The following is a 61,521-nucleotide window of genomic DNA, read 5'->3' as shown; positions in this document are numbered from 1 at the left end:
AGGTAGCAAAAGAAATGGCCCCATCTATACCATCTTTATAACAGATCTTGTGTTGATGGACATTTTGAGACGTACCATGTCTGGAATGGAATCGGATGTTGACTTCGCTTTTTAAAAACTTCGTAGATATTAAAATTTTCGAGCGTTTGTGGGGGAGATACCAGAAGAAGTGGACCGATATATTCCGTCTTACTGCCAGATCTTGGTTCATAAAAATATTAGGATGTGTGAAATTTGAAGACAATCGGACTCTTACATCACATTTTTAAAGAGTTATAGTTATTCAAAATGTTGACCCTTTTTGGGAGAGGCGCTTGGTGGAGTGGACTAATATTATCCATAATGGCACCTGACCTAGAACTGACGCAAACATTAGGATTTGCAAAGTTGGAACAAAATCGGGTAATGTTTTCACTTTCTGTGCTAAAAATATATATATTTTTTTTTAAATTTCGACATTTTGTGGGGGAGGTACCACAAGGAGTGGACCGATGTTGCCCATCTTAACACCAGACCTTGGGTTAGTATAAGTATTGGGATGTATGATGTGTGATGTCCGTCAATCTGGCTGGCTGGTGCGCACGATAACTCTCGAAAGGAGTATCCGATTTGGTCCAAACTTGGTACATCGTAATATTTTTGTTAAACTTAGATCGAGTTCGGAGATGGGCAATATCGGTCAACTGCTTCTGATTTGTCCCCCACAAAACGTCGAAATTTTCAAAGAAAAAATATTTTCTGCACTGAAAGAGAAGAGATAGTCCGATTTTTTTTCCAACTTTGCAAATCCTAATATTTGCGTCAGTGCTAGGTCAGGTGCGAAAATGGAGAATATCGGTAAACTCCATCAAGTACCTCCCCCATAAGGGGTCGAAATTTTGAATAATTACAACTCTTATAAAATGTGATATAAGAGTCCGATTGTCTTCAAATTTCACACATCCCAATATTTTTGGTAACCCAAGGTCTGGTGTTAAAATGGAATACATCGGTCCTCTCCTTCTGGTACCTTTCCCACAAAAGGTCGATATTTTGAATATCCATTAAGCTCATAAAGCGCGAAATTTACATCCGATTTCATTTATATTTGGCACATCTCAATATTACCATCAACGCAGGATCTATTATAAAAAAGGGTGAGATCGGACCATTCCTTCTGATACCTGCCCCACATAAATTAAAAAAAAAAACAAAACGTTCAAAAATGCGAAGATAGAATCCAATTCTCATCAAATTTCACACATACAAATATTTTTATTAATACAAGATCTGTTGTGAAGATGATATATATCTGCGAAGCTCCTCTGATACCTCACCCACAAAGTGTCACAATTTTTAGTACTTTTATCTGTCATAAATTGCGAAACAAGTCAGCGGATTTTTTACAACTGGCCATATCTAACCATTTTTCTCAACCAAAAACCTGAGATGAAAATGGAATTTATGATTTCGCATAAAATTGGATATAAATGTTTGATTTTTTGTAATTTTGCCCATACCAATATTCTTATATGTATTATATGAAGTATGAAAATGGAATACTTCGGTTGACTATACCTGGTACCTGTGTCATGTAAAGTAAAGGAAGTTACCAACCTGTTTCCAAGTTGTGGAATAGACAATATTGGCTCATTCCATAGAGGGTCAACAGTTTGGATAATCATAACAGAAGTCAAAATATATATAAATAATCGGACAATGGCGGAGGGTATAGTTCTGTCGGCAGAGCTGATTGATATTTTTTAACTTGTTTGATTTTTTTGGACGTAGGATTGATGAAGATTTTTAGAAATAAATTTGTAGCGGTTTTAATTTTTTTTTTAATTTTGTGGAATTTTAATGTCATTGCTCTTCAAAATGTTCTAAAAAAAATATATTTTTGCGCGGCATATGTGCTATGTACAAAAATGCGAAGTATTTGGCATTGCCAGCGTTTATCAGAGACAATACAAAATTTCACACGCCTATCTAAAGATAAGTCAATAGCTGTGAAGGTATGCATTTCCTTATCGCGTCAATATCAATATTTATATGCATTTTGTATTATCTCAGTCGTGCTTTGACTGCGCACGGTGAAAGACGCATTGTGAGTTAAACATCATTTGGTCGATCCATCATCTCTTTACAATAATAATTATATTTGAAAAAAAAAATTGTTGATGTCAAAAAAAAAAAAAAAAAAAAAAACAAAGAGATTTGCGCGGTCATCAAACGGATTAGCAAATTGTAAAACAATTAACACACGCATTGTGCGTACATTGTACGCACATTTTGAACCCACGGCAACGACATGGCAATGAATACGGAGATCCCCGATCTAAGCGACACTAGCAGTTATGAAAGCAGTGATCCTGAAGAAAACAACAAGAACTGGCAGGAGGTGCCAATGAAGAGGAAAAATACAGGGTCACATAAAATATTTGAACAAAAACGTCCACATTATGAAGAAACCGCTACAACCAGCAACAGATTCGTTGCTTTAGCCACTGATAAAAATAATGTTGATAACAATATTGGCAATACTCAACTATCATCACCCAAGCCCCCACCAATATTTTTCCCAGTTGTTGAAGACATTGGGAAAATGGTATCAAGCTTATGCAAATTTGTTAAAAGCTCCGAATTTCATTACAAATCTTTACGAGATGGACAGGTTCGCTTAAGCATGAAAACAGTTGAGTCATATCGTACCATCATCAAGTATCTAGACGAATGTAAAATTAAATATCATACGTTTCAAATGAAAAGCGAAAGAGCCTTTAGAGCAGTGATTAAAAATCTCCACCACACAACAAGTGTGTCAGATATTAAAGCGATGCTTTTAAGCTTAGGACACCAAGTTAGAAGTGTGAGAAACATTGTCAGTAGAACTACTAAAAAACCTCTACCTATGTTTCATGTTGATCTAGATCCTAGTGACAATAATAAAGAAATATTCAATATCAGATCATTCGGACCAGCTATAATTCAAGTGGAGCCACCCAAAAAAATTGACGAGATGCCTCAGTGTTTCAGATGCCAAGACTATGGACATACGAAAACGTATTGTAGGAGAGAATTTCGATGTGTCAAATGTAGCTTAAACCACCCTACAAAGGATTGTAGGAAAAGTGAAGAAACTCCCCCAACATGTGTACACTGCAAAAGTAATCACACAGCAAATTACAAAGGCTGTTCAATTTATAAAACTTTAATGAGCAAAAGGTACAATACGAACAGAAATGTGCATAAAAACGGTCAAGAATATTATAACACAACGTCTTATAATAATACACCCAATAACAATCCACCCATGCAAAATGGCTGCAGTTATTCTCAAGTTCTTCGAGGTAACCAATCATCAGATAATTCCAATTTTCAAAAAATCGAAGCAATGATCAATAAACAGATTGAACTAACCAACACTTTGATCAACATGATGTCTATGCTCATGTCTAAAATATGCAAGTAAATCTTATAATAGCTGAATGGAATGCAAACGGCATTCTAAATCGCCTTAAGGAACTAGAAATATTCTTAAAAGAATACTGCATCGACATAATGTTAATATCCGAGTCTCATCTAACCAATAAGTCGCACTGCAAAATACAAAAGTATGACGTTATAGCAGCAAATCACCCAGAAAACAAAGCTCGCGGTGGTGCTGCTATCTTGATCAAATCAACTATAAAATATGAAATTGCCGATCCCATTGCAGAACCGTATCTACAAGCGGCTGGAATAAAAATTGTATGTGACAACTGTCCTATATCTATATACTCGGTATATTTTCCACCTAGATATAATGTAAAGTGTGACAAATTTGAAAATTTCTTCAAAGCACTTGGCAATAAATTTATAGTAGGAGGCGATTTTAACGCGAAACATCCATGGTGGGGCTCCGGAACAACAAATCCAAAAGGAAATGCGTTATACAAATGTGTAAATAATAAACAATGTAATATTATGTCGACTGGAAGACCAACTTTTTGGCCTTCTAATCCTGCCCAACTACCCGATCTTCTGGATTTCTTTGTATACAAAGGTATTTCACAGACCTATTTAGATATAGTAGCCAATGACGACCTGAGTTCTGATCACAGCCCAATAATACTAAATTACCGGACCTCGACAAGAAAGCTCAGCCCGAACCGTAATATCTTCACAAAAAGCACAGATCGGAAAAAATTCCAAAGATATATTGACGAACACTTAGATTTAAATGTAAAATTAAAATCTGATAAAGAATTAGATTTTGCCGTAGGAGAATTTACTAAACTATTACACGAAGCCGCGTTTCAATCTACGCCTCAATATTTAACTAAAAATATATCCAGCTATAAAATATCATTTGAGATTCGGCAACTTATTGCTAGGAAAAGACGTCTGCGTAAAATTTGGCACAGAACAAGGAGTCCTTCAGATAAAAGTATACTAAATAGAGCTACAAATCAATTAAAATATATTCTTAAAGGCCAGAAAAACGAACGAATACATAACTTCCTAACTAATTTAAGTCCAACAAACAACAATGAATTTAAGCTATACAGAGCTACAAAATATCTGAGACATCCCCAAAAAAGAAACATATGTATCAAAGACCAGCATGGCGTATGGTGCAGATCTGACAAGAGCAAAACTACCGCATTTAAGACGTACTTAGAACAAATATTTTCGGCAGTACCATTATCTCAGACTCAGGATGATAAAGATATTATGAACTTTCTAGATGTGCCCTGCCCAATGGATTTTCCAATAAAACCTTTCAGAATACAGGAAGTTGTTAATGAAGTCAAGAAGCTGAAATCGAAAAAGTCTCCTGGATTTGATCTCATTGATTCCAGTGTTATCAAGGCGTTGCCAAAAAAAGGATACGTGTTCATGACGGTTTTGTTCAATTCGATTTTAAGATTGTCACATTTCCCCACGCCTTGGAAATGTGCAAAAATTATTATGACATTGAAACCCAACAAACCAGAAAATATTATAACCTCATATAGGCCCATCAGCCTATTACCAATTTTATCTAAGCTGTTTGAACGACTTTTCCAGAAAAGATTACTTCCTGTTTTGAAGTCAATAAACATATTACCTGATCATCAATTTGGCTTACGTCGCAGCCATGGAACACCTGAGCAATGTCACAGGGTTATAAATGTGATAAGAAACTGCCTAGAAGTTAAACAATACTGCTCTTCTGTTTTTCTTGATGTCAAACAAGCTTTTGACAAGGTATGGCACTGTGGTCTGCTATTTAAGCTGAAACTCAACTTACCAACACCGTTCTACCTTCTACTTAAATCGTACCTAAATGAAAGAACATTTTTTGTCAGCGTTAACGATGAAGAATCCGATATAGGCGAAATTAAATCCGGGGTTCCTCAAGGTAGCGTGCTCGGACCGACTTTATATACCCTATTTACATCAGATATGCCAACAAACAACGATGTCACTATTGAAACATACGCCGCCGATACGGCAATTTTGGCAACAGATACATCAGCAATTGATGCATCGGCTAAAGTACAATGTCAACTAAACGTTATTGAGAGCTGGTGTAAAAAGTGGAAGATAAATATAGACGCAGACAAATCTATTCAAGTTACCTATACTTTAAAAAAGGGAAATTGTCCATCTGTGACTTTTAATGGGGTCACAATTCCATCAGCAGATAGCGCCAAGTACCTTGGACTTCATATAGACAGGCGTCTCAATTGGAAACATCACATTAAGCAAACGAAAGAACAACTAAACATTAAGACCAACAATATGTTTTGGCTTCTTGGACCCAAGTCACAACTTAGTATGGAGAACAAAGTATTACTATATAAAACGATATTAAAGCCAGTGTGGACTTATGGAATCGAATTGTGGGGCACTACCAGTACTTCTAATGTGGAAATTCTTCAAAGATACCAGTCTAAGACACTTCGAACTATCACGAACGCCCCTAGGTTTGTCAACAACAACAACATTCACCGAGATTTAGGTATACCCAAAATTATAAATGAAATTCGAGGCGCAGAACTAACTACTTAAATAGACTAAAATACCATCCGAATATTTTAGCTATAACTCTTCTTGATGATAGCAATGAAGTTAGGACACTAAAAAGAAAGCATGTTCTTGATTTGCCTTTTCTACAAAAAAAAAAAAAATTCTAAATGTAAATATAAAGATTTAGCAAAATAAGATAATATATACTTTATAAGCTTGTTGGAGCTTATAAATACAGTCATGTTATTTTAGTTTTTACGAAATTTGCTTAATGTTTATATATAAATAGATTGCAAATAAAAAATTATATATTAAAAAATTGTATTATCTAATCAGTTATTAAGTTCATTAAAATGAAGGTTGTGTTTGGAACTACACTGATTTAAAAATTACATTTTAATGCTACTTCTAAGATAAGTGACTCCACAGTCACATAATTAAATATTATAAATACCCTAAAACACTATATGTTGGAGGTATTATAAGTTTGATTGAGCCAAAAATTATGTTACATCTCGAAAAATTGGTTTCCCACCCAGGAAAGTTTATATGGATCTTCCTGTCTCACCAAGCTGAGTCGATCTAGCTATGTATGTCCGTCTGTCTTTGATAATTTGTAATCACTCTACAGGTTGGGGTTATTATATACAGATTGTAATTATCGGCCGATTCTCACAAGGCTAGGGTTAGGCTCAGAAGGGCTAGGCCTATTGTTTTCAAAGATGTCCGCAATATATTTAAGGGTTCAAATGAACCGAAAACACACACAATCACACAATTGAAGCCAATCGACACGCCTTAGAAGAGAGTTAAGGACAGGGAGGAATTCTAGCATTTTGGATGATCATTGCATTATATTTAGCTGTAAAACGGACCACAACACCTAACAGCACGACAGAGTGCGTAAATATTGGGCAAATGTCCCTGGTCAGATAGATAAGCGTAATATCATTGCATTGCTCCGTGACATAATTTTAAAAGCGAAATTTTCCAAAATGGATTTGGACATCTGTCGGGGGGTAAAGTGCTCACAAAAAACCCCTTGTGTACAATTTCCCTTGAAAAATGTGGCTAAAATCATCAAAATACCGAATATCGAGGGTACCGTTATATGGGGGCTATATAGATAATTCTCTGCCGAGGTATAAAGTACCCACAAGGAACTCCTTGTATGGATTTTCAGACAATTCCGTTGAAAAATGTGGGTAAAATCATCAAAATACCGAATATCGGGGGTACCGTTATATGGGGGATATACGATATCGTGGAGCGATATAGATAATTCTCTTCCGAGGTATAAAGTACCCATAAGGAACTCCTTGTATGGATTTTCAGACAATTCCGTTTAAAAATGTGGCTAATATAATCAAAACGCCGAATATCGGGGGTACAGTTATATGGGGGATATATGATATCGTGGACCTATATTGACAATTCTTTTTCAGAGGGTAGAATACTCACAAGGGACCCCTTTTGCGGTATTTTAGACACTTCCCTTGAAAAATGTGGCTAAAATCATCAAAATACCGAATACCGGGGGGTACCGTTATATGGGGGCTATACAATATCGTGGACCTATATAGATAATTCTCTGCCGAGGTATAAAGTACCCACAAGGAACTCCTTGTGTGGATTTTTAGACAATTCCGTGGAAAAATGTGGGTAAAGTTATCAAAATACCGAATATCGTAGGGTACCGTTATATGGGGGCTATACGATATCGTGGACCTATATAGACAATTCTCTCTCAGTGGGTAAAGTATTCACACGGAACTATTTGTGTGAATTTTCAGACAATTCCATTGAAAAATGTGGCTAACATCTTCAAAATACCGAATATCGTAGGGTACCGTTATATGGGGGCTATACGATATCGTGGACCGATATAGCCCATCTTCGAACTTGACCTACCTGCAGACAAAAGAGAGATATGTGCAAAATTTTAGCTTCCTATCTTAATTCGTTTAGACTGTAGCGTGATTACAAAAGACGGACAGACAGGGCTAATTCGTCTTAGAATTTTACGCTGATCAAGAATATATATACTTTGTTGGGTCTAAAATGATTATTTCGATGAGTTACAAACGGAATGACGAACTTAATATACCCTCCATACTATGTATGGTGAAGGGTGTAAAAAATGCTATTCATGATGGAATTCAAGCGTGATAGTGTGATTTATTTATATTTGGCTGGAAAACCACAAGTGGCTATCGTTAGAGCACTCCAGCATTTAAACGGGAATAATTCGTTTGTGTCTGGTACCATCGTTTGTTACCGTACTGATACTGGTAGCGTAGCCAGACGTCAAGGAAGTGGACGGAAGAAAACAGCAACATCAGCAGAAATGATTCGAAATTTAAAGAAGCGACTTGATCGAAACCCGCGTCGCAGTGGCCGAAAAATGGCTCGGCAAATATTAAAAAGTGAGCTCGGTGTAAAGCCATTGAAATTCCAAAAAGTACAAGAACTTACACCGCAGCAGAAAGAAAATAGACTCAAAAGAGTTTAAAAGTTTCTTCGCTTGGCCGAAAGTGGCGAACTGCCGAATTAGTTTTCTCCGATGAGAAAACATTCGTTGTCCAGCTGTTTGTAAGCAAACAAGATTATCGTGTTCACTTGCCAAAGAGGTCAGCTGAAAGTGTGCACCTTCGGTTGGCCACCAGAACTCAAGCGCCGGCCATGGTTATGGTGTGGGCCGCCATAACAGCCGATAGTCGCTCTCCGCTCGTATTAATCGACCGTGGCATCAAAACAAATGCAAAATATTATCGCGAAAATATTCTGGAGGGTGTATTAAAGCCTTGGACACGCAAACATTTTAACCGCAGACCTTGAACATTTGAACAGGGCTCAGCAACATCGCACTCAACACGCGCCACCCAGGAATGGTTACAAAATAAGGTTCCTCCCTTCATTTCCAGTGAACAATGTCCACCAAAATTTCCGTTGGACTATTGTGTCTGAAGTATTTTGAAAGCAAGTTTGGCATTAAAAAATACCAAAGTGTCGATCACCTCAAGCAAACGTTTCGCCAGGAATGGGCCAAAATAACGCAGAGCAATATTCGGGCAGCGTGTGACGGCTTCATAGGCCGTTTTAAGGTCATAATTCGTGCCAAAGGTGACCAATCTAATTTATTCTAAAATTTGATGCTATTTTCGACATTTTTTGCTTTCATTCAAAAAAAAAAAAAAAAAAAAAAAATGCAGAAATTATGGCGTTTAACTTTGTTGCGGTTTTTTTATCTCGCTCTGTACTCTATTGGGTCTACGACGAGTATTTAGGAATATTGCAAAGTTTCCATGGTGGAGGCTGTAAAAATATATATTGATAATATGTAGAGTGAAAGATGTATTTTTACGTTATGGCAAATTTGTAACTTTTCTAAAACTGAAATTGTATCTAGACTGTTCACATTGAACAATGGAAGAAGCAATTAATTTTCAATAAAGAAGAACTTTCTACTTATGGTGGTGGAACTTATGGAGAATTTGCGGTATTTGAATTTGCAAAGTTTTGGAAAGTAAGAAGCAGATTTTCAAAATATTAAGTCTTTAGTTATTTGTTAAAATTAATTTTGTTTTTATACCCTCCACCAAAAAAAGTATGGAGAGTATATTAAGTTCGTCATTCCGTTTGTAACTCATCGAAATAGTCATTTTAGACCCAACAAAGTATATATATTCTTGATCAGCGTAAAATTCTAAAATTCCCGTCTGTTGTAATCACACTACAGTCTAAACGAATTAAGATAGAAAGCTAAAATTTTGCACAGATCTCTCTTTTGTCTGCAGGCAGGTCAAGTTCGAAGATGGGCTATATCGGTCCCCGATATCGTACAGCCCCCATATAACGGTACCCCCGATATTTGGTATTTTGATGATTTTAGCCACATTTTTCAATGGAATTGTCTGAAATTCCACAAAAGGAGTCCCTTGTGGGCAATTTACCCCCTCAAAAAGAATTGTCTATATATGTCCACGATATCGTATATCCCCCATATAACGGTACCCCCGATATACGGTATTTTGATAATTTTACCCACATTTTTCAACGGAATTGTCTGAAAATCCACACAAGGAGTTCCTTGTGGATACTTTATACCTCGGCAGAGAATTATCTATATAGGTCCACCATATCGTATAGCGCCCATATAACGGTACCCCCGATATTCGGTATTTTGATGATTTTATCCACACTTTTCAATGGAATTGTCTTAAAATCCACATAAGTAGTTCCTTGTGAGTACTTCACCCCTTGAGAGAGAATTGTCTATACAGGTCCACGATATCGTATAGCCCTCATATAACGGTACCCCCGATATTCGGTATTTTGATGTTTTTAGCCATAGTTTTCAACGGAATGGTCACAAGGGGTTCTTTGTACACAAGGGGTTCCTTGTCAGCACTTTACCCCCCGACAGAGAATTCTCTACATAGGTTAACGATAACGTATAGCTCCCATATAACGATACCCTGCGATATTCGGTATTTTGATGATTTTAGCCACATTTACCAATCGTATTGTCTGAAAATCCACACACAGAGTTCTTTGTGAGCACTTTACCCCTGAAACGGAATTGTCTATATAGGTCCACAATATCGTATATCCCCCATATAACGGTACTCCCCTATATTCCGTATTTTTATGATTTTAACCACTTTTTCCAATGGAATTATCTGAAAATCTACAAAAGGAGTTCGTTTTGAGTCCTTTACACGCAGACATAGATTTGTCTTTATAGGTCCACAATATCGTATATCCCCCCATATCGGCACCTTCCTATATTAGATATTTTAAAGATTTTAAAAGAATTTTTAATGGATTTTATTTATTTTTTTTTTTTTTTTTTTGAAAAATTTCTAATTCATTCCAAATGGTGGAGGGTATTCAAAGTTCGGCCCGGCCGAACTTACTGCTTTTTTACTTGTTTTTTTTTTTTTGAAAATTACCTAATTCGTTCCACATGGTGGAGGGTATTCAAAGTTCGGCCCGGCCGAACTTAGAGCTTTTTTATACCCTCCACCAAAAAAGTATGGAGGGTATATTAAGTTCGTCATTCCGTTTGTAACTCATCGAAATAATCATTTTAGACCCAACAAAGTATATATATTCTAGATCAGCGTAAAATTCTGAGACGATTTAGCCCTGTCCGTCCGTCTGTACGTCTGTTGTAATCACGCTACAGTCTAAACGAATTAAGATAGGAAGCTAAAATTTTGCACATATCTCTCTTTTGTCTGCAGGCAGGTCAAGTTCGAAGATGGGCTATATCGGTCCACGATATCATATAGCCCCCATATAATGGTACCCCCCGATATTCGGTATTTTGATGTTTTTAGCCATATTTTTCATCGGAATGGTCACAAGGGCAAAGACATAGAAGTGTAAAGATAGGACAAGAGAGAGTCAAAATATGGCAACCCTGTGAAAATACCTCTGTTGTTACGATATCATAACTACATAGTCACCAATGTTAACTGATTTAAACCGCTAAAGCAATATGCAAATTTTCGGAAAGGTCTATGGAATAAAGTTTCGAAACCAAAATTTTGGATTTTTCAAATTTTTATTGGTTATTCGTTTCTGTAACTGTGGTTTTTATATTAACATCTCTCTGCCATGAGCTGTTACTCTATGTATTGTAGACACAAACCATTTGCTCAAAGTGCATTTTGTCTAGTCTTTACCATTTTAGGTCTTTGACAAGGGTTTCTTTGTACACAAGGGGTTCTTTGTGAGCATTTTACCCCCCGACAGAGAATTTTCTATATAGGTTAACGATAACGTATAGCTCCCATATAACGGTACCCCGCGATATTCGGTATTTTGATGGTTTTAGCCACATTTACCAATCGTATTGTCTGAAAATCCACACACGGAGTTCTTTGTGAGCACTTTACCCCTGAAACGGAATTGTCTATATAGGTCCACAATATCGTATATCCCCCATATAACGGTACTCCCCTATATTCCGTATTTTTATGATTTTAACTACTTTTTCCAATGGAATTATCTGAAAATCTACACAAGGAGTTCGTTTTGAGTCCTTTACATGCAGACATAGATTTGTCTTTATAGGTCCACAATATCGTATATCCCCCTGTACAAAATACTTTGTACATACTTTATAGTGCGGTTGAGACGCTAGGAAAAACTAGCAATAAACAATCAATATTCAAAAATTACATATTTCCCAGCCGCCATAAAATACCACATGTGAACAATTCGGTGATCTTGTGCGCTGACGCATACGATAATGTGTCAGATAATAAAGGTTGTGACCCACAGGCACAGATATCGATGCGCTCAGTAGATGCACAAGACCACTTTAATGAGATGTCAAGCAGTCCTGCAATGTTCTTCATTCAATATTAGAATAGATAAGAACAATTGTGTGGCTGCGACTAGGTTAAGTTAGATTAGTTTCAGTAGTACGTAAGAAACATATTTTAGAAATAAAATCAGAATTGAAATAGCACCCCAACGAAGCGGTCTTGTTTCTTTTCTCACAGAAAAAGGGATAGAGTTGACAATCGAAAAGGGAGATTGGATTCTATTCTAATTTACACCCCCCATATCGGCACCTTCCTATATTAAATATTTTAAAGTTTTTAAAAGAATTTTTAATGGATTTATTTCCACCAAATGGTGGAGGGTATTCAAAGTTCGGCCCGGCCGAATTTACTGCTTTTTTACTTGTTTTTTTTTTGAAAATTACCTAATTCGTTCCACATGGTGGAGGGTATTCAAAGTTCGGCCCGGCCGAACTTAGAGCTTTTTTACTTGTTAAATTTAAGAACACACTTTGTATTGAAAAATCGACCCAATCTATTAAATTCCCTTTAAAATACTTATCATAGTGAAAAATGTTCTAAATCCGCAAAAATGACGGAATGTATACAAATATAATATTTATCAATTTAATGCTCTTTAACAACCTAAAACTATTTAGTCGTACTTCATCGATATCTTTAGTTTAGTTAGTTTTAGTTTTGACTTGAGTACTATTCACTTGGCGACAGTTCTGATAATACGCCAAACGCTTTTCAGTGAGACAGATTCGATTTTTGTTGCCACTGCGATTAAATCAAAGAAAGTTTTGCTAGACATTTATCAAAAATGATGGTGTATCGATTTGAAGTGTAAACAAATGTGAGTCAATAAAGTCATTTACAATTGCATAAATCTAAATTTTGACTGAGAGTTTGGCTTCGCCGTAAAAATAAAAGGTTCCTGGCAGTAAAAGTACTTTTTACAAATCGGGTTACATCTCACAAAATATTAGTGTTTATTTTCAGACTCCTAAAAGTAGATCACAAAAATCGTTATGTAAATAAGTGTAAAATTAGTCAAAACAAATGGTGTGACTCTTTTAGTCACTATATATCAAGGATGACAATTTAAGAAGAAAAAGTCATAAGAATAGTTTTTTGATTTTTTTTGGGGACGTAGGATTGATGAAGATTTTTAGAAATTAATTTGTAGTGGTCTCGACTAAAATGAAGTTTCTATTGGATTTTGTGGAATTTTAATGTCATTGCCATTTCAAAATTTCAAAACATTAATTATAGCGCGGTGTTTGGCATTATCAGAGACAATAAAAAATTTCACACGCTTATCTAATGATAAGTCAATAGCTGTAAAGGTATGCATTTCCTTATCGTGACAACATCAATATTTATATGAATTTTGTATTATCTAATCAGTAATTAAATTCATAAAATGAGAGGTTGTGTTTGGAACTGCACTGATTAAAAAAATGCATTTTAATACTACCTCCAAGGTAGATGACTTTAGAGTAACATAACTAATGTTATAGATATCCAAACTATAAAATTCCTTCGAGGATAAGGATAATAGAAGATAATAAGAAAAAGAATAAAGCAGCAAAGTTCGGCCTAGCCGAACTTTTAAATACTTTCCATCATTTGAAAGGAACTTGAAAATTAAAAAAACCGTCGAAAAATACCGCTATACGATATCGTGGACCGAATAGACCATCTTGGAAATTAACCTGCCTGCAGGCAAAAGACTGTCCTGTGCATCTAAATTTGTTCGGACTCTAGCGTGAGTACAATAAATCTAAGAATTTTATGCTAATCAAAAATATACGTATACGTTGCTGGGTCTAAAATTATTATTTTGATAAGTTACAAAAGGAATGACGAACTTAATATTACCTCCATACTATATATGGTGGAGGGTATAAAAATCATATTTGAAATACAAATAATACTACCATTTAATGAATATTATCTTTTTAAGCCATCTTGTTATACCCTTTTTACCAAGGAGATAGACTCATAGCTACTTTTGAGGATCTTTACAGAATCACTCACTGAGTCGATTTATGCAAATCAGCCCGTCTGTCCATCCGTCTATGTACGTATATTTGTCAACAAAACGAAGATCGCATTTATTATCCGATTAAAATGAAATTTCTAAACAATATAGGGTGAGATAAAAAAAAAACTGCAACAAAGTCAGACGCCATAATATTTACATAATTTTTTAATTTTATTGAATGAAAGCAAAAAATTTCGAAAAAAAACATCAAATATTAGAATAAGCTTAGATTTGTTCGAATTGGTCACCTTTGGCACGAATCGTGGTTTTCAAACGGCCAATCAAACCGTCACACGCTGCCCGAAAGTTGCTCTGCAGCATTTTGGCATATTCCCGGCGAAGCGCTTGCTTTTCCTGATCACACAATTGAAGCCAATCGACACGCCTGAGAAGAGAGTTAAGGACCGGGAAGAATTCTAGCATTTTGGATGACCATTGGATTATATTTAGCTGTAAAATGGACCACAAAAACTAGCAGCACGACGGAGTACGTAAATATTGGGCAAATGTCCCTGGTCAAAATGCTAAGGGTAATATCTGGGCAGTGCTCCATAACATAATTTAAAAAGCGAAATCTTCCAAAATGGATTTGGATATAAGGGGGCTTCTAACATATTGTAGTGTTGTAGTGAATCACATGGTCGGCCCCGCACGACTATAGTCTTTGCTTACTTGTTTTAAGTATGTTTTTACTTTTTCTCCATTTGAATATTCCCATTATGGACTCACCCATACGCCCCTATTGAGATCCGTAGTCATTGCTTATTTATTCTCAACCAGTAAGGAAAGCTCAAAAGTCGGGCGGGGCCGACTATATGATACCCTACACCACTATGCATATTTAGTAGAGCTCTCGTAAAAAGGTTTATACAGGGCATTTCAGAGCTCTATGAGATATTTGGTACAAAATCAAAATCTATCTAATTCTATCGTGCATTTTACGATATATATATTCTTGATCAGCGTAAAATTCTAAAATTCCCGTCTGTTGTAATCACACTACAGTCTAAACGAATTAAGATAGAAAGCTAAAATTTTGCACAGATCTCTCTTTTGTCTGCAGGCAGGTCAAGTTCGAAGATGGGCTATATCGGTCCCCGATATCGTACAGCCCCCATATAACGGTACCCCCGATATTTGGTATTTTGATGATTTTAGCCACATTTTTCAATGGAATTGTCTGAAATTCCACAAAAGGAGTCCCTTGTGGGCAATTTACCCCCTCAAAAAGAATTGTCTATATATGTCCACGATATCGTATATCCCCCATATAACGGTACCCCCGATATACGGTATTTTGATAATTTTACCCACATTTTTCAACGGAATTGTCTGAAAATCCACACAAGGAGTTCCTTGTGGATACTTTATACCTCGGCAGAGAATTATCTATATAGGTCCACCATATCGTATAGCGCCCATATAACGGTACCCCCGATATTCGGTATTTTGATGATTTTATCCACACTTTTCAATGGAATTGTCTTAAAATCCACATAAGTAGTTCCTTGTGAGTACTTCACCCCTTGAGAGAGAATTGTCTATACAGGTCCACGATATCGTATAGCCCTCATATAACGGTACCCCCGATATTCGGTATTTTGATGTTTTTAGCCATAGTTTTCAACGGAATGGTCACAAGGGGTTCTTTGTACACAAGGGGTTCCTTGTCAGCACTTTACCCCCCGACAGAGAATTCTCTACATAGGTTAACGATAACGTATAGCTCCCATATAACGATACCCTGCGATATTCGGTATTTTGATGATTTTAGCCACATTTACCAATCGTATTGTCTGAAAATCCACACACAGAGTTCTTTGTGAGCACTTTACCCCTGAAACGGAATTGTCTATATAGGTCCACAATATCGTATATCCCCCATATAACGGTACTCCCCTATATTCCGTATTTTTATGATTTTAACCACTTTTTCCAATGGAATTATCTGAAAATCTACAAAAGGAGTTCGTTTTGAGTCCTTTACACGCAGACATAGATTTGTCTTTATAGGTCCACAATATCGTATATCCCCCCATATCGGCACCTTCCTATATTAGATATTTTAAAGATTTTAAAAGAATTTTTAATGGATTTTATTTATTTTTTTTTTTTTTTTTTTGAAAAATTTCTAATTCATTCCAAATGGTGGAGGGTATTCAAAGTTCGGCCCGGCCGAACTTACTGCTTTTTTACTTGTTTTTTTTTTTTTTGAAAATTACCTAATTCGTTCCACATGGTGGAGGGTATTCAAAGTTCGGCCCGGCCGAACTTAGAGCTTTTTTATACCCTCCACCAAAAAAGTATGGAGGGTATATTAAGTTCGTCATTCCGTTTGTAACTCATCGAAATAATCATTTTAGACCCAACAAAGTATATATATTCTAGATCAGCGTAAAATTCTGAGACGATTTAGCCCTGTCCGTCCGTCTGTACGTCTGTTGTAATCACGCTACAGTCTAAACGAATTAAGATAGGAAGCTAAAATTTTGCACATATCTCTCTTTTGTCTGCAGGCAGGTCAAGTTCGAAGATGGGCTATATCGGTCCACGATATCATATAGCCCCCATATAATGGTACCCCCCGATATTCGGTATTTTGATGTTTTTAGCCATATTTTTCATCGGAATGGTCACAAGGGCAAAGACATAGAAGTGTAAAGATAGGACAAGAGAGAGTCAAAATATGGCAACCCTGTGAAAATACCTCTGTTGTTACGATATCATAACTACATAGTCACCAATGTTAACTGATTTAAACCGCTAAAGCAATATGCAAATTTTCGGAAAGGTCTATGGAATAAAGTTTCGAAACCAAAATTTTGGATTTTTCAAATTTTTATTGGTTATTCGTTTCTGTAACTGTGGTTTTTATATTAACATCTCTCTGCCATGAGCTGTTACTCTATGTATTGTAGACACAAACCATTTGCTCAAAGTGCATTTTGTCTAGTCTTTACCATTTTAGGTCTTTGACAAGGGTTTCTTTGTACACAAGGGGTTCTTTGTGAGCATTTTACCCCCCGACAGAGAATTTTCTATATAGGTTAACGATAACGTATAGCTCCCATATAACGGTACCCCGCGATATTCGGTATTTTGATGGTTTTAGCCACATTTACCAATCGTATTGTCTGAAAATCCACACACGGAGTTCTTTGTGAGCACTTTACCCCTGAAACGGAATTGTCTATATAGGTCCACAATATCGTATATCCCCCATATAACGGTACTCCCCTATATTCCGTATTTTTATGATTTTAACTACTTTTTCCAATGGAATTATCTGAAAATCTACACAAGGAGTTCGTTTTGAGTCCTTTACATGCAGACATAGATTTGTCTTTATAGGTCCACAATATCGTATATCCCCCTGTACAAAATACTTTGTACATACTTTATAGTGCGGTTGAGACGCTAGGAAAAACTAGCAATAAACAATCAATATTCAAAAATTACATATTTCCCAGCCGCCATAAAATACCACATGTGAACAATTCGGTGATCTTGTGCGCTGACGCATACGATAATGTGTCAGATAATAAAGGTTGTGACCCACAGGCACAGATATCGATGCGCTCAGTAGATGCACAAGACCACTTTAATGAGATGTCAAGCAGTCCTGCAATGTTCTTCATTCAATATTAGAATAGATAAGAACAATTGTGTGGCTGCGACTAGGTTAAGTTAGATTAGTTTCAGTAGTACGTAAGAAACATATTTTAGAAATAAAATCAGAATTGAAATAGCACCCCAACGAAGCGGTCTTGTTTCTTTTCTCACAGAAAAAGGGATAGAGTTGACAATCGAAAAGGGAGATTGGATTCTATTCTAATTTACACCCCCCATATCGGCACCTTCCTATATTAAATATTTTAAAGTTTTTAAAAGAATTTTTAATGGATTTATTTCCACCAAATGGTGGAGGGTATTCAAAGTTCGGCCCGGCCGAATTTACTGCTTTTTTACTTGTTTTTTTTTTGAAAATTACCTAATTCGTTCCACATGGTGGAGGGTATTCAAAGTTCGGCCCGGCCGAACTTAGAGCTTTTTTACTTGTTAAATTTAAGAACACACTTTGTATTGAAAAATCGACCCAATCTATTAAATTCCCTTTAAAATACTTATCATAGTGAAAAATGTTCTAAATCCGCAAAAATGACGGAATGTATACAAATATAATATTTATCAATTTAATGCTCTTTAACAACCTAAAACTATTTAGTCGTACTTCATCGATATCTTTAGTTTAGTTAGTTTTAGTTTTGACTTGAGTACTATTCACTTGGCGACAGTTCTGATAATACGCCAAACGCTTTTCAGTGAGACAGATTCGATTTTTGTTGCCACTGCGATTAAATCAAAGAAAGTTTTGCTAGACATTTATCAAAAATGATGGTGTATCGATTTGAAGTGTAAACAAATGTGAGTCAATAAAGTCATTTACAATTGCATAAATCTAAATTTTGACTGAGAGTTTGGCTTCGCCGTAAAAATAAAAGGTTCCTGGCAGTAAAAGTACTTTTTACAAATCGGGTTACATCTCACAAAATATTAGTGTTTATTTTCAGACTCCTAAAAGTAGATCACAAAAATCGTTATGTAAATAAGTGTAAAATTAGTCAAAACAAATGGTGTGACTCTTTTAGTCACTATATATCAAGGATGACAATTTAAGAAGAAAAAGTCATAAGAATAGTTTTTTGATTTTTTTTGGGGACGTAGGATTGATGAAGATTTTTAGAAATTAATTTGTAGTGGTCTCGACTAAAATGAAGTTTCTATTGGATTTTGTGGAATTTTAATGTCATTGCCATTTCAAAATTTCAAAACATTAATTATAGCGCGGTGTTTGGCATTATCAGAGACAATAAAAAATTTCACACGCTTATCTAATGATAAGTCAATAGCTGTAAAGGTATGCATTTCCTTATCGTGACAACATCAATATTTATATGAATTTTGTATTATCTAATCAGTAATTAAATTCATAAAATGAGAGGTTGTGTTTGGAACTGCACTGATTAAAAAAATGCATTTTAATACTACCTCCAAGGTAGATGACTTTAGAGTAACATAACTAATGTTATAGATATCCAAACTATAAAATTCCTTCGAGGATAAGGATAATAGAAGATAATAAGAAAAAGAATAAAGCAGCAAAGTTCGGCCTAGCCGAACTTTTAAATACTTTCCATCATTTGAAAGGAACTTGAAAATTAAAAAAACCGTCGAAAAATACCGCTATACGATATCGTGGACCGAATAGACCATCTTGGAAATTAACCTGCCTGCAGGCAAAAGACTGTCCTGTGCATCTAAATTTGTTCGGACTCTAGCGTGAGTACAATAAATCTAAGAATTTTATGCTAATCAAAAATATACGTATACGTTGCTGGGTCTAAAATTATTATTTTGATAAGTTACAAAAGGAATGACGAACTTAATATTACCTCCATACTATATATGGTGGAGGGTATAAAAATCATATTTGAAATACAAATAATACTACCATTTAATGAATATTATCTTTTTAAGCCATCTTGTTATACCCTTTTTACCAAGGAGATAGACTCATAGCTACTTTTGAGGATCTTTACAGAATCACTCACTGAGTCGATTTATGCAAATCAGCCCGTCTGTCCATCCGTCTATGTACGTATATTTGTCAACAAAACGAAGATCGCATTTATTATCCGATTAAAATGAAATTTCTAAACAATATAGGGTGAGATAAAAAAAAAACTGCAACAAAGTCAGACGCCATAATATTTACATAATTTTTTAATTTTATTGAATGAAAGCAAAAAATTTCGAAAAAAAACATCAAATATTAGAATAAGCTTAGATTTGTTCGAATTGGTCACCTTTGGCACGAATCGTGGTTTTCAAACGGCCAATCAAACCGTCACACGCTGCCCGAAAGTTGCTCTGCAGCATTTTGGCATATTCCCGGCGAAGCGCTTGCTTTTCCTGATCACACAATTGAAGCCAATCGACACGCCTGAGAAGAGAGTTAAGGACCGGGAAGAATTCTAGCATTTTGGATGACCATTGGATTATATTTAGCTGTAAAATGGACCACAAAAACTAGCAGCACGACGGAGTACGTAAATATTGGGCAAATGTCCCTGGTCAAAATGCTAAGGGTAATATCTGGGCAGTGCTCCATAACATAATTTAAAAAGCGAAATCTTCCAAAATGGATTTGGATATAAGGGGGCTTCTAACATATTGTAGTGTTGTAGTGAATCACATGGTCGGCCCCGCACGACTATAGTCTTTGCTTACTTGTTTTAAGTATGTTTTTACTTTTTCTCCATTTGAATATTCCCATTATGGACTCACCCATACGCCCCTATTGAGATCCGTAGTCATTGCTTATTTATTCTCAACCAGTAAGGAAAGCTCAAAAGTCGGGCGGGGCCGACTATATGATACCCTACACCACTATGCATATTTAGTAGAGCTCTCGTAAAAAGGTTTATACAGGGCATTTCAGAGCTCTATGAGATATTTGGTACAAAATCAAAATCTATCTAATTCTATCGTGCATTTTACGAACTATAGCTATCTCTGAACCGGGTTTCTCCAAATTTTAAGTATTAGCTTCCAGACTGGTGATTTGGGCTGATATTGACCATTTAGTGCACATTTAACCCGAAATCGGATGAAGATATATATGAGAGCTATATCCAAATCTGAACCGATTTCGATAAAATTTAAAACAGCTATTCCTGTGCTCCATCTAATACCTGGTACCAAATATCACGGTTGTAGAGTGAATATTACGAATGTATGGGACTAAAACTCTAAATCGGATGAAACATATATATGGTTGCTATATCTATATCTGAACCGATTTTCACTAAATTTGATATACTTGCTTCTAGGCTGAATTTGGTCCGATGTACTAAAATTCAGTCCATTTGGACTTATATTGGCCATTTGGTGCACAATTAACCCGAAATCGGATGAAGATATATATGGGAGCTATATCCAAATCTGAACCGATTTCGATAAAATTTAAAACAGCTGTTTCTGAGCTGTATCTTATATCTGGTACCAAATATCATTCTTGTGGAGTGCATATTACGAATGTGAGAGGCTTAAACACCAAATCGGATGAAAGATATATATGGGAGCTATAGCTATATCTGAACCGATTTTCTCCAAATTTTATATACTTGCTTCTAGGCCGAACTCGGTTGGGTGTACCAAAATTCAGGTAATTTGGACTGATAGTGGACATTTGGTGCACATTTAACCCGAAATCGGATGAAGATATATATGGGAGCTATAGCTGTTTCTGAACCGATTTTCTCCAAATTTGTTATATTTGCTTTAAGGCTAATCTCGATCACATGTGCCAAAATTCGGACCATTTGAGCTGATATTGGCCATTTGGTGGTCAATTAACCCGAAATCGGATGAAGATATATATGGGAGCTATATCCAAATCTGAACCGATTTCGATAAAATTTAAAACAGCTATTTCTGTGCTCCATCTAATACCTGGTACCAAATATCACGGCTGTGGAGTGCATAGTAGGAATGTGAGGGACTTAAAGATCAAATCGGATGAAAGATATATATGGGAGCTATAGCTATATCTGAACCGATTTTCTCCAAATTTTATATACTTGCTTCTAGGCCGAACTCGGTTGGGTGTGCCGAAATTCAGGTAATTTGGACTGATAGTGGATATTTGGTGCACATTTAACCCGAAATCGGATGAAGATATATATGGGAGCTATATCTAAATTTGATCCGATTCTCACCAATTTCAATAGGGTTCGTCCTTGGGCCAAAAAAATATTTTCTGGAAAATTTCATCTCAATCGGATAATAAATGCGACCTGCATTTTGTTCACAAGAATACATGGACAGACGGACGGACGGACGGACAGACGGACTGACATGCATAAATCGACTCAGAAAGTGATTCTATGAAGGTTCTCAAAAGTAACTATGGGTCTATCTCGTTTCCTTCTCCATGTTACAAACAAATGCACAAAGACATAATACCCTTACCACTATGTGGTGTAGGGTATAAAAAAAAAACTTTATCGTACGCAGTTACATGCACTTTATGACTAATAAATTCTAACGTAAGCGATACTGCCACACCGTAAATCCGTTATTGACAGTTGTTGTAAATTTTTGTTATCAGCACATTTTGTTATTACACTTAAGATGTATTTATTTTATTTTAATTAATTTATGAAGTGAAAAAAATCCATTGCATTTTAAAAATGTTTTCCTTGAAGCGAAAATTAGATGCTAAGTCTTTTGTAAAACGTTCGGTTTAACGCATCGGTGAAACGGTTATTTTTTAACAAAGATTTGTGGCGGATAAATTTAGAAAAATATGACAATTGTGGTGGCAAAGGGTAAATTATTAATTTTGAGAAAAAAAAAAAAACAATAAAATAGTTTGTGAAGTTATATATCTGGGTTATATATGTGCCTTTCTATAGCCTTGACCAATTCAGATATTTCATGAAGGGCGTTGAAAAAATATTAATGTTGTTGTTATTACATAAAATATAGACAAATTTGTTAAAAAGTTATATCCGTTTTATACCTTCCACCATAGTATGGAGGGTATATTAAATTTGTCATTCCGTTTGTAACACCTCGAAATATAAATTTTAGACCACGCAAAGTGTGTATATTCTCTTTCATCATAAAATTATGTGTTGATTTAGCGATATCCCTCCCTCTGTCTGTCTGTTTGTCCATCCGTCTGTGGAAATCGCTGTAGCTTCCGAAAGAAATGAAGTAGGTTGATAAAATTTTCCTAAGATGTGTGTTTGTTCTGCAGGACCTTTTCTATTGAAAATGGACAATATAGGTCCACGTTTTGGCATAGCCTGCGCTGACAGACAGATGACAGACTGCTTTAGTCACAACTTTCGAACAAATTCGGTGTAAATTGACAGTATACAGGGTGATATAAAAAAAACTGCAACAAAGTCAAACACCATATTTTTTTTTTAATTTTATTAAAAGAAAGCAAAAAAGATTGGAAATAGCATAAAATTTGGGAATAAGTTTAGATTTGTTCAAATTGGTCACCTTTGGCACGAAACATGGCAATATTTGATATTTTGGCTCATTCCCGGCGTAACGCTTGCTTGAGGTGATCAACACTTTGGTATTTTTTAGTGCTAACCATGCTTTCCAAAATACTTCAGACACAATAGTTCAACGGATCGGTATCCGGGAATTTTGGTGGCCATTGGTGGCCTCATTTTGTAACAATTCTTGGGTGGCGCATGCTGAGTGCGATGGTGCTGAGTCCTGTTAAAATGTACAAGGTCTGCGGCCAAAATGATTGTGTTCCCAAGGCTTTAATACACCCTTCAGAATATTTTCGTAATAATGTTCGGCATTTATTCCGATACCACGGTCGATTAATACGAGCGGAGAGCGACCATCGGCTGTTATGGCGGCCCACACCATCACCATGGCCGGCGCTTGAGTTCTGGTGGCCAACCGAAGGTGCAAATTTTCAGCTGACCTCTTTGACAAGTAAACACGATCATTTTGTTTGCTTACAAACTGCTGGACAACGAATGTTTTGTCATCGGAGAAAACCAAATTCGGCAGTTCACCACTTTCGGCCAAGCGAAGCTACTCTTTAGCTCTTTTGAGTTTATTTTCTTTCTGTTGCGGTGTAAGTTCTTGCATCTTTTGGAATTTCAATGGCTTTACCCCGAGCTCATTTTTCAATATTTGCCGAATGGAATACTGCAATATGTTCAGCTCACGAGCCATTTTTCGGTCACTACGAGGCGAGAGTTTAGATCAAGTCGTTTCTTTACTTTTCGAACCACATCCGCTGTTTTCTTCCATTCACTTCCTTGATGTCGGGCTACGCTACCAGTATTACGCTAACGAACGTTGGTATGAGACAGAAAAGATTTAGAAATGATAGCAGTCTGAAGTTGGTTGCAGTATTTTCATCTCACCCTGTATGTTCCCATTATGTAAGAACTGTCAATGTATGTCTAAATTCTGATATAAACCCCATATAACTGTACCTACAATTATTCGTTATTTTGATGATTTGTTTGTCACACTTTTCGAAGGAAATATTTCAAAATTGTAATTTGAAGTTCCTAAGGGGTACTACATTCTTTGACAGAAAATTTCTCAAACAGGTCTACGTCGTCCTATAGAGACATTATTAATCGCAATTTATCATTTATTTATTTATCCTAATGGGTACGACCGTCTGTGACAGAAAATTGCCTATGCAAGTCCACGTCTTTGCAGGCCCCAATATAACGTTAGATCCCCATATTCGGTATTCTAATAATGGTGGATGATTTAATGGTTGATGGTTATAAATGTTCGGCCCGGCCTAATTTATTACTTTTTTACTTGTTTTCCTTAATTTTGAAACAAGTATTTTTCTGGTCTCGGCTCAGAAGCATTCTAGAGAGCCCAAATTTTGGTTAAAATTGGAAATATTACAGTTGGAATCTCGAAATAAAGTTTTGAAAATAACTACTCATTTTTCTGTGCATTTTATACAGGTCCCTTAATAGGCCAACGCCATGTCCAGGCCGTTTTGTTGTTTGCCTGTATAGCTGTGAATTATATGATCAAATATAATGCTAGCATAGCGCTGGTGGCTATGACCAATGCAGAGAGTACCAACCCTGATTTTCCGGTATGTAGAACGTAACTCAAATATTGTATCCGAAAACTCTGAAAAAAAAATTATTTTCTATACAGGAATATAATTGGAATGAGATGGAAAAATCGTACGTACTCTCCAGTTTCTATTGGGGCTATGTGGTGACACAATTTCCAGCTGGCTATGCATGTCGTCGCTTTGGTGCCAAAATGGTATTGTTCGTATCGACTTTGGGTTCTGCGATAGCTGCCATAATTGTACCATTTACCGTTAATTGGGGTGGATGGCAAATATTTTGTGCAATACGGGTGTTGCAAGGATGCTTTCAGGGTTTCGATTTACCCTGTGTTCATGCCCATTTAGCCCTGTGGAGCCCGGTGCAGGAGAGAAATCGTTTGGGTGCATTAGCTAGTTCGGGTATTGAATGTGGAACAGTTATGGCCATGTTTATAAGTGGTTTAATTGCAACATCAAGTCTCGGCTGGCCAGGCATATCGTATATATCTGGTGCCGTTGGCATAGCATGGTGTATTCTGTGGGAGATATTTGCGGCGAATTCGCCAAACAAATCAAGATTTATTTCGAAAAACGAGAGGAGTTATATTGAAAATTCTATAAATTCGGTGAAGGAGTCAGTGGAGATCAAGGCTGTGGAGAAGCAAATTCCCATACCCTGGAGGGCAATTTTACATTCTCCACCTTTTTGGGCTTTGTTGATCGTACGAAGTGCCGAAAATTGGGGATTTTCGGCCATACAAGCCGAACTGCCGGCCTATATGAATGGTGTCTTTCGCATGGATATGAAAAGCAATACCCTATACTCAGCATTGCCGTATATCGCCCTATGGATATTGTCCTATTGTTATTTAATATTGGCCGATGTACTTTTAAGATATAAAATTGTAACGCTTAATGTTTTGAGAAAGAGTTTCAACACAATAGCTTTTTGGATACCAACGGTGGGCCTAATCGGTGTGGGATTTCTCGAGGCTGATCAGCAAACACTGGCCATATTTTTAATGATTGCCAATGTGGCCTTGAATTCTGGCTGCACAATTGGCAGTGGCTTGAACTCCATTGATTTGTCACCCAATCATGCGGGTATATTGACGAGCGTAACGAATGCCGTGGGCAGTATAATGCCAATTTTAACACCTTTAGTGGCAGGGGCCATTGTGAAAGATGAGGTGAGTTTTTAAGAATTTTTAATTCTGAATAATATATATTTCTTTGGATTTTGTATTTTAGAGCAACCGCATTCAATGGCAGATTGTTTTCGCCATCACAGCTGCCGTATTTTTTGTGGGAAATTTAATTTATATTATTTGGGGATCGGCTGAGCTACAGGTTTGGGATAATCCTAACTTTCTCACACCGGAGAAGGATGAACACAGCGAACACGAACAAAACAGAAGTCATCTGGAAAATGGAACAAAATTGTAATCGAGAGTGTTTGTTATTATATTCTAAGTTTAAAATATATATTTATATATTCGTAAAACTTTAAAAATAAAGAAAATTTTATTATTTAGGAACTTTAGAAAAAAAAATTCAAACAAAATATATAAATATTAAACTTATTTCAATTTCTATAATAAAACAAGTAAGCAAAGGCTACAGTCGAGCGGGGCCGACCGTTGAATACCCTACAACACTATAATAAACGATACAGTTTATATAGGAGAGATACTCGAAAGAATTCCACAAGATATTGTGACAAATAATAAAAGAAAACCGCCAGGTTTCGTTCTCTAATTTTCGAATAATAGCAACCTTAACTAATTTGCTCATTTCCAATTTATTGGTAGATGTTGCACTTAAATGGTCTTCCTAGATCTGGAACTAATATTTCCCAAAGACCTATAATCTCTCAGAAGTGGCAAAAGATTAACATTTATTATTGGTTTTTGACTGAAACACATCTATATGAGATACAGTCATTTGACTATATTCTTCAACGAAATCAGCGTTAACGAACTAGTCAGAAGTGCGTCTTTCCTGTATTTGTGAATTCTCCAAAAAGTCACTGGAATGGACATTTTCGTATTTTGTCTACAAAAGTTGGCAAACTTCTTCACACATTGAATATTTTTGGATGGCCATCCAAAACTGCTTGGATTTTGCAATGTCCGCTAATCCCCATTTAAATGTGCGTGAGAATCGGGCGATAATTATGACCTCCTGACCATTTTGCAGTTTTTTTGGTCCATTTCAACCCCTAAATATATAACGATCATCTCCAAAAAGAGTAGGCTTCTATTCTGACCCTCATCTTATCCCCATGCAAAATTTCGTAAGGATCGGGCCATAAATGCGATCTGTATATGATATCCTGATATCCTAACTACTTAGTTTTGTTAGCTGTAGAAATATTACCAAATGTTTAATTCAAAATGAAAATATGCCAAAAATATGCCAAAAATATGACAACATTGAAAAAATATGAGAAAATGTTACAAAATCAATATTTTCGTCTTTAGAGAGATATTTGTATGCGTTTTTTAGACGTTTTTTCTTTCCTGCCAAGAGGCCATTCTGAATTAATGAGAACTGTCGAAATCAGTTCAGCCGTTCTCGACATATATGAGATCTTTCAAGCATATCTTCTTTGATAGACATATATATCGCATATATTTGCTATATATTCGATTTTTTGGATCTTAACATCAATGTAAAGATCAGAAGTAACCTTGTCATGGCTTTGTGATTTCCCCGGGATATAAAATATTCGCGGTTTAATGAAAATTTTTTAATTTTTTCAACTAAAAAGATATGGTCTATTTTACCCGCTAAATATTATCCGATGACCACCCAAATTGGTAGGCTTCTTCCCCGCCCTAAACTCTAGCTACATGCGAAATTCCGCGTCGATTGGTCTATAATTAAGACCTGTATAGCTACTGCAAAATCCGATTTTTTTTTAGTATTTGGTCCATTTCAACCCCTAAACATTTGGCGATCATCTCCAAAAGAAATAGGGTTCTATTCTGACCCTAGCCCCACCTCCATTCTAAATTTCGTGAAGATCGAGCCATAATTGCGACCTGTAGAGTGATTACAAATTAACATGGACAGACGGACAGACGGACGGACGGACATACATAGCTAGATCGACTCAGCTCGGCGAGATAGGAAGATCCATATATACTTTCCTATGTGGAAAATCAATATTTCGTGGTGTTACATAATTTTTGACCCAATCAAACTTATAATACCCCCAACACATAGTGTTGTAGGGTATAAAAACGTTGAAACCAGCAAGAAAAAGTCAAAAGCCGGGCGGGGCCGACTTTATGATACCCTACACCACTATGCATATTTAGTAGAGCTCTAGCTACGAAATCAGTTGAAGATTTATGGAAGCTATATCTAAATCTAATCCAATAGTGTTCGTCCTTGGGCCAAAAAAATATTGTTTGCAAAATTTCATCTCAATCGGATAATAAATGCGTCCTGTATTTTGTTCACAAGAATACATGGACGGACGGACTGATCGACATGCATAAATCGGCTCAGAAAGTGATTCTATGTAGAGTGATTCTATAAGTAACTATGGGTCTATCTTGCTGCCTTGTTGTGGTATAGGGTATAAAGAGTCAGTCGGGTTGGTCGACAGATATATACCCTTAACATATGTTTGATAAAAATTTATTTTTGTCTTTATTACCTACAACACATATGTGTTTGGGGTATTATAAGTTTGTTATTCAAAACGTTGACCCTTTGTGGGGGAGGTACCAGAAGGAATAGTCCGATTTCTTCCATCTTTATAGCAGATCTTGTACTAATGGAAATATTGAGATGTGCCAAGTCTGAATGGATATTAATTTCGCGTTTTATGACCTCCATGGATATTGAAAATGTTGACCCTTTGTGAGAGGACCGATGTATTCCATTTTAACACCAGACCTTGGGTTAACAAAATTATTGGGATGTGTGAAATTTCACATTTTATAAGAGTTGTAATTATTCAAAATTTTGACCCTTTATGGGGGAGGTACTTGATGGAGTGGACCGATATTGTCCATTTTCACACCTGACCTAGCTCGGATGCAAATATCAGGATTTGCCAAGTTGAAAAAAATGGATTATTCTTCCTCTTTGGGTGCAGATAAATACTTTTTTTTGAAAATTTCGACCATTTTGTGGGGGAGGTACCAGAAGGAGTGGATCAATATTGCCCACACCTATGGTTGACAGAAATATTGAGATACACGAAAATTACAAAAAATCCCTGACTTGTTTTTCATGCAGAGAATACCACCAAATTACAATTTTGTGCAAAGCTCCGAAAATAAGGGTGGAAAGGGAACATGGCCAGATCAAAGGAAAGCAAGAAAACAAAAACTCCAAAAAGCTTCCTGAGTCGTAATCCTTTGCCAAGATGTAATAGTGTTTTTAAACCATATGACAACAGATGGTCTATATTATTTCATACGGCAAAAACGTGTCTCATTGAAATAAGGGCCTCTTTGGATCAAATCCGCTTCAGGACAATTGGAGTCAATCTAGCGGTATCCGTCCATCCGTTTATCAAGATGGTGCGCACGATAACTCTCGAAAGGAGTATCCGATTTGGTCCGAGCTTGGTACGTTGTAATATTATTATCAAACTTAGATCGAGTTCAGAAATGGGCAAAATCGGTCCACTCCTTCTGATATCTCCCCCACAAAACGTCAATATTTTGAAAGAAAATAATTTACCTCATAGAAAGAGAAAGGATTATTCGATTTCGTGCAAACTTTGCAAATCCCAATATATTTGTCAGTACTAGGTTAGATGCAAAAAATGAACAATATCGGCCCACTCCATCTAATACCTCTCCCAAAAAGGGTCAAAATTTGGAATAATTATAACTGTTATAAAATGTGATGTGAGAGTCCGATTGTCTTCAAATTTCACACATCTCACTATTTTTATAAACACAAAATCTGGTGAGGAGATTGAATATATCGGACCGCTCCTTCTGGTCCTCACCCACAACAGGTCAAAAATTTGAATAGCCTAGAATCTCGTAAAACGCTAAATGAGTCTCGGATTCCTTTTTTAACTCGGCTCATATCCATAGTTTTGCCAACGTAAGATCTGTTGTGAAAATTTTCGATATCGACTCACTCTTTCTGGTACCTTCCCCACAATGAGTTAAAATTGTGAATAGTTATCACTCTTATATAATGTGAAATAAAAGTCCGATTGTCTTCAAATTTCACTTATCCCAATATTTCTACTAACACAAGATCTTGTGTGAAGGTAATAGGTATCGGCTTACCCCTTCTGGAACTTCCCCCACAAATGCGTCACAATTTTCAATACTCTCATGATCAATTTCCCATAACAAAAAAGACTGGTATTCTTTTCAAACTTGGTGTATCTAAATATTTCTATCCACCAGAGATCTCGAGTAAATATGTAGTCGACATAGTCCAAATCTGGCACGTTGTGATTATTTATATCAGATCCGAAATGACAATAAAAAATATACGTACACATGAAACGATTATCAAACTAATTATTATACCCTCCACCTTGGAAGGAGGGTGTATTAACTTTGTCATTCGGTTTGTAACATCCCTAAATATTCGTCGTAGACTTCATAATGTATATATATATATATATACATAATCAGCATAAAATTTTAAGTCAATTAAACGATGTCCGCCTGTCTGTCTGTCTGTTGAAATCACGATACAGGCCACATTATTTGACGTAGAGCGTCAAAATTTAGTAGAATAATTTGCATTGTGTCTAGGATGGTTGGTATTGAAAATGGCATATATCGGTCCACGTTTTGGTATAGTCCCCATATAACGGTACCTCCGGATATTCGGTATTTTGGTGATTGTTGCCACACTTTTTTATGGATTTGTCTGAAAATTGGTATTTGTAGGTCATAATGAGCCGTAGTTCGTGTGGCGAAGCAATATATGTATAGACCCATGCTTTGGTATAGCCCCCATGTAACGGTTCCTTCTGATATTCGGTATTTTGAAGATTTTTGCATCATTTTTTCATGGATTTTTCTAAAATTTGGTATTTGTTGGTCATAATGGGTTCTATCTCCGGTGGCGAAACATTTCATGTATAGGTGCACGTTTTGGTATAGCCCTATATAACGGTACCTCTCGATATTCGGTTTTTGATGATTTTTGCCACATTTTTTCATGGATTTGACTGAGAATTGGTATTTATAGGTCATAATGGGTCCTAGTTCGTATGGGGAAACATTGCATGTATAGGTCACGCTTTGGTATAGTCCCATATAACGGTATCTCCCGATATTCGGTGTTGTGATGGTTTTTGTCACATTTTTTCACGGATTTTACTACAAAGTGGAATTAGTTGGTCATAATAGGTTCTAGCTCCGTTGGCGAAACATTGTATGTATAGGTCCACGATTTTGTATATCCCTATATAGCGGTACCTCCCGATATTCGGTATTTTGATGATTTTTGCTACATTTTCCCACGAATATGTCTAAAAATTCGTATTTGTGGGTCATAATTGGTTCTAATGTTTTCGTTACCCTAAGATGGAGGGTATTAAAAGTTCGTTGTTTTTTTAATTAATATTTTTTTAATATATGTTCTTTCAAGCACTCTTTTTCTTGTGATATTCGATATTCTTTTTGTGATCTCATAGCTGGAGCTGTCTGTATTTGTCTTCAGTATACTAAAGCGGTTGTTGTCTAAAATAAGCTAACGCAGTATCGTAACTGAAAATCATTTTATCGATAACACATCTGTTATAATTGATAGCAAATTGATCTAAGTTCAAAACCATTTAATATAACAACAGCCTAGTTCACATAGGGCTGTGTTGTGAGCCTGCATAGATTTTATATTTATTGCCTGTGTATTATTTAAACATAGTGAAATATATGTCTAACAGTTGGCTTGATCATTGTACTTGAATAACCCGCCTTAAATACTTTCCATTTCTATAATACATGCAAGTATTTTTGATTATTAATCTAAAAACTGTTGTTAAATTTTAAACTGTGTAAGTTGTAGTAATTTTTGTTGTGTTTTTTATCATATAAAACGCCCACTATTTTCGCACCTGATGCCTCTCTAATTGGGGGGTAATGACTTAATTAAACATAACATTTATGTTTTACGATAAAAACAACGACTACCAGCAGCAAGGCATTCTTTCACACTTGATCTAATCATTTGTATTAACTTGGCCAAATGAATGGCAGCAGAGTCAACGGAAACCTAAACAACAAGGGCCAATAAAGTTGTTCAACAATAAAACCCCGTAAAAGGTAGACGCTTTATAATATTATCGTAGCATTTATCACCCTCCATTTAATCGTTATTCGAGATTATAATTTTATATTTTCCCGCCGCCGAATGCGAAACTTTGAAATCCTAAACCGTTTTCACTCAACACAATTTCATACGATTCGTATCGGTCGTATGCATCGGACATTGGCATATTTCTGATCGGTGAAAATGCTAGAGAAAAAAATCTAAAAAATAATAATAAAAGAAAAAAACTTCAGTGCAAAAAAATTATAATAAACAGAGAAACAGAAAAATGACGATCGTCGAAGTTGATAAAGGTATAAAATAATTTACAAAGCTGAATAAATAATGTGGAAAATAATCTAGTCGTGGAAACGTGTATTTGCATAAAATGAAAATAAACGGAAAATGTGTGTGTGGATATTTATAATTATTCGTATATTATATCAGTGGTATGTTAAAGAGTACAAATTTGGGAAGCCAAAATGGGAATGTTTTTTTTTCACAAAGTTTCCAAAGTTTCCTTATCCATCTACGATGCTACCCTTCGTGATTCTAATCAAACAAGCGCAAAAACTCTCAATTCCATGGAAATAAAACGATTTTTGAAGATAGTAAAATCTAAACTCGAATTAAAGAATTTTATCAACAACGATGGGTAACGCTTATTACTTCTCCATGACCTTCAAAAAAGTATTCAGACCTTATTTTTCATGAAATTTGCACTCCCGTTGCTACTGATCCAGATTGAAAATTATTGTCAAAGAAATTCGCTTACGTCATTGTTGTGGTGGCATCTAACTATGTACAACCAGTAAGGAAAGTCTTAAAGTCGGGCGGGGCCGACTTTATGATACCCTACACCACTTTGCTAATTTAGTAGAGCTCTGCATAACAATTAAAAGTTTTTGTGGTAGAATTCAATCATACACGCTATGATTATAATTATAATTTAAAGTTCAAAGGACTAAATATGCCGAAGCATTTGTATCTTTTAAATTCGGATTTGTATTGCCCATTTGGTGCACAATTAATTTGAAATCGGATAAAAATATATATGGTAGCTATATCCAAATCGGAACCGATCTCGATAAAATTTGGTAAAGATATATTTCCCTGAATATCGTTGTTACGGAGTGCATATTACGGCTGTGGGTAACAAATACTCCAAATCGGATGAACAATATATATGGGAGCTATAGCTATATCTGAACCGATCTTCACCAAATTTGGCACACTACCTTCTAGACTCAATTCGGCCGTATGTGCCAAATTCCATCCCATTTGGGCAAATATAAGACGTTTGGTGCACAATCAAAGGTAAATAGGACGAAGTTATATATGGGAGCTTGGATATAGCTCCCATATATAACTCTGAACCGATCTCGTTAAAATTTGGCAAATATATTTCTGAGCTGCATTTGATATATTTCCCTGAATATCGTTTTTACGGAATGCATATTACGGCTGTGGGTAACAAATGCAACAAATCGGATGAACAATATATATGGGAGCTATAGCTATATCTGAACCGATCTTCACCAAATTTAGCGTACTAGCTTCTAGACTCATTTCGGTCGTAAGTGCCAAATTTCAACCCATTTGCACAAATATTAGACGTTTGGTGCACAATCAAAGGTAAATCGGACAAAATTATGGGAGCTATATCCAAATCTGAACCGATCTCGATAAAATTTAGCAAATGTATTTCTGAGCTGTTTGATATATTTTCCCAAATATTGTTGTTACAGAGTGCATATTACGGCTGCGGAGGACAAAAATAACAAGTAAGCAAAGGCTACAGTCGAGCGGGGCCGACCGTTGAATACCCTACAACACTATAATAAACCATACAGTTTATATAGGCGAAATACTCGACAGAATTCCACAAGATATTGTGAGAAATAATAAAAGAAAACCATCAGGTTTCGTTCTCTATTTTTCGAATAATAGCAACTTAAATTAATTTGCTCATTTCCAATTTATTGGTAGATGTTGCACGTAAATCTGGAACCAATATTTCCCAAAGACCTATAACCTCTCAGAAGTGGCAAAAGATTAACATTTATTATTGGTTTTTGACTGAAACGCATCTATATGAGATACAGACATTTGACTACATTCTTCAACGGAAGTGTGTCTTTCCTGTATTTGTGAATTCTCCAAAAAGTCACTGGAATGGACATTTTCGTATTTTGTCTATAAAAGTTGCAAACTCCTTCACACATTGAATATTTTTGGATGGCCATCCGAAACTGCTTGGCTTTTGCAGTGTGCGGTAATCCCCATTTAAATGTGCCTGAGGATTGGGCGACAATTTTGCAGTTGCTCTAAATATATGGCGATCATCTCCAAAAAGAGTAGGCTTCTATTCTGACCCTCATCTTATCCCCATGCAAAATTTCGTAAGGATCGGACCATAAATAAGATCTGTATATGATATCCTCATATCCTAACTACTTAGTTTTGTTAGCTGTAGAAATATTACCAAATGTTTAATTCAAAATGAAAATATGCCAAAAATGTGACAAAATTGAAAAAATATGAGAAAATTTTAAAAAATCAATATTTTCCTCTTTAGAGAGATATTTTTATGCAATTTTTTTAGACGTTTTATCTTTCCTGCTAGGAGGCCATTCTGAATTAATGAGAACTGTCGAAATCAGTTCAGCCGTTCTCGACATATAAGAGATATTTCAAGCATATATTCTTTGATAGACATATATATCGCACATATTTTGCTATATATCCGATTTGTTGGATAATAACAAACATGAAAAATTTTGTTTTTTTTCAACACAAAAGATATGGTCTATTTTTCCCGCTAAATATTATCCGATGACCACCCAAATTAGTAGGCTTCTTCCCCGCCCTAAACTCTATCTACACGCGAAATTTCGCGTCGATTGGTCTATAATTGCGACCTGTATAGCTACTGCAAAATCCGAAATTTTTCCAGTATTTGGTCCATTTCAACCCCTAAACATTTGGCGATCATCTCCAAAAGAAATAGGGTTCTATTCTGGTCCAAGCCCCACCTACATTCTAAATTTCGTGAAGATCGGGCCATAATTGCGACCTGTAGAGTGATTACAAATTAACATGGACAGACGGACAGACGGACGGACGGACATACATAGCTAGATCGACTCAGCTCGGCGAGCTAGGAAGATCCATATATACTTTCCTATGTGGGAAACCAATATTTCGAGGTGTTACATAATTTTTGGCCCAATCAAACTTATAATACCCCCAACACATAGTGTTGTAGGGTATAACAAATCGGATGAACAATATATATGGGAGCTATATCTGAGCCGATTTCGATCAAATTTGGCATAATTATTTTCAGGTTCAATGTGATCATACCTGCAAAATTCCATACTATTCGCACTGATATTACACGTTTGGTGCACAATAAAAGGCAAATCGGACGAAGATATATATGGAAGCTATATCTAAATTTTGACCCATCATCTCTAAATTCAATAAGGTTCGTCCTTGCAAAATTTCATCTGAATAGGGCAATAAATGCGAACTGTACTTTGTTTACAAAAATGCATGGACGGATAGACGGACGGACGGACATACATAAATCGACTCAGAATGTGATTCTATGCAGATCATCAAAAGGAACTATGGATCCATCTCGTTTCCTTTTTCTAAATATTTAATGCTTTGTATTGGTCAAAAGAAAATTTGGAATGAGAGTCACTAATGAAGTGCGGATAGATGTACCAAGGGATTTTGAAAATTCGAACTCTTTGTTTACGAAATGTTCTAAAATAATACCAAACTTCTAAAATGGTACTATTTAGTATTATGTGAACTGATATAGCTAAAAGCTTGAAATTTGGTATGAGGATCAAGGTTGGAAAGTAAGTTTGAAATCAACTGTGTAAACAGTATTAAATGGTATTTAATTTGGAGGAGAGATAGAGAGAGAGATTTTGTATTGGGTGGTGGAGTTGTGATAGAGAGGTGAAAACTGCAACAAAGTCAAACGCCATAATTCACAGTTCACCACTTTCGGCCAAGCGAAGCTAAGAAACTCTTTAGCTCTTTTGAGTCAATTTTCTTTTAATTGCGGAGTAAGTTCTTGCACTTTTTGGAATTTCAATGGCTTCACCCCGAGCTAATTTTCAAAATTTGCTGAATGGAATATTGCGATATGTTAAGCTCATGAGCAATTTTTCGAGCACTGCGACGCAGGTTTCGATCAAGTCGCTTCTTTACTTTTCGAACAATTTCTGCTGATGTTGCTTTTTTCTTTCGCCCACTTCTTTGACGTCGGGCTACGCTACCAGTATCACGGTAACGAGAGATTGTAAGAGACACAAAAGATTCATTCACATTTAAATGCTGGAGTGCTACAACGATAGCCACTTGTGGTTTTGGTGGCAAATTAAAAAGAAATCACACTATCACGCTTGAATTCCATCACGAATAATTTTTTTCTAGAAAATTCTCACGAAAGCACTTGTAAACAATATAATGAGCTGTCACCGAAATAATTTTGACAACTGTCGGACGAATGGCATAGAAATGACAGCAGTCTGAAGTTGGTTGCAGTTTTTTCATCTCAGCCTGCAGATAGATTGATAGAAGATTTACAGATTTTTTCTGAGAAGATCAGCGATCTTCTGTATTAATTCTATATTGATAAAATATTCAGATTTTCTCTAAGAAGATCTACTAATTGCTTTTTCCCTATAAATATAAGTTTTGGTCTATTTTCTTTGTGTGGAATATTTTCAATATTTAGCAGCCAGAAAGCATTTGGATTCATAACAGTTTCAAATATATACCATCGCCCCATATCTACCACACGCAAGTTATCAGTTCTTTTCGTAAATAATTCTTTAATTGATTCAATGAATTATAATCCGATAACAACAGGTAAAACACCTGAAAAATGTTCGCAGGTTTCATACAAGTGACCAATTAAGACGTCAGAGATTAGCGGAACGTACACATACCATTATAAATGTGAAAAAGATAAAATACCTTTTGACTAAAACTTTAATCGGTTTTCAGCTGTTCCGCCGAAAAATTCGCGTGTATCACAGATAAATATTATAACTAAATGCTATGAGGGTATGTAAAGCAAGGTAAACGCACTATTCAAGTCGTGTCGCACACATTTGTTTACTAACGTTTATTGTTTTTATCGATAACGTCGATTGCCAATTAAACGTCTGTTGGTTTCGAGATAACACAACTGGTAAATAAACATAAAAAAATGAAAATAAAAATAAAAACGGTTCGTTATTTATGGTATGTTTGATTTGATGAAAGTGATTGCGATGGTTATTTATGGGTTTAAAGACCAATATAAAGCAGGGTTCTTTCGCATGACAGAATGTAAACATATCTTAAACAACCTTGCGATTGCCAAAATCCATCCCATTTGGTCTAATCTTATACATTTGGTTAACAATATACTTGAAATCGTACGAAGCTATATACCAATCGGAATCGATCTCGATAAAATTTGGCAGAGATATGCTGTATCTGATATCTGACACCAAATATTGGGCCAAAAAAAAAATTATTTTGTGGAAAATTGCATCTCAATCAGACAATAAATGCAACCTGTACTTTGTTTGCAAACAAATATGGACAGACGTACGATCATAGATAAATCGACTGTGAATATGAAGATGTATGTTACAAACATATGCACAAAGACGTAATACTCTGTACCACAGTGTGGGGTCGAGTATTAATACAGCGATTTAAAACTAGTACCATTCAGTACTTTTCGAACAAAATCAACACCAGAAGACTCAATATCAAATTTTGGGATTCCAGCCGTCTACCTTCATGCAATACCCGATTTAGTACCACTTAATACTTTTCGAACACTTATAGTATACATTTTCAAAACCACCTCCATATCTTAACCATAGACAAGATTATACAAATATAGGTCACATTTCCAAAACCACCTCCATATCTCAATTCCCAATAACAACAGATAACTCAATATCCGATTTAAGAATTCCAACCTTATCCCTTCACCCAATACCAAATTTAGTACCATTAACAACTATTCGTACGAATATAGGACGCATTTCCAAACCAACGCCAAATCTAAAACACCGATACCATCAGTAATCTTTACATCAAATTTTAGAATTTTATCTCTATCCCTTTACCCAATGCCAAGCATAGTACCCTTCAGTACTTTTCGTACAATTACAGTACACATTTCCAAGCCACCGCCAAATCTTAAACGCAGATTCCTTCGAAAATCATATATTATCTAATTTCAGAATTGTATGTCCAAAACCAATTATGTATGTATCTAATACCAAATATAGTACCATTCAATACTTGTTGTACAATCATGGTATACATTTACGAAATCAACTCCATATGCCGAAGCTACACACCGATACTAATGCCAAATTTCAGATTTTAAGCTTTATCTGTTTACCCAATATCAAATTGTACCAAATATAGTACCATCTATTACTTTTCGTCTACTATTTCACAAAATTCCAAATAGTACATAAATCCCTGCCATGAGACGGCGCAGAAGGCGATACCAATGCCAAATTTTAGAATTCCAACTCAATCCCATACCAAAGTACCAAATTTAGTAAAATTTAGTACGAAATTTCAAAACCAACTCCAAATCTCAACCCTACACACTAACAGTGATCGTAATATTTAATTTAAGATTTCATGCAGTATCCGTTCACACAACACCAGATTTAATACCATTTAGTACTTTTCGTATACTTGCTGAACGATTTTCCAACCCCAATTCTTTATCTAACCCTGCCAATTATCAGTGACCCCAATATCATCATTTAGATTTGTTCGAATTGGTCACCTTTGGCACGAATTATGGCCTTTAAACCGGCAATGAATCCGTCACAGGCAGCCCGAATGTTGCTCTGTGGTATATTCGCCCATTCTCGGCGAAGCGCTTGCTTGAGGTGACACTTTGGTATTTTTTAATGCCCATTCTTAGGTTGCGCGTGCTGAGTGCGTTGGTCCTGAGTCCTGTTGGAATATTAAAGGTCTGCGGCCAATGAATGTTTTCTCATCGGAAATAACCAAATTCGGCAGTTCATCACAAGTCTTTAGCTCTTTCGAGTCTATTTTTTTTGTCGCGGTGTAAGTTCTTGCACTTTTTGGAATTTGGAATTTCAATGGCTTTACCCCGAGCTCATTTTTCAGTATTTGCAGTATGAAATATTGAGATGTGTTCAGCTCATGGGTCATTTTTTGGCCACTACGACGCGGGTTTCGATCAAGTCGCTCCTTTACTTTTCGAACTATTTTTGCTGATGTTGCTGTTTTCTTCTAGTATTACGAAAACGAGACACAAAAGATTTATTCACATTTAAATGCTGGAGTGCTCTAATGCTCTAATAGCCACTTGCGATTTTCCAGCCAAATATAAAGAAATCACACTATCACGCTTGAATTCCATCACGAATAACTTTTTTTCTGAAAAAAAAAAAAAAAAAAAAACAATATGAAGAGCTGTCACTGGAATAATTTTAACAGCTGTCGGACGAGTGGCTTAAAAATGACATAAATCTTCCGATTAGGGATTTGAATTTAAGTGGCTAATATCAGCCCAAATGTACTGAATTTTGGCACTTCCGACGGAATTCAGCCCAGAAGCAGATACTTCAAATTTTAGTGAAAATCGGTTCAGATATAGCTATAGCTTCCATACATATGTTTCATCCGATTTGATGTTAAAGTCGCTCACATGCGTAATATGCACTCCACAAAAATTATATTTTATACCGGACATCAGATACAGCTCGAAAATACTTCTGCCGAATTTTATAGAGATTTGTTCAGATTTTTGCTTTTGCTATGACTTCATCCAATATTACGTTTATTGTCCACCTATATATGTAATCTCAGCCCAAATTGGATAGATTTTTTCATATTCAAACGAATTTTTCCATTTGATTAAACTCGGTCCAGCATATCTATTGCTCCAATAAATGTTTTTTAATTTAATTCTTATTGAAGTCATATCATGCATTATACAGCAATGTTATTTGGTTGAAAATCGATTCAGAATTAGATTTAGTTTCCAAACTGTGACTACTCTAAAGCCATGATACGCATTGAAATAAGGTTCATAGTTGGTACGATCAACTTCACATAAATTCCCAATATAAACCCTACTAAATACTCATAGTGGTGTAGGGGTAGCATATAGTTATCCCCGCCCGACTTATGAACTTTCCTTACTGGTTTTCTTTCTATTTATGGCCTTTGGAAGGTATTGTCAAAACACTCAAGACTCACTCAGATCAGACAAAATTCCTGCTAAGCGCTTTGTATAAATAGGCTATCTGGGGCACAGTATATGTGCTGTTATTAATCACATTAATATCTGTTTCAATTTCAGGACCCACATTGGGCATGCGTCACGTGCAGGCACTTTTGATATTCTTGAATATTGTGGTGGTCTACATCAGTCGTTTAAATATCGGCGTGGCTGTGGTGGCTATGACAAATGCAGAAACAACAAATCCCAATTTTGCGGTAAGTAAATTTATAATTTAGATAATAATTGAAAATATAAAATGTTTTCTTTTTTTCGTAGGAATTCGATTGGAATGAAAAAGAAATCTCCTATATTCTATCCAGTTTCTATTGGGGTTACGTTTTCACCCAGTTCCCAGGAGGAGCATTGTGTAAACTTTTTGGTGCCAAATTAACCATGGGTCTATCGACGTTTTTCTCTGCTGTTCTGAGTGCAGCAACACCGGCTGCAGTCACGTGGGGTGGATGGCAAGCGTTCTGTGCCATTCGTGTGATACAGGGTCTCTTTCAGGGTATGTTGTTTCCCTGCATACACGAACATTTGGCCAAGTGGTCCCCGCTACAGGAACGGAATCGTTTGGGTGCCTTAAGTCACACTGGCATTGAATGTGGTACTGTTTTGGCAATGGCTATTACCGGTCTAATTGCCGAAGGGCCACTGGGTTGGCCGGGTATTTCATATGTTTCAGCTGGTCTGTGCTTTGCATGGTGCATATTTTGGTTTATATTCTCCGATAATAATGCCACCGAATCTCGTTTCATAAAAGAGGCGGAAAAGAATTACATTGAATCATCAATGGAACATGCCGAAGATTTTCACAAGAAAAAGATTCCCATACCATGGAAGGCTATATTCCTGTCGATACCCTTCAATGCCCTTTTGGTGGCCCGTTGTGCCGAGGGTTGGGGTCTGGCAACGTTGCAAGCTCAAATTCCCTCCTATTTGCATGGTGTATTGGGCATGGAAATAAAATCAAATGCCTTATACTCGGCCTTGCCCTTCCTGGCCATGTGGGCAATGTCGTATGTCTATGTTTTGACGGCAGATATTTTGCAGCGCAAAAAGATTCTAACATTGTCGGCCATTAGAAAAATCATAAATAGCTGTGCATTTTGGATACCGGCAGTTGGTCTAATTGCAATTGGTTTCTTGGATGAGGGCAAGAAAACGTTGGCCATAGTTCTGATGACCATAAGCGTGGGAGTGAATAGTGGAGCCACAATCGGCAGTTCTTTGAATACCATTGATTTGTCGCCAAATCATGCTGGTATTTTGATGGGCATTGTCAATACCATTGCCAATTTTATGCCTTTGATATCACCGCTGGTGGTCGGAGTGATTGTCACAGATTCGGTAAGTGGAATTTATGGATATTTCTTGAATTCGAAGTACTATTAATTTCATTTTATTCCCTTATTTTAGAGCAATCGCACCGAATGGCAGGTTGTTTTTGCCATTTCATCAATAATCTTCTTTGTAGGAAATTTGATATACATTATATGGGGCACAGCCGTTGCCCAACCCTGGGATGCTGAAGATTTCCTTTTGCCCAAAGATGCGGAGACATCGTCTAATTATGAAACCACCAAAACTCCAGCCATAGAAAATAGTAAAGGATCATCGAAATAAATTAATCGACAACAATAACCATTAGTTTATAAGTAGTTGTAATTTTGTACAGAACTTATTTTAAATTGTAAAGATAAAGTTAAATTTATATATTTATATATTTCATCGAGGTAAAAAATGCAGAAATATTCGAAAGTAAACTTCTAAAAGCACATATTCATTGAGTCCAGATTACAGAGTCCAGATAAGTTTATGGATCGATATTTTTTGTACGATGTGTATTTAAGAAGTATCGATCTTTCCTTGTATAAACTGAAATGGCTAGGCATTCTGAATATTAGGTTAATTTTTGACATATGTTTTCCTTGGACGCATTTTGATAAACCTTTAGTCGACTTCCCTCCATCTTCAATATTTGTACGTTTGATTGTAGTTTATAGACTAAACAAGTAAAAAAGCAGTAAGTTCGGCCGGGCCGAACTTTGAATACCCTCCATCATTTGGAACGAATTAAAAAAACTTTCAAAAAATTAAATCCATTAAACATTCTGTTAACATCTTTGAAATATCGAATATCGGAAGATGCCGATATATGGGGAGATATACGATATTGTGGACCTATATAGACAATTACTTTTCAGGGGTTAAAGTGCTCACAAAAAACTCCTTGTGTGGATTTTTCAGACAATACCTTTGGGAAATATGTCTAAAATCATCAAAATACCGAATATCGGGGGTTATATGGGGAATATACGATATCATTAACCTATATAGAGAATTCTCTGTATTTTCAAGTGCTCCACAAAGAACCTCTTGTGTACAATATCAGACAATTCCGTTGAAAAATGTAACCAAAATCATCAAAATACCGAATATCGGGGTAACCGTTATATGGAGGGCTAACGATATGGTAGATAATAGATAATTCTTTTCCAAGGGATAAAGTACCCAAAAGGAACTCCTTGTGTGGATTATCCGACAATTCCACTGAAAAATGTGGCTAACATCATGAAAATACCATATCGTGGACCGATATAGCCCATCTTCGAACTTGACCTGCCTGCAGACAAAAGAGGGATCTGCGCAAAATTTTAGTTTCCTATCTTAATTCGTTTAGACTGTAGCGTGATTACAACAGACGGACGGACAGGGCTAAATCGTCTTAGAATTATACGCTGATCATACGCTGAGAATATATATACTTTGTTGGGTCTAAAATGATTATTTCAATGAGATTCAAATGGAATGACGAACTTAATGGTGGAGGGTATAAAAACTTAAAAATTCCAAAAATACTACAGCATCACCTGAAAGTAACATAGGATATATAAATTTTAGAAATTCCGCTTGGAACTAGAGATATAGCATCAGAATCGGAGGTTCTTTAAACATGTAGATTTTGTATGCACATATCTATTGATCGATTACAGATACAGTCTTTAAATTTAGAATGCGTAACGGAATGTGGTACAAAAATAAATTTGCCGAATTTGAGATGAAAAAACTACAACCAATTTCAGACTCCTGTCATTTCTAAGCCACTCGTCCGACAGTTTTTAAAATTATTCCAGTGACAGCTCGTTATATTGTTAACAAGCGTACAAAAGCATTTTGGTGAGAATTTACCAGAAAAAAAGTTATTTCTGATGGAAATCAAGCATGATAGTGTGATTTCTTTATATTTGGCTGGAAAACCAAAAGTGGCTATCGTTAGAGCACTCCAGCATTTAAATGTGAATAAATCTTTTGTGTCTCGTACCATCGCTCGTTACCGTGATACTGGTAGCGTAGCCCGACGCCAAGGAAGTAGACGAAAGAAAACAGCATCATCAGCATAAACGGTATGTTAAGTAGAGAAACCCGCATCTCAGTGGCCGGAAAATGGCTCGTGAGCTGAACATATCGCAATATTTCATTCGGCAAATATTGAAATGCCAAAAAGTACAAGAACTTACATCGCAACGCAAAGAAAATAGACTCAAAAAAGCTAAAGAGTTGCTTCGCTTGGCCGAAAGTGGTGAACTGCCGAATTTGGTTTCCAACAACCAAACAAAGAAATTAATCGTGTTTACTTTCCAAAGAGGTGAGCTGAAAATGTTCACCTTCGCTTGGCCACCAGAACTGAAGCGCCGGCCATGGGATGGTGTGGGACGCCATAAAAGCCAATGGTCGCTCTCCGCTCACTCCGTTTGTGACTCCTCGAAATACTCATGTCAGACCCAACAAAGTATATATATATTCTCGATCAGGGTAAAATTCTAAGTCGATTTAGCGATGTCCGTCTGTCTGTCTGTTGTAATCACGCTATCTTTCGAATGAATTGAGATAGAAGGCTACAATTTTGCACACATGTTTATTTTTCCAGTAGGCAGGTTAGGTTCGTAAATGGGCCATGTAGGTTCACGTTTTCATATAGCCCCCATATAACGGTACCTCCCGATATTCGGTATTTTGATGATTTTAGCGACATTATTCACCGGAATTGTTTCAAATTGGGTATTTGAAGATCGAAATGGATACTACACCCTAAGACAGAAAGTTGTCATTGCAGGTCCACGTCTTCATATAGCCCCCATATAACGGTACCTCCCAATATTTGGTATTTTGACGATTTTAGGAACAATACCCACCGAAATAATTTCAGATGTGGTATTTAAAGTTCGTAATGGATACTACAGCATGTGTCAGAAAATTGTCTATGCAGGTCCAGGTTTTCGCACAGCTCCGATATAACGGTACCTCCCTATATACGATATTTTGATGATTTTATCTACATTATTCACCGTTTATTTCAAGTTTCGAATTTGAATATGGTAATGGCTTATGACAAACAATGCATTTGTCGGTCCACGTCGTATAGACCCCAATATAACGGCTTTATTTGGTATTTTTAAAATTTTAACAGAACTTTTTAAGGATTTTATTTTTTTAAAATTTCTAAATTCATTCCAAATGGTGGAGAATATTCATAGTTCGGCCCGGCTGAACTTACTGCTTTTTAACTGGTTTTATCTCAGCCTGTATTTTTCACTACTCTATAGCGATGTTATTTGGTAGTAAATCGATTCAGATTTGGATATACATCCCATATATATTATTTTCCTTTGATTCCAAATTATAACTTCTCCAAAGCTTTAATATGCATTAAAAAAGGGTTCATAGCTTGTATGATCTACTTCAACGTTATTTTGTTACTGGTACCTCTACTAAATATGTACTGATGTGTAAAGTCGGTCCTGTCCGATTTTGCCCTTTCTTTACTGGTTTATCTGAGTCCAAAAGTACAGAAAAATGGATCGATGGAACGCCCTTGAAGGCACATACACATTATAATATATCATTACATTATTCAATTTTATGATCAGATGTCAATCCTGTTTAATTAAAAATTATATTAAATATAATAAAAGTGAGAAGATGTGTGCCAAAAATTGGACTGGTTTATATTTATAAAAAAACAAGTAAGCAAAGGCTACAGTCGAGCGGGGCCGACCGTTGAATACCCTACAACACTATAATAAACGATACAGTTTATATAGGCGAGATACTCGAAAGAATTCCACAATATATTCTGACAAATAATAAAAGAAAACCATCAGTTTTCGTTCTTTAATGTTCAAATAATAGCAACTTAAACTAATTTGCTCATTTCCAATTTATTGGTAGATGTTGCACTTAAATGGTCTTCCTAGATCTGGAACCAATATTTCCCAAAGACCTATAATCTCTCAGAAGTGGCAAAAGATTAACATTTATTATTCGTTTTTGACTGAAACGCATCTATATGAGATACAGACATTTGACTATATTCGTTAACGAAATTGTCAGAAGTGCGTCTTTCCTGTATTTGCGAATTCTCGAAAAAGTCTCTGGAATGGACATTTTCGTATTTTGTCTACAAAAGTTGGCAAACTATTTCGCACATTGAATATTTTTGGATGGCCATCCAAAACTGCTTGGCTTTTGCAATGTCCGGTAACCCCCATTCAAATGTGCGTGAGGATCGGGCGATAATTACGACCTGCCGACAATTTTGCAGTTTTTTGGTCCATTTCAACCCCTAAATATATGGCGATCATCTCCAAAAAGAGTAGGCTTCTATTCTGGCCCTCATCTTATCCCCATGCAAAATTTCGTAAGGATAGGGCCATAAATGCGATCTGTATATGATATTCTGATGTCATAACTACTTAGTTTTGTTAGCTGTAGAAATATTACCAAATGTTTAATTCAAAATGAAAATATGCCAAAAATATGACAAAATTGAAAAAATATGAGAAAATTTTACAAAATCAATATTTTCATCTTTAGAGAGATATTTTTATGCGATTTTTTTAGACGTTTTTTCTTTCCTGCCAAGAGGCCATTCTGAATTAATGAGAACTGTCGAAATCAGTTCAGTCGTTCTCGACATATAAGGGATCTTTCAAGCATATCTTCTTTGATAGACATATATATCGAACGTATTTTGCTATATATCCGATTTGTTGGATGTTAACATCAATGTAAAGGTCAGAAGTAACATTGTCATGGCTTTGTGATTTCGCCGGGATTTAAAATATTCGCGGTTTAATGAAAATTGTTGAATTTTTTCATCACAAAATACATGGTCTATTTTACCCGCTAAATATTATCCGATGACCACCCAAATTGGTAGGCTTCTTCCCCGTCCTAAACTCTAGCTACATGCGAAAATCCGCGTCGATTGGTCTATAATTGCGACCTGTATAGCTACTGCAAAATCAGGAATTTTTTCAGTTTTTGGTCCATTTCAACCCCTAAATATTATGCGATCATCTCAAAAAGAAATAGGGTTCTATTCTGGCCCAACCCCGACCTCCATTCCAAATTTCGTGAAGATCGGACCATAATTGCGACCTGTAGAGTGATTACAAATTAACATGGACAGACGGACGGACGGACATACATAGCTAGATCGACTCAGCTCGGCGAGCTAGGATGATCCATATATACTTTCCTATGTGGGAAACCAATATTTCGTGGTGTTACATAATTTTTGGCCCAATCAAACTTATAATACCCCCAACACATAGTGTTGTAGGGTATAAAAAAAAAACAATTAAAAAAACATTAAGTTCGGTTAGGCTGAACTTTTAATACCCTCCACCTATGGATAAAGAAAACATTTTTATATAAAAGTATCTAAATTCAAATGTGTTCCACTTTTAACTAAAAATACCAGCAAGACCGTTTGGATAATTCTGTTTAACTTAAAACAAGTAAAAACGAGTAAAGAAAGTCCTAGAGTCGGGCGGGGCCGACTTTATGGTACCCTACACCACTTTGCTAATTTAGTAGAGCTACACATAACAATTAAAAGTTTTTTATGGGAGAAATCAATCATACACTCTATGATTATAATTGCAGTTGAAAGTTCAAAAGACAAAATATGCCGAATTATTTGTGTTTTTTAAATTCGGACTTGTATTGCCCATTTGGTGCAAAATTAATTTGAAATTAGATAAAGATATATATGGGAGCTATGCATATCATAAGCTGACCCGTCTCGATAAAATTTGTCAAAGATATTTCTGAGCTGTATTTGATATATATCCCTTAATATCGTTGTTACGGAGTGCATATTACGTCTGTGGGTAATAAATATAACAAATCGGATGAACAATATATATATGGGAGCTATAGCTATATCTGAGCCGATCTTCACCAAATTTGACATACTAGATTCTAGACTCAATTCGGACGTATGTGCCAAATTCCATCCCAATTCGACAAATATTAGACGTTTGGTGCACAATAAAAGGTAAGTCGGACGAAGTTAGGTATGGGAGCAATATCTAAATCTAAATATCGATCTCGATAAAATTTAGCAAAGGTATTTCTGAGCTGAGTTTGATATATTTCCCCAACTATTGTTGTTACAGAGTGCATACTACGGCTGCGGAGGACAAAAATAACAAATCGGATGAACAATATATATACGGAAGCTATAGCTATATCTGAACCGATTTCGATTATTTTGAGGCCTAATTTGGTTGTATGTAAAAAATTCCATACTATTCGGGCTGATATTACACGTTTGGTGTACAATAAAAGGCAAATCGTAAGAAGATATATATGGGAGCTATATCTAATTTTTTACCGTTTATCTCTAATTTCAATAGCGTTTGTCCTTGGGCCAAACAAATGTTGTTTGGAAAATTCCATCTCAATCGGATAATAAATGCGACCTGCATTTTGTTCACAAGAATACATGGACAGACGGACTGACATGCATAAATCAACTCAAAATGTGATTCTATGGAGATCCTCAAAAGTAACTATGGGTCTATCTCGAAACATATACAAAATTTCGACAACCCATTAGGACCAACAATTATCAATTTTTAGAAAAATTATATTTTATAACGTGAACCTATACATACAATGTTTCGCCGGAGCTAGAACCCATTATGACCAACAAATTCCAATTTTTAGACAAATTCGTGAAAATATGTTGCAAAAACCATCAAAATACCGAATATCGGGAGGTACCGTTATATGGGGGCTATACCAAAACGTGGACCTATACATACAATACTTCGCCATACGAACTAGGACCCGTTATGACCTACAACTACCAATTTTCAGACAAATCCATGAAAAAATGTTGCAAAAATCATCAAAATACCGAATATAGGGAGGTACCGTTATATGGGGGCTATACCAAAACGTGGACCTATAATTACAATGACTCGCCACACGAACTGGGACCCATTATAATCTACAACTACCGATTTTCAGACAAATCCGTGAACAAATGTGGCAAAAATCATCAAAATACCGAATATCGGGAGGTACCGTTATATCGGGGCTATACCAGAACGTGGGCCGATATATCTCATTTTCAATACCAACCGTCCTAGAAACAATACAAATCGTTTTCTTAAATTTGGACGCTCTACGTCAAATAACGTATCGTGATTTCAACAGCCAGACAGACGGACAGACAGACAAACGGATAGACGGACAAAGAGACGGACATCTTTAAATCGACATAGAATTTTATGCCGATTATGAATATACAAAATTTATGGGTTCTACGACGAATATATGACAAAGTTAATATATCCTCCTTTTCAAGGTTGAGGGTATAATGACAAAAACCACTAGACTATAGCAATTATTCCTTTTTGGTCCTTATGATGAAAGGAATTTCTACTTCACCAAAAGACTAAGAGAGGCTCAATGACAACTATTGGCTACTAAATAAGTCATATTTCGAAAATGTTTTATTTTCTTGCATCCAAAGTAGCAATGCTTTAATGAAAATGACGTATTCGTTACACATAATCCTAGTTAGCGTTAAAATTTTGTTGTACAGTGTTACAAAATTGTTTACCAATCAAAATATGTATACTATATATCAAGTATTAACATTTTTACATTTATCCGACCAGATCACATCTAAATCAACGTAGTACTGATACAGACGTGTTTTAAAGTGGCGTTTCAGCATTTTTTAACCAACGATGACAATAAATAAAAAATCTATTGAAGCGACGCCAGTTAAAATTAAGAAAGGTACAAATAGCTCGTGAAATAACAATAATTTCTTATATAAATATTATATAAATGACAATATTAAATTTATAATGGTCAAAATGCCAATAAATGTATTAATCGAAAGTGGCAAAGTGTGATAAAATGTGATTAAAATAACAAAAAAAAAAATACATATTCATATCTGTTATTGGAATTGCAGTATAAGAATTCAAATTGTCGTTGTGCTCGTATAAAATATATCTTAAACGTCTAAAATGCAAAAAGTTTCAATAAAATTAATTCGATTCTCTGCAAGCAAAACTTATGATTTATATATTCGTATCTAACGGAGCCTTTATTCTATCCACTATAAGACAAGCCTAAAAATTTACAAGTTAAACAGTTTTATAAATAACGTAAATATTTGTAATTAACTGAAAATAATTATAATATAAAATTTTCATCAACTCCTACCGCAAACAAACCGGATTTAAGTGCGTCAGTGGTTAATTTGGCATTAATATATCAAAATTTATTTGATCTGGTAACTGACCCAGTGTTTAAGGTATATATTGTATTACAATGTGTAATGGAAGTTTTGTGAAAACAACGCACGTGTGGTCAGAGTAGAGTATTATAACTAGTTAGACTCTCTGCGTTAGGGACACATTTGCTATATGTCGAACGTTGTATATATTTGTATATCCTCCATTTAGCAACTGCTCATCGAAATATTTTTTTTTTTAAATCGAATCGAAGATAAAACAAGTGAAACAAGAAATAACTATAGTTGGGCGAGGCCGACCATGTGATACCCTACAACACTACAATATGTTAGAAGCCCCTTTATGTCCAAATCCTTTTGGAAGATTTCGCTTTTGAAATTATGTCACGGAGCACTGCCCAGATATTATTTTTCCCTGTCCTTAACTCTCTCCTTAGGCGTGTCGATTGGCTTCAATTTTGTGATTAGGATTTTTTTGGTTTTGGTTCATTTGAACCCTTAAATATTTTGCGATCCTCTCCAAAAGCAAGAGGCGTCTCAGTTTCTCGAAAATTTAGACTCATCTATATGATTTGCTTGTCTACGATATTTGGTTATATTCGTCAACGAAATCAGTTCGCCTTTTTGAGTATTTTGGATATCGCATATAAGTTATTTTCAGCGTTAAAGTGGAATGGAAATGTTGGTATTTATACCCTACAACACTATGTGTTGGGGGTATTATAAGTTTGATTGGGCCACAAAAATTATGTAACACCTCGAAATATTGGTTTCCCACATAGGAAAGTATATATGGATCTTTATATCTCGCCGAGCTGAGTCGATCTAGCTATGTATGTCCGTCCGTCCGTCTGTCCATGTTAATTTGTAATCACTCTACAGGTGGCAATTATTGCCCGATCTTCACGAAATTTAGAATGTAGGTGGGGTTAAGGTCTGAATAGAACCCTATTACTTTTGGAGATGATCGTATAATATTTAGGGGTTGAAATGGACTAAAAACGGAAAAATTTCCTGATTTTGCAAATGCTCGAGGAACCGCGAGGGAGGCGCGTGCTGGGTGTAATGGTGCCGAGTCCTGTTGGAATGTCCAAGGTCTGCGGCCAAAATCTTTGAGTGCCCAAGGCTTTAATATACCCTCCAGAATATTTTCGCCATATTTATTCTGATGCAACGGTCGATTAATACGAGCGGAGAGCGACCATCGGCTGTTTTGACAGCCCACACCATCACCATTCGGCCAAGCGAAGCAACACTTTAACTTTTTTTCTGGAAAATTCTCAGGCTTTTATACGCCTGCGAATAATGCAATGAGCTGTCATTGGTAAAATTTTAACAGTTGTCGGACGAGTGGCTTAGAAATGACAGCAGTCTGAATTTGGTTGCAGTTTTTCATCTCACCCTGTATATCTACTATGCTCCCCCACCGGAGCTAGAGCCCATTACGAAATACAAATACCCTTTTCAGACAAATTCATTTAGAAATGTGGCAAAAATCAACAAAACACCGAATATCGGGAGGTACCGTTATATGGCGGCTAATGAACTGATATATCTCATGTTCAATACCAACCATCATAGGCACAATACAAATTATTCGACAAATTTTGAAACTCTACGCCATGTTACACAAATTTAATATACCCTATACTACAGCATAAAACAGAAAAGGGGCCACGTAGGTCCACCTCTTCGTATAGACCCCATATAACGGAACCCCGATATTCGAAATTTTGATGATTTTTGCGACATTACTTACCAGAATTATTTTAAATTTGGTATTTGAAGTTCGTAATGGATACTGAAGCCTATGGCAGAAAATTGTCTGTGCAGGTCCACGTTTTATAACCCCCCTTGGTACCTCCCTGTATTCGGTATTTTGATGATTTTTGCTACATTATAAACAGATTTTTTTTAAGTTTCGCATTTGAATATTGTAATAATAGCTTGTGACAAAAGTTGCCTATGCAGGTCCATGTCGTCGTATATACCCTAATATACGGCTACATTCGGTATTTTTAAGATTTTAACAGAATTTTTAATGGATTTTATTTTAATTTTTTTTTTTTTTTTGAAAATTGTTGAATTCGTACCAAAAGGTGGACGGTAATCAAAGTTCGGCCTGGCCGAACTTACGGATTATTTACTTGTTTTAACTTAAAATTTTATTTTTAAAAAATAAGTAGATTTCTTATTTTTTCTTATACGACGACAATCGGAGGATGTTGTAATATGCATTCTTGAACGTTATTAACGCAGTTGAATGCGACTACCTGTATTCTTATACAATGGCTGTATCAGGAACATACATTAAGGATATATTCTTACTTCTTCCTAAATTGTACTTGATCCTTTTAAATCTTTTTTTAGGCTCCATCCTTGGCATGAGACATGTGCAGAGTTTCCTGCTTTTCTTTAATGTCACCTCGATATATTGCAGTCGCCTTAACATCGGTGTAGCTGTGGTGGCGATGACCAATTCAGCAACAGCAAATCCAGATTTTCCTGTAAGTAAAAAAAAAATCACCTAAATATTATTATAAAAATAATTAAGTACTTCTATTCTCATAGGAATTCGAATGGAGCGAGAAGGAAATCTCCTATATTATATCGAGTTTCTTTTGGGGCTATGTATGCACACAATTCCCCGGCGGCTATCTTTGTAAGAAATTCGGAGCAAAGTTGGTAATGAGTGTTGCCACTTGTATTTCAGCATTACTGAGTGCTGCCACACCATGGTCGGTGGGCTGGGGAAGTTGGCGTATTTTATGTTTCATTCGAATCGTGCAAGGTCTGGCTCAAGGTGTCATTTTTCCCTGTGTCTATGAACACTTAGCCAAGTGGGTGCCGTTGAAGGAACGTAATCGTTTGGGAGCATTTGCATTATCGGGTTCTGACTGTGGTACCATATTGGCAATGGCCGTGAGTGGAATTATTGCCAAAGGTCCATGGGGTTGGCCTGGTATATATTATGTATCGGCAGGTATATGTTTTGCATGGTGTGTTATTTGGTTGATATTTGGTGAAAATAATCCCAATGACTCGAAGTATATTGGGTCGCAAGAGAGGAGTTTTATTGCCGCCGAAATGGCTCACAGTGAGGGTTACCATAAAAAGAATATACCATTTCCATGGAAAGCTGTTTTAACATCAACACCGTTTTATGTTCTGATATTGGCAAGATCATGCCAAAATTGGGGTCTATCCACAATTCATGCCCAAATACCTTCATATCTCAGTGGTGTCCTGAATATGGACATAAAAGCGAATGGTTTGTATTCCTCGCTGCCCTTCATTGCCATGTGGGTGATGAGCTATGTATATCTTTCACTGGCGGATATATTGCAGAGTAAGACTAGTATAAGTTTAACATCATTGCGTAGACTTTTCAATAGCTTGGGAAGTTGGTTGCCGGCATTGGGTCTGGTGATTATTGGCTTTTTAGATGAACATCAAAAAATATGGGCCATTGTTCTGATGACCCTGATTGTGGCGCTGAACAGTGGTAACATTATTGGAAGTGCCCTAAATATGATTGATTTGGCGCCCAATCATGCTGGTATCATGATGTCCCTGGTGAATGCGGTATCCAATATTACACCGTTTATATCGCCGCTGATTGTGGGTGTAGTTGTCACAGATGTGGTAAGTTGTGGCTATTTTATAAGTGAAAATTCCATTGAGGACTTATTTGTGGTTTTACTTCCAGACAAATCGCACTTTGTGGCAAATTGTGTTTATCATCGCTGCTGCCATATTTTTCTTTGGCAATTTGCTATATATTCTCCTTGGAACAGCTGAAACCCAGCCATGGAATGCAGAAGACTATCTTCAAGAGAAATGTGGCAAACGAAGTCACATTCATGGATATGATAATAACATTGAAATATTAGAAATACAAGTGAATAGTTTTGATGCGAAAGATAGTAATTTTAAGTCTGTAAAAAAATAATATAAGTTTATTTTAATTATCAATATAATTTTATTACTTAAAATTTTAAGTTTTGGTTATTTTAAACGAATTTTGGGCAACTTGAAAAAAGTTAATATGTTTGCCACCGAATTTCTACAATTTATGAAAGGCTTTCTAATTCAATTAATGGAATTGTTTCTACACCATTGGAGGTTTTCTATTTACGGAGTACCTTAAATATATTTTCAAGATATTTTTACAGAACAATTTTTAATAGAAAGACCTTTTGATTATTATTCAACAACCGTTAAAGGGCCAATATAAGATTTTCAGTTGAATTAATCAAGAAACTATTCGAGATGTTCTATTTACTTATATAAAAGCATATGAGAATGCCAAAAAAAAAAATGTTTTTCCATTGAATACCTAATAAAGACATTCAAGATATAAAAATTCTTTTGCTTAAAGAGGACTAGAAATGGCATATAGAAAAACTTGGCCCAAAAGCCTTTGATATGAGATAAGAATAAGATAAGATAATACCTTTAAATAGGTTTATATCGGAAAACGTGACACCTTAAAAATAAATTTTAAATTTTTGCTGTTTGTGGTATAATATATTCCATTATTACGCACCATCTAATTTTGGGGTTGGGATGTGCAAAGTCTGAAGATACATTTGTGTTTTAATTGGGGATTAGCAAGTACGCGCTACATCGTCAGCGAAATGTTCTCTTTTAAATTTTAGGTTCGTTCCAAAAGTTCGTGATATGCCTTTTTATATCCTCCTGCATTCTATGTAGGGTATATTAGCTATGTCATTCCGTTTGAAACTCCTCGAAATACTCACGATAGACCCTAAAATGTATATATATTCTGGATCAGCGTAAATACTAGGTCGATTAAGGGATGTGCGTATGTGTGTCTGTTTGTCTATCTGTTGTAATCTTTCGAACCATATCGCATTGTTCTGTCCAGAACCATATCTACTTTGCCATGTGAACGCGGTAGAAACCAACAGTGACATCATCATCAAATTTTAGAGTTTCAATTCCAAATTTTTCACTTTTCATACAATTTTAATCCAAAAACACACCCATATCTCTTTTCCAGATATCAAAAGATACAGCAATACAAAATTTCAGGATTCTAGCCCTATCCCTTCGTCCAATACCAATTTTTGTACTATTTAGTACTTCTTGTACAATTATACTACACACTTCCAAAACCACATCCAATTCAAGATACCAACAGAGACCTTTACATCAAATTTTGGGATTGCAGCTCTATTCATTCACCCAATATACAAATTAGGATCATTTTGTACCTTTAAAATATTATGGTACATAATCCCAAAACCATCTCCATATCTTTACCACAGACACTGGCAGTGTTCTCTATATTAAATTTCGGGATTCCGGCTCTATCCTTTTACCCAATTTAGTAGCACTTGGTACTTTTCGTACAGTAAAAATACACATTTCTAAAACGACCTCCATATCTTAACCGCAGACACTAAAAGTGACATCTATATGAAATTTAAGGATTTTAAGCTTTATTCCATCTCCAAATACCAAATGTAGTACCAGTTGTACTTTTCGCCATATAGGACACCGCCATATCTCCAACACAGATACCATTACTAATTTGAACATTAAATTCCAGGATGTTATCATGATCCCTTCACCCAATATTAAATATTGTACCAATTAGTACTTTTCGTACAATTATAGTGCACATTGTCGAAAACAGCTCCATATGTCCAGATCACACGTGGACAGCAACCCTAATACCAAATTTAACATTTCAAACACTATCTGCTCACTCAATACCAAATTGTACCAAATATAGTATTATTTAGTACTTTTCGTGCACTTGAAGTACACATTTCCAAGACCACCCCTTTATCACCAAACCTACCACCAATACAAAATTTCTACTTCATCCGGCTCACACTTAACTAATCTGCTTCAAATTAACTACCATTTGGCACAGCTCACACACTTAGTAAATATATCCAAAACTACCCTCATATATTTAATTTACATTCCAACCTTGACTCTGAAACCAAATTTTTACTAAATTTTTCATTCCGTTTCTAACACCTCAAACTATTTGTTATAGACCACACAAAGTATATATACAAGTATTCATGATATACATAAAATTCTAAGTCGATTTAACGATGTCCGTCTGTCTCTTGAAATCACGATACAGCCACATTATTTGATGTAGAGCTTTACAATTTGGAACCATGGTTTGCTTTATGTCTAGGATGGTTGGTATTGAAAATGAGATATATCGGTCCACGTTTTGGGATGGCCCACATGTAACGGTACATTCCGATATTCGGCATTTTTATAGTTTTAGCCACATATTTCCACCAAATTGTCTACAAACTGGTATTTGTAGTTCGATATGGGTCCTAGCTCTAGTGGCTGAACATTTTACATATAGGTCCACGCTTTAGTATAACCACTATATAACGATACCTCCCGACACACGGTATTTTTATGGTTTTAGCAACATTTTTGCACGGATTTGTCTAAAAATTGGTATTTGTAGTTCGTTATAGATTCTAGGTTCTCCGGTGGCGAAATTATGTATACATAGGTCCACGTTTTCGTAGAGCCTCCATATAAGGGTACATCCCGATATTCGGTATTTTAATGATTTTTGTCAAATTTTTCAAAGGATTGGTCTAAAAAAGGTATTTGTAGTTCGTAATGGGTTCTTGCTCCGATGGAAGAACATTGAACATATAGGTGCACGTTTTCGTATAGCTCCCGTATAGCGGTACCTGCCGATATTCAGTGTTTTGATGGTTTTACACACATTTTTCAACGGATTTGTCTAAAAATTGGTATTTGTAGTTTAAAGTGGAACACGTTTGTATCCAGGAACTTTTGCATAAAAATGTTTTCTTTACCCAATGCTGGAGGGTATTAGAAGTTCGGCCCGGCCGAACTTAATGTCTTTTTCTTGTTATATTTATAGACATATCGCAAGGGTGGGCCTCGAACATTTTCCCCATATTTTCAAAATTTCAAAATTTGTGTCAGCATTTTTTTACCCCGAATATCCCTTCGTCTCTAGTAAAAAGGAATCGTTCAATTATAAGCTAGAATATTAAGTTGATACGACGATTTTAGGTGGAGTCCACACTATTTTTTAAAGGGTTTTAATTTTTTACTAGAGGCGAAAGGATATTTTCGTAAAACATTTAATATTTGAAAATCTAATTTAGTAAAATGTATATTGGTGCTGTAAAATGGGGTCACAAAATTCAAACATTTGTTGTCTTCCCGTACTAAAATAAACTTGCTCTGTGTGATGTGAATGGATGACTAGTTAAAAGGTTAAACTTACAATCAACGTATCAGGTAATCAGAAGCTGCAATCGTTCTACTAGCTTTAACTTGCCCAAATTTATCTAAAGAGAACACCATAGTTTTGTGGTCCTTCCTTTTTCTCTGCAATTTTTACTATTTTTCTTGAACGGGAACAATATTCAAACAAAAGATTGCAAGAATGAAAATAAAGTAATATATTTTGCTGGTTATGGAACACACCTATTGTAAATTATAATCCGGACATCCATATGTGTTCATTATGCCTCTAATACAATATGTTATTCTCATCAATTGCTCTTTGTAATTCTCACAAGCTTTTGAAACTGTTATTGTCCATTCTCTTTTATTATCTGTATGCTGATGCATTTTAGAACTTCAATTGTTGTCTTTGTTTCGTACTGTCTATTATTTTGGAAACACGAGTGTCAATAAAATTTGCAAAATTTTATGGGATAAACAAGTGCTGTAATAAATTAAATAAGAACAGAAATACGGAAGGAAGGTAGTTAAGGTGAATAAATAATACAATTAAATGTTTTTAAAGTGCATAATAAAAATTTAAAAATTATCTAGAACGCAACACTTGGTTTTGTTAAAAATTGCATACTTTATAGTAACATTTTATTTAATTTTGTATTGATATTTACAAAGTTCGCAGTTAGGAAAGTAATTATCACATTATTTCACGTTTTATGAATGTTGTGCATTCAACCTCAGGTTCTAAAAAATATGGACTGATATTTTCCATTTTCGCACTTGATCTAATTGTGATAAAATTATTGCAATGAGGAGTTTAGCCATAATCGGGGATTCCTTTTACGTGAGATTTATGCTATATTAAAAATTGTACAGCTTATGTGGCGTAGTCAAAGAGAATGGGCTAATACATCCAATTTGAAGATACCCGAAATGCATTTGACCTTATTATAATATTTCGATGTGTAAAGTTTAAATACTTTTATACCCTCAGTCATATGACTGCACAGTGTATATATCATTTGATAACACCAAAACGATTTTTCGGATTAACATTCCCCAGAAACCGTACATTTTAGGTATATTGTGCCTTCGGCAATATTGCAGATAAAAACATGAGGAATAATTTGGACAGAGATCTTAACCCTCAAGCAAGTAATTATACCACTTTTATTCGTCCTTTTATACTTTCTTTTGGTCCTTTTTATACTCTACACCACATAGTGGGAAGGGTATTATGTCTTTGTGCATTTGTTTGTAAGATGGAGAAGGAAGCGAGATAGACCCATAGTTTATTTTGGGGATTTTAATAGAATAATTTTCTTAGTCGATTTATGCATGTCAGTCCGTCTGTCCATTTGTTTTTGTTAATAAAATGATTGAGATTGAGATAAAATTTTTCAAACCATATTATTTTGGCCCAAAAATGAACCCCATTTGAATTGGTGAGAATTGGTTCAAATTTTGATAAATATATATCTTCAATCGATTTCGACCTGAATTTTGGCACATTCGACCGAATTCAGTCTTGTATATAAAATTTGGTGAAAGTCGGTTTAGATATAGCTATAGCTCCCATATATATGTTTTATCCGATTTGGGATTTAAGTCCCTCACATGCGCAATATGCACTGCCAAATTTTACCAGATCGGTTCAGATTTTTGTATAGCTTCGATATACATCTTCATCCGATTTTTTCATATATGTAAAGGTATATTCTTTTGCTCAATAAATATTTTTAATACAATCCTTATCGAAGTTATATCATGCACTATACAGCAATATTATTTGGTTATAGTTGGTATGAACTATTTTACATAAATTCCCAATATAACATTTTTCTTACGAGAGCTCTACTAAATACGCATAGTGTTGTAGGGTATAATATAGTCGGGCCCGACCAGCTTTTGACCTATTCTTTCTGGTTTTAAATAAGGTTAAAAAGCGCGATCATAGCAAGTCAAAATATTCTACAAAATGATTTGTCATAAAATTCTACGTTATATCCTAGAAGACGTACTTTTTGTGAGTTTTGCAAAAAAACAAAGCTTCAAAAAACTTCAACAAAGCTTTGTTTAAGAAGCATGTTAAAAACAAGTAAGCAAAGGCTATAGTCGTGCGGGGCCGACTATGTTATACCCTACAAGAAGCTCCCTTTATATCCAAATCCATATTGGAAGATTTCGCTTTTGAAACTAGGATTTTGACTCGGGACATTTGCCCAATATTTCTGCACGCCGTCGGGCTGTTAGTTGTTGTAGTCCATCTTACAGCTAATCCAAACTGCTAGAATTCTTCCCTGAACTCTCTTCACAGGCGTATCGATTGGCTCCAATTGTGTGATCGGAAACACATTTCTGTTTTTGGTTAATTTGAACCCCAAAATATTTTGCAATTATCTCCAAAAGCAAGAAGCCCCTCTTAATCTCCAAATTTAGACTCATCTATATGATTTGCTTGTCTACGATATTTGGCTATATTCGTCAACGAAATCAGCATAAAAAGCCAGAAGTTCGCCTGTAAGTAATGCTCGTATTTTTCCACACAAAATTAGTGGTCCATTGTACCCGCTGTCCTAAACTCTAGCTTTATGCGAGATTTCGTGTCCTTTGGTTTATATTTGTGACCTTTATAACGGCTGCAAAATTAGGAAAATTTTTAGTTGTTGGTCCATTTTAACCCCTAATATATTGTGAACATCTTTGAAAACAATAGGCCTAGCCCTTCCGAGCCCAACCCTACCCTTGTGAAAATTTTCGTGAGGATCGGACGATATTTGCAATACTTATATAATATCCTCAACCTGTGTTGTGAGGTGAAAAAATATTACAAAATATTATAAATAAAATTTAAAAAATCGCATGCGATAAAAAATATGAAAATATAAAAAAAAATTTCACAAAATACTACAAAATCTAAATTAACATCATTATTGACATATTTTTCTGGTATATTTTTAGATTTTATGCTTTTATGTCAAGAAGTCATTCTGAATTGACAAAATTTGTCAAAATCGGTCCAGCCATTCTTGAGATATAAGCATTTTAACTAACATCTCCTTCCTTCGTATATACACATTGTATATATTTCGCAATATATAACCGATATATTTACTATCGGCATCTACGTAACCGTCAGAATTGACCTGTTCGTCTATATGTGATTTCGCCGAGATTAAAAATATTCGCGGTTTAATGAAAAATTTGACTTTTATTTAACACATATGTTGTGGCCTATTTCAACGACTAAATTATACCCGATGACCATCAAAATTGGAAGGCTTCTTCCCAGCCCTAAGCTCTAGCCCCATGCTAACTTTGATTGGTCCATAATTGTGACCTGTAGAGCAACTGCAAAATCAGGAATTTTTTCAGTTTTTAGTCCATTTCAACGCCAATCATTTCCAAAAGAAATAAGGTTCTATTCTGACCCTAGCCCCACCTCCATTACAAATTTCGTGATGATCGTACCATAATTGCGACCTGTAGAGTGATTACAAATTAACATGGACAGACGGACGACGGACACACATAGCTAGACCGACTCAGCTCAGCTCGGCGAGATAGGGAGATCCATATATACTTTCCTATGTGGGAAACCAATATATTGTGGTGTTACATAATTTTTGGCCCAATAAAGCTTATAATACCCCCAACACATAGTATTGTAGGGTATAAAGACAAAGTTATTCCTCATCAAATGTTTCTATAAGAAACCAAAGAAAATAAATTTCTATTAATATTGTATATTAAGAAAATATTTGCATCAAACAATCACCTCTAGTACACTTTCTATCCTACAGTGCTTTGGGTCGTGTTATCCCAATATTTAATAATTTTAAATTTAAATGTCATTTTTGTTTTCCAATTTTTGCTAGCATTATGTTGATGCGTTATATTCAGGCTTTGCTGCTTTTTATAGCCATGGTGTCAACATATTTTAGTCGTGTCAATATTGGAGTGGCCGTGGTAGCCATGACTAATGCCAATACCACAAATCCAAATTTTCCGGTGAGTAGAAAAACATATATCCTGATGAAATCTCATTATTCTTTGCATTCAGGAATTCAAATGGAATGAAAGAGAAATATCCTACATCCTCTCCAGTTTCTATTGGGGTTTCTTTGTGACACAACTGCCGGGTGGAGTTTTGTGCAG

The 61,521-nt window shown here is 35.7% G+C and overlaps 4 protein-coding genes across 5 annotated transcripts in view; all 4 read left to right on the top strand.

The window, feature by feature from the left end:
• Nucleotides 1-22,629: 22,629 nt before the first annotated feature.
• On the top strand, nt 22,630-26,422 carry LOC131801421 (putative inorganic phosphate cotransporter). The gene is made up of 4 exons (XM_059120185.1): nt 22,630-22,721; nt 24,876-25,012; nt 25,078-26,166; nt 26,228-26,422. Exons 1-4 carry the CDS (start codon nt 22,700-22,702, stop codon nt 26,420-26,422), a joined length of 1,443 nt encoding a protein of 480 aa, XP_058976168.1. The 5' UTR covers nt 22,630-22,699.
• Nucleotides 26,423-32,381: 5,959 nt separating this feature from the next.
• Nucleotides 32,382-42,313, top strand: LOC131801378 (putative inorganic phosphate cotransporter). Its single transcript, XM_059119979.1, has 4 exons — nt 32,382-32,547; nt 40,626-40,762; nt 40,824-41,897; nt 41,967-42,313. The coding sequence occupies exons 1-4, from the start codon at nt 32,523-32,525 to the stop codon at nt 42,171-42,173; spliced, it is 1,443 nt and encodes a 480-aa protein (XP_058975962.1). The 5' UTR covers nt 32,382-32,522; the 3' UTR covers nt 42,174-42,313.
• Nucleotides 42,314-49,508: 7,195 nt separating this feature from the next.
• LOC105262542 (putative inorganic phosphate cotransporter) lies at nt 49,509-54,110 on the top strand. Its single transcript, XM_011297870.3, has 4 exons — nt 49,509-49,655; nt 52,492-52,628; nt 52,693-53,766; nt 53,831-54,110. The coding sequence occupies exons 1-4, from the start codon at nt 49,604-49,606 to the stop codon at nt 54,071-54,073; spliced, it is 1,506 nt and encodes a 501-aa protein (XP_011296172.2). The 5' UTR covers nt 49,509-49,603; the 3' UTR covers nt 54,074-54,110.
• Nucleotides 54,111-57,759: 3,649 nt separating this feature from the next.
• LOC131801379 (putative inorganic phosphate cotransporter) overlaps nt 57,760-61,521 on the top strand; it is a 7,213-nt gene continuing 3,451 nt past the window's right edge. Inside the window, exons 1-3 of one of the 2 annotated variants that reach the window (XM_059119982.1) lie at nt 57,760-57,898; nt 61,242-61,374; nt 61,427-61,521. The exon at nt 61,427-61,521 is cut by the window's right edge and continues 979 nt beyond it. In XM_059119982.1, the coding sequence (XP_058975965.1) occupies nt 61,246-61,374; nt 61,427-61,521 (224 nt within the window). In that variant the 5' untranslated portion in view covers nt 57,760-57,898; nt 61,242-61,245. The remainder of the gene's footprint in view (nt 57,899-61,241; nt 61,375-61,426) is intronic. The other variant, XM_059119983.1, reaches the window with a different exon arrangement.

This window comes from Musca domestica, unplaced genomic scaffold, assembly GCF_030504385.1.
Source record: "Musca domestica strain aabys unplaced genomic scaffold, Musca_domestica.polishedcontigs.V.1.1 16, whole genome shotgun sequence".
NCBI lineage: Eukaryota > Metazoa > Arthropoda > Insecta > Diptera > Muscidae > Musca > Musca domestica.
The sequence above is the reverse complement of the archived record's forward strand: the minus strand, read 5'-3'. Positions and strand labels throughout refer to the sequence as shown.

Excerpts from the sequence above, each read along its gene's own strand:
- LOC131801421 (XM_059120185.1), top strand. The coding sequence starts at position 22,700 with ATGACAATTGTGGTGGCAAAGG. Across the intron at positions 22,722-24,875 it reads GACAATTGTGGTGGCAAAGG|GTCCCTTAATAGGCCAACGC; the intron begins GTAAATTATTAA and ends CATTTTATACAG. Across the intron at positions 26,167-26,227 it reads GGGCCATTGTGAAAGATGAG|AGCAACCGCATTCAATGGCA; the intron begins GTGAGTTTTTAA and ends TTTGTATTTTAG.
- LOC131801378 (XM_059119979.1), top strand. The coding sequence starts at position 32,523 with ATGACGATCGTCGAAGTTGATAAAG. Across the intron at positions 40,763-40,823 it reads CAACAAATCCCAATTTTGCG|GAATTCGATTGGAATGAAAA; the intron begins GTAAGTAAATTT and ends TTTTTTTCGTAG. Across the intron at positions 41,898-41,966 it reads GAGTGATTGTCACAGATTCG|AGCAATCGCACCGAATGGCA; the intron begins GTAAGTGGAATT and ends CCCTTATTTTAG.
- LOC105262542 (XM_011297870.3), top strand. The coding sequence starts at position 49,604 with ATGACAATAAATAAAAAATCTATTGAAGCGACGCCAGTTAAAATTAAG. Across the intron at positions 49,656-52,491 it reads GCCAGTTAAAATTAAGAAAG|GCTCCATCCTTGGCATGAGA; the intron begins GTACAAATAGCT and ends ATCTTTTTTTAG. Across the intron at positions 53,767-53,830 it reads GTGTAGTTGTCACAGATGTG|ACAAATCGCACTTTGTGGCA; the intron begins GTAAGTTGTGGC and ends TTTTACTTCCAG.